Here is a 63,218-nt window from a genome sequence, read left to right as displayed (position 1 = left end):
TTTCTATGAAAAGTACAGAGATAACAACAACAAAAGAAGTATTAGATGTATTATAATTTTAGTTGTATTTTCAAACTTTTATTTCTGTGGTTGTATTCATTTTGCCCATGATCTCGAGTTTATATCTTGTATGGGCAAAATGTGGTTTGGCATAGAGGTCCAAGTGATCTGCAGACCTCCAATACGGTTGCTGCCAGAGGGTGTGTGGTAGAAGAAAGAGAAAAGCTGTCTCTTTGAAGCCGCTCATTGCTCCAGGGTTCTGCTAACACAGGATATTTTCTCTCATGCGCGGCTAGCAGTACCTGATTGCTTGAGTCAGGTGACTGGTACACTGCCACATGTAAACACAAACATGCCGGCAACAGTCTTCTGAAGAAAAAAGAAAAGAAAAAAAAAAGTGGCCTCGCTTGTCTCATTGCGCAACACAGAATATCCCAAACATACTCAGCATAACCTGAGCGCCGCACGTTAGACCATTTGGAGCCCATGTGAAAAACATCCTGTCCAATTGGTTATCCTCACATGATGCCTGTTAGGGGACTAACCGCTTAGCTTTCCGTAATGAGTTACGTGGGGATTTTTAATTTCCTAAGTTAGGAAAATGTTTGCTTGGTAAACAGTGACTAGTGCATATTAGTGGTCTTTCATTTCAACATATTTGATATAAAAGTCACAATTTTTGATAAAGTACTTTAAGTACTTTATAAGCATGGTACATGTTTCTCTGCACTTTTAAACCATTTTTAAACCACCTCCAAAAAAATGCTCTTTTTGTGCAACATTATAAATGCATGATACATAAGACACACCCACACACACTAAACAAGGAACCACACAAGAAGTATTTGGCATCAAGGAATGCACTGGAACAAACGTGACACAGTCTCAAGGATGCCACTATAAACCTGGTCGCCTGGCCGGTGAGGAGCTTGGGGGGTGGGCCTCTTGGCTGGCTATATTTGGAGTACAACCAGGGTTCAGGTGAAATACCAGAAACAGAATGACATGCTAGAGACTGAAACTGGAGACAGGGTCAAAGCCAACTCACCCCCACCCTGCAAACACAAGACCTGTGGTGCTGTGTAAATCAGCTGATAAGTGAATTTGAGTTCCTTATGAGCCTCCTCTATAAGAGAGAACACGTTGTGCAATAAGGCTGCTACCTTAAACGGCTCCACCACATTCCACAAGTCACAAGGGTATACGTAGCTCTGCATCATATGCAAAAACCACGCACACGAAAAAAAAATATAGCCGTCTGGTCCGCCTCATTTCTTGTTTTAACACACTCTGGTTTCTCTAATCTTTCATTTACAAGACACAGAGTTTGGTTTGCGGCGGATCAAAGCAACGCTAGTTCAACTCTATGATTTGCTGCCAATTCTGGTTGTGTCTTTGTTTGTATTATGAGTTTTATGGAGTGTAGTTGTATCATTTCTAAACATTTCCTTTCTTCAAAAATATGGGTCTATAACGGTCAAATCCGGCAGTTGTGGTTGTACCTGTTTGCATTATGTGTAAAAGTCAATGGCCTAATGTGTGGGGAGCGCCTACCATGTTGAATACACTTCTGTCAATATGGCCACTGAATGAGTCACTGAGTGAACTTGTGGTAACCTTTTGTTTTGAACATACAATACTTTTGTGGTGAATATCAACAGAGCAGCCCAGAACAGATAAATCCATGTTTTGCTTTCACTTCTGACAACAATGGGATTAATATACTCACATGACTTTGACCAATGGAGGCTTCAGGTTTTATTGTAAAAAGAGGCTTGACACGGGTGAATTGCATGGAATTCTTTTCCATTTATTAATTCCCAGTGGCAACTAGTGGCAGCCATTCTCTACAGAAAGAAGGAAAATAGTTGCCTTGAATACACTCCTCCTGCTCCAGGTGTTCAACAGGACTGGGATTATTTACAAGGGACACATCTAATAAACCATTTTACATCAATAACGCCGTAAAACAAAACTCCAACAATAATTATTTACATAAACTATACACCAACATATCAAAAGTATACCATCCAAACCGAATAATTAAACCAACACTAATCATGATTCACTTGTTCCCCGTTTTGTGAAAATGGTTTAACCCTCGAGTTTAAAGGCAGGTGATCAACCTAAACAAATGCGGAGACGATTAGAAATGGGTGAGTTCAGACATTAAGTGGAGATTTAAGTGTAAGACACAAAATGCATGTAATTTAACACAGAAGATATCAACGTTATACTAACAAAGTTTTCGTTTCTTACACAGATAGGATGCCCCCAATCTGCTTACTGCAAATATGTGAATCCGTATTAACCGAATAAAACAAATCGATCTAAATATTAATTTAACTACTGTATTGTGAACACATGAATGAATGGGACCAGTGGTCTCCATTACATGCCTCCTCCTCCTTAACACACACACAACCACACGCTCAGTGTTGTTGAAATGAGGCGGATGAGACGGGTGTTACATCGAGGACTCATCTTTAAAGCGATAGACGATCTTTGTAGCGGGCCACCGTCACCTAGCAACCGGCTACAACAAACTGCCAGCGTTGCAGCGACATTAATGCTAAAACCAAAAAGCTGGTCAGCTGTAAGGCAACGAAACGCTGAAATATTTTATTTTTCTACGAAAAATGGTAAAGCAGACGATACAGATATACGGCCGAATTAAACCAACGAATGAAACAATCGCGGTGAGTGCGTACAACTCGACGTTACTTGAACACAGCTCGGTCTAATTAACAAGGCGTCACAGCTTGACGGCCCCAGTTTCATTTGATTATTTTATCTAGAAGCTTCAGGTTTGCGCTGAAGCTCATTTGGGACTTAGCTTTTCTTTACTCTCCTGTCATAACTTTGTCACAATTTGTCCACATACTGATAATGTATGTCTTTTGGCCTGTCACAGCAGGCCAATATATAAAACGCCCCATAACTATGAATATAATTTAAACTTTATCTCTTCCATTCTGTCCGTATTTACCTTTTGTTTTGTCTATAGTTGCCGCTGGAAAAGCCAGCAGTTTGTACATTCAGTAAGCCAATATTTGTCAGTTGTGGTGGTGCTCAAATTACAAAACCATCGCAAGCTTTAATTTGTCCCTCTAATTGCATTTCTGCTGGAATGAAAGGGGCCGTTTCTGACCATCTGGGATGTTGAAGCTGTCATATTTCTCATCTAGTAAAAAAGTATTCTGCCAACAGCATTACACTCATCAAGGTGAAATTCAGGTTGATCAAACTGGCAAATTCATAAAAACAAACAACCATGTGCTAGGGGTTATTTTGCAATGTCAAATGGGAAAAACGTACTCTTCACACTCATGTTCACCTGCTGTCAGATGAAGGCCCTCTTATTGGACGCACATGGGGGGAAAAGTCCATTCCCATCAGAAACACCGCTGGCAAAGTATTTTCTTCTCCCAGTTAATTTTATGAGCACAGCAGCTGATGGAAAACATAACTGGATTACTCTAAGGGTTTCTGTGGCACTAAAGCTTTAGCTGTCAATGTCTTCCTGAAATGAAATGAGAATAGCTACCTCCTTGGGGCATTTCTGAGGTTCAGTGATGGTCAGGAGGCAACACTGCAGGCAGGGTGACAGTGAAAAACAATCCAATCACTTTGGTCTTATCTTTTATTCCTGAAACCCTGGGGACTTGTAATTGCATCAGTGTCCATTGGAAACATATGCCAGAGCATATGCTGAAGCTTAAAAACAGGGGGCGCGTGTGTTTAGACTGACCCAGACAACCTCGCTTTAAATGTGCTCCACTGCTACAGCTCAGTCTATATGGGTCTAATGTTCTACAGTTTTTTCTTGCCTCCCCCGAGGCATGGTTTTGGCTTTGGTTAGCAGTGGTAAACTCGCAGACCTTGCCTACGCTGTATACTGGTCATAATTGTGTGTGCATTTCTATTGCTTTCAATGGGAGATATGCTCCATAAAATCCATCTTTTCATTTTGGAACATGCAATACCCAAACCACAAGTGTCCAAATGTATATTTTAGACCTAACATGATATATTGTCTTTGTGTTCCAGTTGGGCCGTATGTACCATGCGGCATAAAAGCACGGAAACCTAGAAACTATAAAACATATAAACCCTGCTTTCAAAAAAGTAGATGGATGCTTTTGTAGTTACACTTACACGCACCTCAAGTGTTTTCTTGTTGGTAAATTAGCTACTTATACTAGCCATTTATCTTGCAGTAATAAATGGTAGACTATAGGCATGTCTCTGAAGGTTCTCAGTCATGTTGTCTCTGGCTCCCTCAGGTGTACTCTGTGGACAATGAAGAGCAGACAGGTGCATCTCTAGAGTTTATTGTGCCCAAGGACTTGGCTGATGGCTTTGTTAACAACAAGAGAGAATTCTATAAATTCAGGTAGAGTAACCAAGACCTGTATTTTTCATTTGCATTCAACTGGTAGGTTGATAATACTCCACTTCTGTGTACAAATGAATACATTATTTCTCCATATTACCATATTACCTTAGAAAGAAGCCCTCTTTCCTGAAACTAATCACTGAATAGCAAGTAGTAACAATTTGTAAACAATCGAGAGACTGTAATAGACCATCACACATAACTTTTCCAGTGAGTCATGGATGTTGCTTTTTGTGGTGACCCCATAAGCCTCCCACAGCCACTGAAGTTTAAGAATTCTCTTTCAATACTTTTGTAGAAGAATAATGGTGATGTCTTTGCAAAAAGATACATGGCAATTTACTGTATTTACAATACACTGCAGCTTTCCTAACTTGCACAATTATATTTCAATTTGACAAATGTCATAGGTGTAATTCATGGTGCAATTCAAATTCAAAAAAGAGTCTGCCTTTCCCCATTGACACAAATCTATCTAAATGATAGATGATTTTCTTCAGCTCTTGATATTAATTACACCTAAGCTAAAATTTGCAACACTGGTATAACTGTTGAAAAGATGGAATGAATAAACACAACATTGGGTGCTCAGGTTGCACAATAACTTTCCCATGAATAATCCAACCACCAGTTCTGTCAGTCAAAAGCCAGAACATCTGTTTAATGCTGGTAGTGAAAGCTGCAGCCTGATATACCCTCTGGGCAGGGCCCATGCCATGCTTCCAAGCTCTAAATTCACAGTTAGAGAGTCAGACAGCAGTGGACACTGAAAACCCTTGTAAACCACACAGTCTTATAATAGCCTGTGGAGGTTCCCTTGTGCCCTTATAGAAATAAAATTTCCACATTTAACAGTCTTTCCTGGGCGGATTCCTCTCACATCTGTCTCATCTTTCTGTGGGATGAAACATGATGGGTTGAGACAGCTTTAGAAAACAGAATGACTAAACTCCACCTTGTCCACTTAAGAAATTAAATACATGCTGCATTTTGTGCTTATTCAGTTCTGCTGTGGGTAACTGCTGAGACTTAGATGTTTGAGATACGCCAACCACATATATTTCTTTAGCGTATGTTATTGTAGGGAATTAAATAACAGAATGATGTTCTGGCCTTTTCTGTTTTGCCACATGTATCTTTATCCTTCTCATTTCTCTCCAGGTTCAAAAAAGTGTTCGATCAAGCAGCCAAACAAGAACAGATATTTGAAAACATTGCCAAACCAGTTGCAGACAGGTAATATATTGCTGACATTGTACTTTCTAAAAATGACGAATGGAAAGAGTTCAGATTAATTTGGTGTAATTTCTATAGTTTATTTAAAACTGTTCAAATCTACTACAATCAAAGTTTCCTTCTTACAAGTTTCAAAATTCACTATTTATCACCTGTGCTCAGCAATGTTCATCTCTCCACACTGAAATCAGACCACACAGGCTTCAGCAAGCCTCGTTGACAGGAAGTCACTAAAGCTGAGCTTTCTTTAAGATGGAAATGGTGGGTGTCTGTGATTTTTGGCTTGCTTTACATACTTAAACCACTAAGTGGACAGAGCTGGCAGGCAAGATGGCACACTGTGCCATGGTGAGTGTGAGAGCAATTTCAAGCCACAACACAGAGCTGTACTATGTACCGTAGCTCAATTGGAGCGACAACATTTGTCCTGTACAAGGACTGTATTTATTATACTAACCTGCTGAAATTTCTGGTCCCTAACAGGGAAAATAATTTCACAATTAATTTGAATTAAACTGAATAGCTGTTCTCTTGGGTCTTCTTTAGTTTCAGACTTGATTAGGGTTTGATTAGTCTTAATGTTCTACTAACGGTTTTGATGATCAGAAATGGACTATGATAGTTTGTAAGTATTTAATCACTTGTTTTTGGTCGCTTAGAATGACCCCTCTTTATCTACATGGATCCTCTTCCACCTGCGTCTGCTATGTTGTGCTCAGGCGGCAATCTCTGTCTGGTCGATGTGGAAGTGCAAAAAACTGCAGTTCATCAAGTGGCCGCTTGAGGCTGGCTCCAAAAGGGAGCAAATCCCCATAGACACCATGTTAAAAAGCCCAACTTTACAGCAATATTAAACATGTTTACAGCCTGGTACAAAAAACGATTTTGGTCTCAATATTTTATTTTACTATTCATAACAACTGGATGACATTGGATGATTTTTTTCTATAACTCAACGTGTTTATTTTTTTTAAGGTCTAAAATTTGTTTTTATTCATTATCTGCATAATAAAGAAGACAACATCTTTTCTGTTTTTAAGTTTAAAACCAGAAGGATGGAAAATAAAATAACACAAAAGAAAAGCCGTATAATCATCTAACTAGTACTATGTACTTTAAGTGTACATGTACACACATCTGTGTACATTTTACCTTTCGTTTGAGAAGAAACAACAAAGAAGGAAACGTATATAAATGCGGTTTGTAAACTTACATACACTTACTTCACAGACTTAATGGGGTTCTAAATTTAGTTATATTTTAATAAAAAAAAAGTCATTGGTCATAAGCACTTGAAACACCAGTTCTTCTAAATACTATTTTCACCCCATCACAACAAGGGGAAACTAGACTGACTTCCAAAAGAGAAAACGGCCAACATCAGAGGGAGGAAATTTACTTGGAATTTCCTGTGATCAATTATTGGTTGTTTTCTTTTTATGTGAACAGGGTTCTTCGTTTCTCCTCACCAAACTCCTGGCTCAGTTTAGTACCACCACAACATCGACAATATCCACAACATCCACAACATTCCGCCCAGACGTCTGAGTCACAATAGGGGCTATTTGTGGAGTCCCACAAGTGCTTTGCATTATCTCTGTTATTAGGAGACATATAAACAACAGTGATATGTCTGGATTGGTTGACTGACTACTTGAACATATTTGACCCGACTGACATGGGTTCACTGACTTAGGTATTAGGTTGCGTCCCTAGCCAACCTCTTAACAGTTTCCCCCTTGTTGTGGCAGATGGTAAACGTCAGGTTAAAAAGTTGTAGTCAGAACCTGGCTAAGCCTTGCTATATCAATTTGAGCTTGGCGTCTTTCAGTCTTTGATACGTGTATAGTGTCTGCAGTCTATAGGACACTAGTCATCCTGTCTAGCCAAGACTAATCTGTCTTCTCAATCAGGCATTTCTGAGTACACTGTCACCCCCCTCCCCTCCCCTTTTTGCAAGATGCTTACTCACACAAAGAATGTTCAGAATTCCTCCAAGTTTAAACCTTTTAAATTGAGTGTTACCTCTGTGGAAAAACAGAAGAGGGTGCTAATATTGCCTATTCAAACCCATTTCTAATTTCAATTCAATTCACTTTTTTTTATTTAGAAATTTTATTTATGTAGTGTCAATAACAATACAAATTGTCTCAAGACGCTTTACAAAAATGGCCTGAAAACTCCAGAGCAGAGATGGTGGCAAGAAAAACTCCCTTTAACAGGAAGAAACCTTCAGCAGAACCCAGCTCATATGGAGGGATCCATCTGTCTAAGGCCAGCCGGGTAGAAACAGAGAAGACTGGAGAATTGTTCATCCAGGTACTAGTGGATAACTGCGGGAGGCCATGAAGACTGGGCAGGTGGATGAGACCACGACAGCAGATGTAGTTTGGAGCTCCACAGGTCAGATACACAGCATTCCGGGCCATTTGAATATGTTGCCTTCACAGACAATCACAGGGATAGTCCAAGACTTTGGCGTCATATTCCTACAAAGAGCATTAACAGATATCATAAAAACAACTTTCTGTAGCTAAAATTGACAAAGACTACGCTATCTGGGCAGAAAACTATGGGGCTTATGCTGAAATTGATTTACGTTACAGTTGGAGAAGCACTACTGGTCACAGTAATCAAGACAATCATATTTGGACTGACACAATCCCAAACCCCCTGTACTTAGGAAAGATTTATCCAGGTTTAGTCAAAAGTCACTTTGAATTGCAGCAGTGTCACCGCACTGAAACTCATGCTCACAGACGCATACCCTCTCTGCAGTAACTGTCAGGTGGTTGTTTCAGTTGGTACTCTGTCATACTTGGCACATTTCGAGTTTAGCCAAAAGCTCTAACTCGTTTACTTGCACACGAGTCTCTGTCTCTGCTGTGGTGTAACCGAAACCCTTCATTTCAACTCCAGCACAGTAGTTTAAAAACAAACCAGCATTAATAGCTTCAGGAGAGGAAGAGCCAGTGGAATGATGTTGGCCTGGCAAAGCAACTGCACTATCTGCGTTGTAATCCCATTTCACAAGATTGTAAAACCTGCAGCCGAAGTTCAGGGAAAAAAGAGGCTCTGTTCAGTTTTATCCATAACCAAAGTACCTCCAAAGATTGAACACAACTTCTAATAAAAACAACAGGAAGAACAAGGATCTTTTACACGATGTGGAGCCAATCTCTAGGAAAGCTGAGGTGTAAACAGGAACAAGCATTGGGAAACGCCCAAGCCTCAGTGGCAGGGCCCAGGCCACATCATTAGTACTGACATTAAGCAAAACACTGAGCCTGTGTCTTTTCTGCCCGCTGCCAATCACTGCTATGACTCACACTAGATTAAATGGACGCCCAATGGCTGTCCAAATCAGACTAACCCACTACCATTCTCAAGAGTGGACGTTGTGTTTTATATAAACTGACATGCTGTTTTTTCCTTTACCCTTCTTATGCAGGGTGTGGAACTGTACAGCGCACAGGAAAAAAACCCACACACTGCTCAAATACTGGGTTGGCAATTCCATTAGAATAAGTGAGAAGATTAAGGTAGTTTATAATTCATCTTGAAAAATACAGTGTAAAGATATCCGCCTTTGGCAAGTTGGGGAGCACGTAGAGAACACAGAGTTTATCCACATCTTTGATCCATACTCATGTGTCAGAGAACCCACTGCACTTTTACTGTTCCTAGTTGGTTTATTTCTCTTTTTTTCTCATAAATCATGCCACATATAAGTTCCATAATTTTGGAATATGTTTCATTCTAACAGAACTATTTCATTTCATTGCGCTGTACACGTGCAGCAGGACATTTCTATGCCGAACCCAAATTTACCAGACCCTTAGTCAAGTGGGTTTGGGCCCTTTTTGTCATTCATGCCCTGAGACATTGCTCTCTTACCGGCAGATGTCTGCCGCCCCAGCAGCACTCCACTCACTGCCATCCATTCCTGTGGATTTCAAGCGTGCGATTGAATTTACTTAGACTGTCTGTGTCTGCTTAGGAATGTACTTGAAGATCTGTTGTTTTACAAATTATATTATATATTAGGCAAATGAGCACGAGCGGGTTACATTTACAGACACACAGATGCTTTTTGCATATTGCATGAAGCATATCATGTTCAAGTCACTGAGGCTTTCTTAAAGGTAAGATAGTTTAATTAGTTATCTTTCTGCTCAGTTTGTTGTTGTCGGTTCAGATTTATGAATGCAGACCTAATTAGGAAAGATGTTCTATATTCTTCCTTGGAAAGGACAGGAGGAAGAGCTGGAGGTTGGAGAGTTGAAGATGGTGAGGTTTTCTCTGAGCGTGACCAGGATATATAAGATCAGGAATCAGTACATTAGAGGGACAGCTCATGTGAGACGTTTTGGAGATAAAGTGAGAGAGTCCAGGTTGAGATGGTTGGGACATGTTCAGAGGAAGGATGGTGAATATATTGGTCAAAGAATGCTGAGGTTCAGAGAATGACCAAAGAGGAGGTTTATAGATGGAGGAGGAGGAGGACATGAAGGCAGTTGGTGTGAGAGAAGAGGACACAGAGGATAGGCCGAGATGGAAGAAAATAACTCACAGTTTTGACCCCTGAAGGGAACAGACGAAAAAAGTTGTGGTGTCATTCTTTGTTTGTTCCTGTTGTTACATAGCCACCTGATCTTCTCTTTAGTGATGATCATGCATGCTGTGATAATAACATACATCTTACTGGGTCTCTGTTTAAAGGGTTACCACAATAAGTATGCCTGCTACCACCATAACCAGGGATGAACATTTACCGTATTCTTAGTTTTGGCAAGTATACTTACTTTTGAAAAACAGGCATACAATAGGAAAACTACAAGTTATCTTAATCCATTCATGGAATAAGATTAATACCATAAATATGTATTCAGCAGCATACAGCTCTTTTACAGTCGAGTACTTGCACTTGGAAAGTTTTGTATATGGATATATTTTTTGTCACTGTTAAATATGTTTGCCTCATATAAGCCCACATTAATTAGATTGGATCATTTGCCTAAACTGCCTTTTAAAGATCAAGTGCTGATGATTTTTTCCGTGTCTTTGTGTCCGTGTTTGCAGTGTATTAGCAGGATATAATGGCACCATATTTGCATATGGCCAGACGGGCAGTGGGAAGACCTTTACCATCACAGGAGGGGCAGAGCGTTACAGCGACCGTGGGATTATTCCTCGCACCCTTTCCTACCTTTACGAATGCTTCAGTCAGGTCAGTGCATTGCCCTTTCGCTGCTCAGTTACAAATTTAGCTGATATACACACCAACACCAACTCTCACTGCAAAATGGAAACTTTAAGTCTTCCAAATGTCTCTACTGTTATTTGTTATCCTACATTGCAAAGCTTCTAACTGTATTGTTAATTTAGATTTATTTGTTTGACATTCCCTAGGATTTCTATCTTCTGTCTGCATTCTGTCCATTTTTTTATTATATATTTTTGCTCAACAGGACAACAGCATGGTTTATACCACACACATCTCCTACCTGGAGATATACAATGAGATGGGATATGATCTTCTGGATTCCCGACATGAAGCATCTCGACTGGAGGACCTACCGTTAGTGAGCCATTTGCTGTACTTTAGCTATACTTAAATGCCTTTGGAGATTGGGGTCATTTATTGTACTGTATATTTCACCTTGACAACCTGGGCTCATGAATCATACTTATTTTAAAGTTGTTAAGACCAATAACCACTGGGTTCATTACTCTCTCCAACACTTGTGGTTTTAGCCGAGCCTTATTCCAGAGCAGCCATTTCTCAGCCTGGCTCAGAGTTGTTGTGTGGTAAAATATGGAGACTCCAGTATATAATACCACACCACTAGGAACTGCCAAACTGACATAATGAGACTGTGGGACAGCAATGGATGTGGTCAACCTGGTGGCATACTCCACCACTGGAGTGGAGAGCAAGAGGGTCATGTGGAGAAACAGTTTTTCATAGGCGGTGTTGCAGTTGGTTTGAGGGAAATTTGTTTTGTGTGCATCTGCACCTTGTTCTCACTGGTTCATAGCCGGTTGCATCTTCTCTTTTTATCATCCTACTTTTTATTAATTTTTGTTCATATTTGTTTGTCTATTTGCTTAGAGGTTACTTTAATTTTCTTCTCGTTTTTTTGTATGACATCGCCTTGGTACATCACTTTGTTGTTTGTCCTGAATTTTCATGTACCAGTTCCATTTAAGTTTCTTCATTTCTTTTGCAGTGCATCCAACTCAAGGTTTAGATTCCCACAAATCACAGTCTTCTGGAAATAGACAGTGCATGTTGTTAACCATGCTTTGGCCACACTTGCTGATTCAAGGAGAAGCTGTGGCCCTGACAAATTTCTCCCCTTCTCTTCTTTCTAACAATCTTATACTTTTTGTTATATGGTGTTATCCATCTGTGCATCATTTACATCATGTGTTCAGCTTTCCACAAAATCTTAATACAGTTTTATCACACTTCCTCAATTACCACCACATGTTGACATATAATTGTCTATGTTACCATGTGTTCTCCAGTCCTTCTATGTCAGTCCATTAGCTATACTGTCATAACCTGCGGAGCTGGTTCAACACTGTTTCTTACAGCGTACTTTCAGAGAGCCAGATGTTAGCCTGATGATTGATGCGGAAGAATCAATCACCTGTTCATATGCAAATAAAAGACACGTGTCAAACTGGATAACAGCCCACCCTTACATGCAGATGTGGTTTGTTCAGATTTAGAGCTGAGTAACAAGGAAATGGGAGAGAAACAGATGACGTAACTCTCATTTAGGTTTTTTAATAATTGCTTCAGTGTTGGATAATTTGGGGTTTTGTCATTTGTAGCCATCATTCAGTTTTGTCAATTATTCTGTGGTTCTTTCCTCCAATCAATTGTTCCTCTTTTTCAGAAAAGTAATGATCATGGAGGATTCAGACCAGAACGTCCATCTCAGAAACCTTTCTCTGCAACAATCAGCAAATGAGGAAGAGGCTCTAAATCTCCTCTTCCTGGGTGACACAAATCGTATGATTGCAGAAGTAAGATATTTAGAATCCACATGAGTTGTAAATTACAGAAATGTATGAAATGGATTCCACTCTTTAATTCTCACACCACGCATTCTTTGTAAAACACCACAGACCACTCCCAGGGTAAGTGGCATAAAGGGTATTTTTTTATCCCAAAACGCAATACGCATTCTAAAAACTACCTTAAGACCCTTCTAAAATATTATTTTGGTTCCCTGTGGTCCCTTTTACCATGTTTCCCCCAGTAAAACCAAGAATTCTCTCTGTAATTTCTGTTTATTTTGTGGTGTTTTTTCTACCCTCAGACACCCAGACTCCCCACTCGGATGAGACGTGTGGTGTGTTAGCTATTGCTTTTTAACTTGTGGTTTGGAGCTGAATGCTGATCTCACCTTATTTACTCGTGCTGATAGTTTGTAAATAAATAACAGTAAAAGTGAGCTTGACAATCATATTTCAGTCAAAGAGTTGCTTGATGTGGCTGGGATTCTTATATGAAACAAAACCAGTGCAAAAATGTGGTAGTTGCGGGATCCAAGATGTAATATCTCTGGAGCTTAGTAGCCAGTATTTTTCACATATTGTATTGTTTGGACAATTTGTACAAAGTACTAGCCCATTAGCAAAACAGTATTGCATTTGTTTTCATCTGGAAACACATCTTTGAATGTTACATTATGAAGCATGCAGGGAGATCCCAACACAGTCCACCCACACAGAAACTTTTGTTGATTCGTTCTCTCTGGGACTTCATCTTAAGAAGTTTTCTCTTGAGTCTGAGGCAAACAAAAAGCCATCAGGACTGTCAATTTATCACTGCCAGAATGATCCCAGTCGTTCTTGCTCCACATAGGACAGAGCAATGCTTTCTTTCTTCTCTTGCTCCATCCATGTGGATAAAGGATGACACATCTATTCACGCCGCACTCATCAGGCCATGAGCTCACTTGCTTTGAGACTTGGCAATCCCCTCCACGGTCCTATTGGACAGGAAATAAAATACACATTCTCAACTCCTCACCGGCTCTTCTATTTCATCGTTAAACATTTCCTCTCATGCGATTTCTTCTTTGTGTCTCTGTTTACTCCTCTTCCCCTGGATGCAGGGCTTTGACTTCTTCTTTTTTTTTTACATTCTGACTGCCTCCCTCACATGGGGGTGAGTGGGGTGCATAGCAGGCAGTCTAAACTCAAACTTCGCTCTCATGTTTTGAATCAGCAATCTCTATCGGTTCTATCGTCCGTTGCCCCAGATGGCCCCTTTCTGCTGATCTACTGCAGCACTGTGTGTGGTGCATGTTAGGTCAACATGTGGTCCATTTAGAACACAGGAGAGCAAAGGAAGTGACTCCAATGAGGCTGAATTGTCCAAATGTTTTTTTAACTGCTACAGCATATTTTGATGCCCCACTGTGACTATTTCCTCTGTAAAAGTAGTTCATGAACAGTTTCATGTACTGTACTCAATATACTTTTGCCTGTACTGTATGAGTTACTGTAGCATTCCTAAAAAGACAGTGATATCATCTCCGGTGATTACGTTATTATGGTGCACATTAAACACTCAGCATTAGATTTACCCAAACTGTCTTTCTGCTAGTGTTCAGTCTTGATAAATGTCATGGTTAAAAGGACACAGTCAGACTCTGAGATAAGAGCCAACAGTCACATCCTATCTATGAGCAGCTGGCCGTGTATATGAGGACATTTAACTGTCATCTAAGAGTGCTGGTATAGATTTCCACTGTAGTACTTTCACTGAGAGTCAGTTATAAAGTTTGCCTATTTTATGCATGTATGAAACAAGCAGCTCTCAGCTATATTATCTCTTTAATATTTGACTGCCACCACACTGGCAACTTAACCGCCACTTACCCTGCATCTGCGACCCCCTACCTTCTTCTTTTGTGTCCACTGGCGATTGGCAAGCCAGCTTCAAGGAACATCATTAATGCCACACTATTTACATGCAGAAAAATGTTTTGTTGCCTTGGGTGCTATCTGATGTGGTAATATCTGAGCTGTTTTACGAGAATGAATAAGTACATGAGCACAGCGTTGAACAATGTGGGAATTTTGTATTGTGAAATTGGGAAAACAGAACATGTTTATGTGTTTAGACATTTCTGTTTGTTGATTACAAAAGTATCAAGACTTAACTCAGGACTTTATCCAATCTTGTTTGACTGTAGTTACAGCTTTGGTTCTATTGGGTCAAGCAGCTCTGCATGTCCGGATTTGGGCGTCATATTTTATTATTGCTGGACTATTTTACCAAATTAAATCATACTGCTTTGTCAAATTTCTTCCCTTTCCATGGTGCTTAAGTCACAGCCAGACAGCCAGAGCCATGTCCAGAAGCCACTTCAGCATGTAGTTGACTGTATCCCTTGAACCATTGTTGTTGTTGTTGTTGTTTTGTCTCATCTGACAAGAGTAGAGTCGCTCATTTGTTCTTGAATCTATGAAATGACATTTGAAAAGTCAAAGCAGGTTGTCTTGCTTTTTCCTGAAATGTTTGCTCCAATAGCCTTCCCTCCCCTGCCTCTTGTTAACTACCGTGTCTGGCCAGCAACTGGACCACAAGATCTTAGTTCAGTTCTTTGAAAGACCAATGAATGTGGTCACGAACAATAGAGCTAAGCCAGGTGCTAAGTTCTTAATCTTGTGCTATCATGATCACAACCTTTGTGCTGTCCTTCAGGCTATCCAATTCTAGACACTGGTAGCAGATCTCATGAAGGGTCTTAGTATTCCATGACATTTCTTTTTCCTCCTCACTGCACTTTGTCTCATGCCATTTGCTGTCAATGCTCAAGCACACTTAAAGCACCAAAAGAAGCTTGTTGTTAGGTTATTAATAATAAGACCATTATTTATAGTTAAAGAACACAATAGCATTGTGCAAATGGAGTGCTGCATTGCATTTGTGCCATGTTTATTGTTGTGAAAGCAAATAAAACACATTCTGTAATGAAGTCTGGACATCCCATCTCTAACCTTGGCCCATTTAAAATGAGCCTATTCGTTATGTGATCATTTGTCAACATCTAAGGACTGCCTCATATCAGGGAATTCAGACTGAGGAAAGAGATGACAGCAGCGGGTTCAGATGGTGACAGATCTGTCGTGAGCTGTCATGACCCTAACTAGCAGGCGTTGGCATATTTATGCCAACAACAAGTCAGGGTCAGAGCAACTTTTTTAAAACAAATGACCTGGAATGTCTATCATAATATTTTCAGTCAAGGAGAAAAAAATGTCCCATGCCCATATATAGATCACTTAAAATTCCCATAAGGAAAATAACCTCATCCACAATACTAAGTTAATCCAGATCATAGTGTAATACATATCATCAGGATAACCTCTCCATTTTGACTAAAAGCTCCTTTTTACAACCACACTCATGTCTTAAATCTCCTGAAAGCGCAAGCAAAATAAAAGTCCATGATCAGCGGAACTTGAATGACTGGCCATTTCCTCTGTTTACTCTCTGAGTGTGGACCACTTGAGTAACGGACAGTCTTTAGTTAATAAATCACGTGCGTGCAAAATGACTCATACTCTATTTCTGTCTCCTCCTGGTCTCAACCTGACTTCTGCCATTCCAGTGACCATCTTAAAATCAACCTCAGCTTTTGTAAAGCCACCACCATGTGTTCACTGCTCATTGGTTTCACATGGCGTCACTTTGATCTTCAAACCAGACAGAAAAATAAGAATCAAAGCAAGCATGTTTTTGTTTTTTGAGCATGGAAAGTACCAAAATGATGATTTTTTATTTTTTTATGTTTTCACCGTGTGTACCAGTGCTCTTAACATTCATAATAACAGCAACGATCTCCTTTTTGTCATCTTCAGACTCCAATGAACCAGGCATCCACTCGTTCCCACTGTGTTTTCACTGTTCACCTGTGCAGGCGTGAGCCTGGCTCAGCTACGGTGCGGCGATCCAAGCTCCACCTGGTGGACCTAGCCGGATCAGACAGAGTTAGCAAGACTGGTCTAAATGGACAGCTGCTCACTGAAGCCAAGTATATTAATCTTTCCCTCCACTACTTGGAGCAGGTAGACTCTTTTTTATTATTTATTACTTCTTATAATTCATATTTAGTGCATGAACATTTTTACCTGAAAAATAAAATATGCATTTTGTCAAATATAAGAAGGGAAATGTATTGCCTTGTGTTTGACACCATCAGTTGTGTTGTGCAGTTGTAGCGTTGGCTGCTGTTCTAACAGATTTTATGGCAAGAGGCGCTCAGCAGGGTAAAGAGAAACAACAGCATGTAAATGAGTCATCAACATCAACTGTTCAAAAGACCCTGCATGAATCAGGACATCATGTCTAACCTAGTATAATGAAATCACTACTGAGGGAGACCAGTAACACAATGAGACAAGAAGAAATCGGGACTCGGTTTCATGAGCCCATATTTATCAATTTTGGCTTATTGGAAAGACGTTTCTGGTGACAGCATGGTGTTGCTGGCTAAGATAATGCCAGGAGTGTTCAAAGTTGTTATCAAAGGTGACAGATACTCTGTATTGCTTCACATTTCAGCCATTGAAAAGCTATTGTTGTCTTCCTTAGGTAATCATTGCACTGTCGGAGAGGAATCGCTCCCATATTCCCTACAGAAACTCCATGTTAACGTCTGTGCTGAGGGACAGCCTCGGGGGCAACTGCATGACCACCATGATTGCAACTATGGCAGTGGACAAAAGGAACCTTGATGTAAGGATGGGCACCCGAAGGCCAAGTTCAGACACAGTATTCTGTTTGTGAAGATGAACAAGGTTTTGAGTGAAATAATGTGAAATAACATAATTATATACATTATATTATGCCTGAAATGAAAATTTAAGGTTATGGACATGTAATTCTATTCATCTTGCCTTTATCTATATCCTTGTCTGGATTAACTGGAGAAAATATGTCAGATTATTACTTAATAATGTGTTAATTAGGAATAAAAGTTATCTCTCCCTCTCTTTCTCTGTCAGCAGAGAAATATTAAAAGTTTTATTTAAACTCTTCTCTACAGGAATCCATCTCTACGTGCCGCTTCTCTCAACGTGTGGCTCTCATCAAGAATGAGGCAATACTGAATGAAGAACTGGATCCTGCCCTGGTGAGACAGTCCAGCACCATCATGCTTCACCAGTCACTACAAATATCATAGCTTAGCCGCACAATCGCACCACAGAAGCATGTGGTGGTAATGTGGTGTTTAATTGTAGCCAGACCCTCCTCAAAGCTTCCAAACCTTAAATTGATCACCACTGCTGCACTGAGAATCCAGCCTCTAAATTTGAGTGCAACCCACCATGTGCTTAAATATCCTCTTTAGGTTTCCAATAAGAAATTACTTTTTCCAGTCTGATACATTCATTCTAACATAAGCAGTATTCAATCTTCAACACATGGATACTTGGCTATCTTGTGATATTTAGACTAGTCGCAGGTCCTGTTTGCATTCTCTCTCTCTTGTTTACTCGCTTCCAATTCTGTTATGGCATATTTCATCCCAATACCTTTTATGCCTGCGTCAGCTGGAGGGTTGTTTCTGTATTTATCTTTACACACATTCAGACAGGGAAGCACAAATTGCTACATGTAGCCACATAGAGCAGTTCCTGCCCAGATATAGACCTAAAGATAGAGGGTGACACTTTAAAACTAGAGGGCAGTCTGTTTGCCTTCAGTAATGTCAGTAATGTTATTTGGTATCTTTATGCTATGGTTACATTTTTGCCTTAATGAGTCTGAGTGGAGGCCAGAGTAAAGTTACCCCAGTCTTTGGGGTTACGGAAGCCTTGCTTGAAGTTAGAAGGCCATACACATACAAATGTCTTTTATTGCATATTGTGAAATAAATCCTATCAGTTATTGCCGGAGCAGTTTATCCAGGTGGATATTCTTCTTTGTCGTTCTTTCTAATACGTCACACCTTCCCCTGTCGTGGTGTGCCAGGAAGCAGACCTAATAATTGTTGAAGAGGCCCGACGGTTTAGATATTGTAGTAAGCCATCACAGCTATATTCACTTCCTCTGCTCCCACCCTGATCTGCCTCGGGATAAGCTGCTACTGTATTACGGCTACTTAGACTTGGCTGGCCATTTGCAAACCCTACAGAGGTATTTTTAAGAGAGTCTGCGGCCGGCCCAGTAATTGTGACAGTGTCTGGCTGCTTCTAACTGAGTCCAGCACAGTTTCAGCTCGAGGCAAACCCAAACTCCATGGGTAAACTTTTTGTCTCTGTTTATGGATTTTAGTATGTTTCTCATTTTGTCCGTTACTCCTGTCTCTGTTTCTCCTTCTGTCCATGGTTTACTGAAGAAAGCAAAGCCATCAGCATGGTTTGAAAATGAATGATGTCATTTGACTTGTCCTCTCTATCTATTCAACTTGCTTACTGTAGTAATGAACTGAAATCTGGAGTTTAAACCATATTTGGATACTAGGTTATGCCTCACACTGCCTCGCCGGTCTCATACTGTAGCCTACAGGTTAATAAATACACTTCTTCAAAGCCTAAACAGCAGGAAACGAGCCAGACCAGACAAAACATTTAACAAGTCGCTCGTGGACAGGGAAAGAATGAGGTGTTGAAAGTGACCTGTGATCACAATGAAGTCAGCCACAGTGGCCACACCATATAAGGTTGGATCTGTTAGTTTCACTAAGAACATTCTTAGAGGAACTTTAGGAGCGTTAAGGTCACTCTTCATTTATGCTGAGCCCGCCTGCATTCACCATTGGAGATTCAACAGTTGTGGATTTTGTGTTATTGAGTTGTTTTTGCTTTGAGTTGCCATACATTTTCTCTCTGTGATTTAAATAAAAAACAAACAAAAAACAGATGATTTTGAAGTTATGTAGTTAAGCATATGTTTACTGCGTGAAATAGTGACCCTTCCACACATAAAGCCTCCATTCAAGGAGATACAAAAGACGTGTGGCTTGAATTGGAGGCTCTGATTAGCACATACCTGTAAATCAAACAGAAGTCTACTTCGCACCAACCAGAGAGACACGTTTGGGAAGCTACTGTGAAAATTCCTACAGGTAGTTGCTCTTCTGGGTGCCTCATCTGTCTCATCATAGTGATTTGTTTGGGCAGAGCTGTGTTTCTAATGCGATGCAGTGCATTGCTCCTTGCCTGCAATGTACTATAATAATAATGTGATGCCATTTATGGAACGCAGCCCATATGTTATCATTTTATTGTGGAGGATAAAAGCCTAGCCCATGTTTAGGTGTAATGGGAAACTATGCCTCCTTTTCCTTCATAAAAAGAGGCCCCATAATAGCAGCACATCTGTGAGTGGCACACAACATAATGCTGTACATGTGCATTTAAAATGTAACCTGTGGTTATACTGCTGTGCTTTTTTTTGTCTTTCTCACACACATAGGAATATGCAAATTAAGAATCTAAATTAACAAAATGCAAAGAAAATAAACAAGATAAAAACAGATACAAAATAGACATTCTGAGAAAAATGTATTGAATAAACAAAATCAACCTATATACAACAGTGCAATGTGTGGTTGCAGCTTGAGTTTTATAACTGAAAGGTGCAGATAACTTTTAGACTAGAGTCCTTGCGTCTTGTGTCCCACCCCATAGCAATGACACTCCTTGATTTCAGCAGTCATCCTCAGCAGGATGCAGCCTGACACAGGTACACACGCTTTAGGAACAACTAAAAAACCACACACAGCACAAGCTCAAGTTCTGTGCGATGATCCACTGAGCCGCCTCCCCGCAACCCGTATGACCCAAACGCCCCCACTAACAACATCCTGTTGTAACACCAGACACCACAGGACACACTCAGAAGGTCCATGTCCATTCTCTGATGAGTCATAACTGATTTAGAGGAACAAGGGAGACCGACACAATATTAGTTGTGCTATGTTATGCCTGACTGGTGTACACTGTATTAACAAAGAATGAGGGGATTTTTAGATCTCAGAATTATATTATTAGCATAACCAAATGCATACAATGGTTTACATAGGATGTGCTGACATCATCAGTCACATGGTCTTTATTCAGATTGTATGAAAGCCTTCTGTGGTACTGTGGTGCCAGTCTGGGCTTGGCGATCTGAAATAGACTGTATGATTCTGCTGACCAACAACTGGTGGTCAGCTTTTGAGGATGCAGCTGGGAGAATTACTTTGGGTCATGACTTCCAAAAAAGAGATACAGGGAGCGGCTCTGGTGAGGAGTGGTCAGCTATGATATTTAATGTAAAAACATATGATATGGGGTGGATTAGGGGTGACATTTTCATTTTGTTAAATGGTATACTCCCCAAACCACACAATAAGTCTGTTTCTCCTCAGGAACATCTTGAGTTGACGGTGTCTGACAGTATGACTGGTTTTGGCTTTCCAAATAGAAGATGTTTTGCGAGTACTGGCAGTTCTTTGCTACAGTTAGATCACCCAGTCTGGCCTTTGAACTTCACAAGTTCCTACTGACTTTTGTCTCCCTGGCAGCTTTGTGACAAGAGTGTTGATGTGATCATGGTGTCTTTTTTCCGTTGCTCCTCTCTGAAAGACATTTCCCATCTTTGTCCGTTTTTTTTTCTTTCTTTTTTCACTGAGTCAAATCTAGTGCTGATATTTAAATGGAGTTTATACTGAAGAAATGAGACGGACATTCTCTATGGGACTCTATGGGAAAAAGAACAAGTGCAATTTGTCTTTTTTAGGTAATTTGGAATTCTTTCAGTAACCAGCCATCCACTGGTTTTGATGTTGGGCAGTTATATATGCCATTAACATGAAATTACACTTCCTGTTTAGTTGGAATATACATAATAATGGGGTATTGTTATTATTATATTATATTATTGGACTGGTTCTTCTTTTCTCAAGGTATTTGGAAAATGATTAAACTTGCTTTTTGCCACTGAACAACTTTAATGATGTGAAATGTGATGAGTCCTTTCAGAGGTATTAAACAAATATTACCAACAACAGGTGATACAGTGAGACAGCGAGTGATTAATCGGTTAATCAATGATTTCAAACAAGTAACATATCACTTCATAGCCTGGCAGCTCATATAGAGAGTTGTTTAATCAGACAATTTAAAATGTACACGTCCCATTTATTAAAATACCCAGGGCAGCCAGCACCATCAGAGGAGCTGTTGGTGTCAAAATAAATTCTAATGGGTACACCTACACACATATAATGCTAATGTATATGCTCACACTTATGCGTTAGGTTACAGTATATGGCTAGATGGCAACTAATTCCTTCCAAGACCGACTTGAGACTACTTGCATTGACCACCTTCACCAAGGAAAAAGAGATATATTTATCTCCAAAGAGTAAAAGTTTGTTTTTCTCCCTCTCAGATCGTCTTTGTCATTGATTCCATTTATTTAGAAAAAGCCCCCTAGAACACGAGGGATACACAGATTAACAACCATATTGATAATGGTATTAACCAGTGGCTCTATAACATTCATTTCATCAAAACAATTTTGTTGTTCCATTGTCTCAGTTTCAATTATTATTTCTGGCATTAATAAAAGCATACTGCTGTGTCCTTTTATTTTTACGCTTTATAGAGAGAGTAACCAGACCCGGATAGTGGTTACTAACAGCTACCAGTCTGTTGGCTCAGTGTGCAAGGCCTTTATCTTTATGTGCAGACAGACAGCAGCAGAAGTTTTTATGTGTTTTGAGTTTTATTTTATGTTATTTTATGTTTCGCTGGCTGGTTAGATTTTGATTCTATCCAATTCTCTGGAATCATTTAAGTTTGTCCCCAAAAAGCATCAACACAGTAAGGCATTTTACATTACATTTTCAGCAGGATTGTCTCATCAATTGGCAGCAGCGAAATAGCCTATTTCAATGTGTACTTGTGTCGGTGTCTGTCTTTTTTTTTCTTTTTTAGTAGTGTGCTTTTACATGGGTTTATAGTTTTACATTGTTTGTGTGTATGTGCACACGCAGCAGACATCTGACCTTGTTTTTGTTTGCATTCCAGCTGATAGCACGTTTGAAAAGGGAGGTTCTGTCACTAAAGGAAGAGCTGGCCATGGTGACAGGACAGCTCAGAGATGACCAGCTAACTGTGGAGGAGAGCCAGAAGTACGTCACCTCTGTTTCCTTAGTTATTTGTCCTTTCAGTCCAGTCAGTCTTTAAACGTGACTAAGGTATTGTGTCCTGTGATGCTATGTCCACGTGCTCAATTAAATAAGAGTGTTGTGGAGGAAATCTCAGCTGACCCTTTGACTCAGAATCACAGTGTGTGTGTGTGTGTGTGTGTGTGTGTGTGTGTGTGTGTGTGTGTGTGTGTCACCAGTTCTACTCATCTTCAGTTTTCAGCTACTTATAGTGCACCTTAGACCAAAAGAACTTTTTTGGACTCCCGTTTGTATTTGCATGACTTAAACCCACAGATTTTTGTGAAAATCTCTCATGATTCATAAATAATTGTGGTTTGCCAGCCTATGTAACTGTCTTTTCCTGGATGCTGAGTTGAAACCTCATTCAGTGGGGCTCAAACAGATCCAATGAAGTTTCCCAGGACTGCTTTATTTCTGCTATTATTCTCGAGTGGCAGAGGGACCCAGTCAGTCGTGGCCAGAGTTCAGGCCATAGGTTTCATGGAGGACTTGGCAGGCCGCCTCTCCAGGGCTGATGTATTTCCCGTGCCTTGGCCCCCTCAGTTTGCCTTTTTATTATTTCCTCTCTACCCGGGTGATTATCCTCGATTTCCCCCTGTTTGTGGTCAAACTCACACTGGGAACCTTTAATGATGTCTGTTGTGACCACATTCATTGGATATGCTGACTTTTTTGTTGCTGTTTCTCCTCCAGTCTGCCTTGACTCATCCTCTGCGCTGATTGATTGCACATATCGTGGTTTATTTGTTTACCACAATTCCATATGCTCATACATCCTCAAGCGTGCTGTTTTTATTCATTCAGAAGACTATCCTGCTGTCTTCAGTATCAGTCTACTTCCATACCGTCAAATATAGCACACAAGCCAACTACATTTTTCTCTAAATGTAATGCTACATTTGCTACATTTATGCAATAACAGATCACCTAACAGCTTTGAAAAGTTTTTGATTTCATATTTTGCTGTTTGAAAGATCACGTTTTTTTTCTCTCTTAATCAGACTTTATATCACAAAACCACTGTCTCACAGGTCCCTGAAACGAGACCACTAAGTTTGTTTTAAGTCCTTGTAAACTTAGCGTGTGTCTATGTTGAACACGTAACAGAAAATGAAAACCGCACATTGTCGTGCCTACACTGGATCTGTCTGGACGGCTGCCTCCTGGTCTTTTCCAGCGGCCGCTTCCAGATCTCGAAGAACGGCTGTTTGGACTATCCTTTAGTGATATTTATCAACAGGTTGGCCCAGTGGAGCTGGAACACATGTTTAAATAAATAGTTTTCTTAGATCGGAATCACATTTTAAACTGCTCCAATATTGATCTTAACTGTTTTAGTGCCTGTTGAGCAAGTTTAACGGAGACAGATTATAATATGGGGCATGACACAGGTCTGAGATTAAATCGGTTATTAGAAGTCTCTGTGTGTGTTTACGTCTGTTTTTTAGGTTGGAAGAGCTACTCAGGGCTTTTCTAGATGACCCAGATCCAGATGTCACTCTGTCATTGGGACCAGACATGAGAAAAATCCAGCATTGCTTCTCCTTGTTGAAGGTACTCACAGAACCCCCTATGCACAGACACTCATGTTTTTCTGTGTAACAAACTGTTTGAGTCTATTGTTTCTATCATCCATCATTTCCTGCTGCTTGTTTTTCTTTCCCTCACATAATAAGATTCAAGTGCCACGCCATGCTAGTGTGCGTTTGAATTCTTTTAGTACCTAGGATTCAGAAACTATCGCAGTTCAATTGCCAGAACGGATCTCATTAACCTTTGTTCATCTGCTCGGCAGTGACCAGCTGACCAATTATTTCATCTAAATAGCTCCCCCTACTGTCTTCTCCGATGATGTGTTTTTCCCCTATTCATATGTGATAAATATTTTCTACGGAAGGTTACTGTCTTCACAGAAATAACATTATAATGATTAATATGATCTTATCCTCAGACTAACTATTAACTAGATTAACTGGAATTTTATTGTGTGGTACTGTTCATTGAAAATCAATGAAAACTTGACTTACTTTTGGTTTTACAATACTTTTTGTTTTTACAGTGCAATCAGAATACGAATTACTTTACTGATCCCCAAGGGGAAATTACTTTTTCGTTACAGCAGCTCCTACTCAAAGGGAACCAGTATTTAGAAAAAGGTGCAATGTAGGCATTAAGAATATGTAGAATAAGTAGCCAATTAGTATAAGAATACCTGCATCAATGCAAAAATATAAGAAATATATATATAGTATATTAGTGTCTGACACTAATCACTAATCAGTGCGGAGCTATACAGATTGATGGTCGCATACCTCAAAGTTATTGCAATGTATGTGTAGAAACTGAAGCTGTTTTAAGAACCAACAATGGATGGTCTCACTTAGAGTTGCTGATTTTCCCACAGCCTGACTGAAGTCAAGACTGTTTTTGCAGTTATGTGCCATCTAATTAGATGCAAGGCGTAATGTTGACAGGATGTAAGGTGTATTTGAACCAGATCCTCTGAAGAATTTGCATCATGGGTAAAAACTCTCTTTCTTAGCATAGAATCCAAGCTGAGATGTGTATTTTTATTTCACTGACAGTTATAAACTAAATGACAGATGAATGGATATTTAAAATAATAATGTTAGTAATATTCTGTTCAAACATTTTCATGCACTCTTCTTGACTAAACACAAAGTGTTGAGACAAAATATTGAACACTGTGTGTTATGGCTATTTCTTAAAGTCAGCAAAGAATTTCTTTATATGGAATAATTGACAATTCCTGCTCAGCCTGAAGTGAGGAGAGTTGGTACAATTAAGGTCACGTTTCTGTTTCCAGTTTATCTTATAGTAGTGGGGCCTGGACATCATTTTGGTTTGGCACTTTACCCAATTTGTCATGGAGAATGCCATGCAAAAAGGTTGCACTTGCATTTTGTGTGTAGAATGTTGGTAGAAAACATAAATACTTAAACATTTTTTGTTTGAAGAAAGTCAGATTAATTATAGATTTAATTCATCATGCTCAAACATCAGGCGATGGCTTGCAGCCGCTAATAAGCAGAAGGAAAAACACTGCAGTACACATACTGTTCCTGGGCTCGGGTTTGGTTCGAGTTGGACCCGCTACCAGAAGCAGTTCCAGATCCCACTTGAATGTCTGTTTATCTCTCCTTCAGTTTGTTATGATCCACAAACTCTATCTCCTGTTCAGTTTACATTCCTTTGAGCATCACCCCAGTCACACTCCAATTATCCTGTAGGAATTTGTCTGCTTTCAATTTGATTTACATCTTCTTCCTTCTCAACACTGGCTATTTTTTTCCATGCTCAACTCTCTGCTTGTCCTTGTTTCAGGGTGAGCTCAATGATGTCATATTAAGCTGTGGTAATTACATAAAATTGCTCCAGTGTCTTCTTAAGTGTGCTTCCAAACAGTATGTCCTAAAAAAAATCAGGGAAAGCCTCTACTATTTTCTGTACCCTACTCATTCCTACTAACGTACTACACCCAAACCTTTATTAGTATTGCAGACAGGGGAAAGAGTGGACTGTAATTTATGTTCAGGGACTGTCATTTGCCGTAGAAGAGCATTACTTTCCATGCCACACATGATGTATTTTCCGTTTTGTTTGTGATCATGCCATTAGATTGCCATTTAGTTTGTTTATACTGGCATGGTTTTCTTTAAAGCACACCCCAAGATATTAAGTGGGCTGCTTCTACCTGTAATCATGGAAAGTCATGAAGATGTCACTGCGTCTGTGTACAGTACTGTATATATTTTGGATGAACAAAAAGGTTTGGTTCATACAAACCATTAACAAAGAAGTGAGAAACCATTCTCAGTCGTCTTCTTTTTAAATTGTTCTTCAGATACTGATTCTGGACAGCCAAGGGGGAAAAAATGGGTGCAGTGATGGGCAAGAGTCAACAGCGAGGAAAGAAGAAATTCACGAGAGCCACCACAGTGCAGTAGAAGTGACCAAATTAAAGGAAATGCTTAGGCAACGTGACAATGAGATCAGTATCCTTTGACATGGTGCACCGGGCTTAGTTTGGCTCTAATTAACTGAAAATACTACACAAAGATAGGCAGTTTGTGTGATTGTATTTTTTATGCATTAGACTGTGTAGGTAACTGTAGAAGTCAAAATACCAGTACTTTGTTTAAGGTGCATGTGAGTTATAGACTTGCCCTGGGGTTTTTGTCAAAACGGGATTGCTCAAAACTCCTCCTCCCAACACTTATGTCCACTTAAGTTTGAAGCATTTATTTTGTGTACATGTTCTGGGCTCAGACCTTTCATATTATCTAATGTATCATGCACATTACAGGTTAATTTACAGATACTTGTGATACAGCTGTGAAGTTCCTCTCGACCACAATGGTGACGTCGCTCTTGACAACAGTAATCTATACTGTACCTGCACAGCATTGGGTGGAACAGACATTTCACTATAGCATGAACATTATAGGGGTAGTATGACCCATCCATAAATTAAAAACTGGTAAATGGCTAATACTAAAATAATGTTGGAAAATGTTGCCATCCAAACTGAATAGGTAGGTTTAAATTCAAAGTTAGTATCCCACTTCATAATTTCATAGGATGGTAGCAGGAAGCAGGAAGGTCTTTCAAAGAAACGTGCGTGTTATTCATGGCTGGAATCACAGCACTTCCATATATACATAAATAACGAAATATAAGGAGTCTTACATTCATCACCAGCACCGCAAAAACACATGGAATCTTGTTTTATTGTGTATGTGCAGATATATCTTCAACTGATGACTGCAGTTAATCATAATTATTATTAATCATAATTATAGTATTTGTGTTTGAATATGATATTTCTAATGGGCTTTATGGGATTACTCTTCCCTCAGCCCCGTTTACTGTGGCTTGTCATTAGATCACTGCACATTAGTTGGAAAATTGAGATTTCTGCTTGATTATTTAACCAGAAAAACCTGAGCTCTCCAAAATAAATAGAATATTATCTTGGAGATATTTCACCATAGTATTTCTTGGACCAAGGATGTGTAATGTGAATTCCTCTCTTTTTAGATATTCCCTTTCAAAATGTCATACACTGGTTTTCATGTGATGCAAATATAATTGGTAAAATTGCTATTGTGCGTGTTTAAAAGCATTTATTTCATCGAGTCCTGCACACGCTCTACTGACCATGTTGCCTTTATATTCTTTCACTGTGACATTTGTATATGAAGTAGCCTAATCTGCCAGTCCTTCAGCCAGGGTGGTCTGTCTGCTGTATGACTATAGTCTGGGCTGATCAAGCCTGTAGGGGTGACATCATTTCCAGACAGATCCCTAATACCTACCGAGATTCAAACTTGTATGCGCTAGTTAATCACCAAGCTGTGTACGGAAGAGCCCCACCCCCTTCAACTTAACTACACTTAAGATGTACAGTATCTGGGACCTAATGGTTCTTGTGAGCCTACTGTTCCCACACAGAGTTCTCACTGGGTTAATTGTGGTAGAGTTCCCTGTAAAACAAAGGGTGTACCTCTACCCACTACCCCTGTTTGTTTCTATGTATGCTTGACTGTATATGGGAGTTAGGGCACCTGGTAATACTTAGCTGACTCTGTGAGAATGATACATCCACTGCTGCCATGATGAAAGAGCAACAAAGAGAACCAACAAACATTGCAAACTTAAACACAACAAACACATTTTAATACTATGTAAAAATGTCAGGTAGCATTTAGACTTGCCCAGATTTCATCTCCGTTGTAAAAATGTGTCTATGACATCAGTCAGTAGTAAGTTACAAACTGGAGAAATTCATCTTATACCTCAGCCCCAGACATTTAACTATATTTGCTCCAATAACATGTTTTGTGGACAATTCTTCACCCATGAATTACTGAAACTACTGCACAATCATGGCAGTATCAAGGTTACACTAAATTGGACATTACCGGAATGAGCATTGAACAAAACTAACTGAAACAAAAATGTGTAATGCAATCAACCCTAAATTAAATCAGTTTCAGCTCAATTAAAATAAACTGAAATCAGCCAACCTACTCTGGAAAATAACTATACTGAAAACTAAATGGGAAAAAAAAAAAAAAAAAAGTATTAAATACCTATGGCTATATGTATATCCCAGACCATGACTCTTCAGGTAGTTCTCTTTCAGTAAGTGTCTTACTATGTCACCAACAAAACTAAGCCATTCATAAGATGTTGCAATGTCTCAGGGTTCTTAAGTGGATAAACTTAATTTCCAGGTAGAAAAAAATCCATAGTATTGTCAACTAGCATGTTTTCCAATTTTGATTTCTGTTGGTCCACATTGTGATTGTATCCAAGATGGTTTTGACTAATGAAAGATGAGAATGTATTACACAGCGTGCTTACTCCATTTGAGAATGGGTTTTCAGGCTTTTCTTAACTGCTTGCGCCAATGTTCAAGATACATTTGCTTAAAACTACACTTAATCAAAAAAATTAAAATAACAAAAAATGCCATAACATGTACCACTCAAGAATATCTCCCCCCTTGAAAAACATCTCTGAATTTCATAATTGTTATTTCAGAGATGCCAATTTTGGTTAGATAATGAAATGTGTGGACATCTAGCAGGACGACAGTCTTTATCTTTCAGTTGTGGTTTAGTGAAAAAGCATGAAGTGTATTTAATAACACCGGCAAAGGGACTTGAGTCCTGACTTTTTGTATGATAGCTGTGACTGTTTAACTATTGGTCTGATGCAAGAAGAAATCACCGAGCTTTAAATGTGGCTATGATTACAGGGCCTATTATAGTGTTCTTGAATATGGAAATATGTAAGGCAGTGTGACACTCAAATCAGAACTGGAAGGGTGTCATTGTGTGCTGATTTGGAACATTTGATTAATGCTAAGTGAGCTGTGCCGCTCATCCACTGGATATTCTGTGACCCAGTAAAGCAATGCACAGAATTTCACATATGCAACCATAGCTTCAGAGAAGGGTTTATGTTTACCGCCAGCTGCAAATGGCTTTTTGCATAGATACAAATGAGCACTGATTGGATGAAATTGCTTAAATTGGTCCTTTTACAGATTGGAAATGTTGGATTATACTTATTATACTGATCTATGAAAACAGTTTCAGTGCTTTATTTATCACGTGTCCCCTCACTTTACATGTCTTAATTCATTTTTTCATCTATTTTGGTAATAATTCAGAGATGTTAATCAGTGTAAGTGTAAATGAGTTGGTACTTTTTAGAGTGTTGCCTCCAGACTCATAGTATTTTCTGCCTAGTGGTGGTGCTGCTTCTCCTGATATTCTTTTATCCATCAAGCCCAACAATGTTTATTTTAGCCTTAGAGTGGTAAAGCTGTTTCCGAATTTGAGTCTATTTATTCAGGTGAAAATTGACAAGAGTTTAGTTTAGTGTAGAGGGTCAGCAAGGTTCCTCTCTAAAGCCAGTGTGTCCAGGGTTATTGTAGATAGTGCACATGGTGGTGCAGGCTTGTTTGACGGTAATAAAAACAGTTGTGATTTCAAGTGATTACACATTATTAAAAACATAATTATGGATTCTGCATTATGTCTGCCACTGAAGCCCCCTAAATGCTAGGCGGTCGAGAGTCACAACAGTTCAGCAACTGAAAGGAATGATAATGACCGATGCTGCTTCTTGTTGGATACACAAATTGGTCAATCAAGACTTGGGGGCAAATCAGAGCTAAAGGTGTGGGTCTGATTATTTTTACCCAACCCTTGTCTAATCCTGTAATTATAATCTGGCATCTCAAGAACAAAGTTTTTCCTAATTTTTTCACTACTTATCTTATATGTTACAAGTTTAGAGAAGTGTGCGACACCGAGATTGTCAATGCCAGCTTTGATCATTTTAAAAACATTTTCTGTATTCACTGGGATGTACACTTAAAAAAGAAAGACAAGAAGGAGAGCACATCATGAGCTGAGTTTCACCTCAACATTCTGAGTGCATGGCATATGAAGCAGCGTAAAAGCCCCTATAGAAATTTTTGTCATAACCTTGAGGTCTGTGGTATTGTTCAGCATTAATGAAGATATTACATGCCAGAGATTGCAATGATGGAAAAACCTGGTGAACAGTAGAAACAATATAACATAGAAGCCGCAGAAAGCCATTTTTTTGTAAGACTTGGCTCTAATACGTCATTTGGAATTGTGTTGGGTTTAGATTTTGGCAGTTTGAGAAGACTGCATGGTTGGTTTCACTCGAGACTGTAATTGGAGACTTGGTTCCTTCATATTATTGTTCCCACTGACATCCCCTTTGTATTGGCTGACAGGAATAAAAATTAATGTCTCCAGCCCCTTCAGAAATATGTCCATTCATCATCCAAACTAACTTTTTTTGCCCTCTGAATATCCCAAATTATCTGTTGACCGCCACAGATACAGTCTGGCTACAACCAGATGTCTGCTAATCTCATATTATGAAAGGTCTTGAAGGGCCAACTAATGTGTTGCTTGACTCTAAATTATGGGTTGTGATTAGGCCATCAAACACACTTCCATTGACAGTGTAGTGGAAACACAGGCATATATGGCAGGACCTAAATGAGACTGTAATATGTGATTTATATGCAGGTGACACATGCATAGTTTAAAAGTAGGCTGGAAACAGATTATTACCAGCATTGCTTATTATTGGAATACTTAACTTAAACTGTGCTTTCCCCCTATTTCCTGCTGGACCATAACAAGCTTTGTTTGCTTACTTTAACAACTCATAAGCAATCTTGGTACCTTTCTTTAAAATATCTAATTTATGAGACTTTTTAAACAGTCTTTTTACACTACTGTTCAGAACAGTGTAGTTTTTGCATGCAATTCTAGTGAATACAGATGCCAAACATTTTGATTGCCTCTGCTGGCACCATAGTTTCCTCTATGTGCAATAGTGGAAATGATATTGTGTTCCTGTTGTAGTGAAGAAAAAGCACTCTGCAGCTTTGGAAGTAGTGTACAGAAGCTTAACAACCAGGTGTCTATTTGGCATGTTATATTTGTAGGAGCTCTGCTACAGCATCATTATTAAAAACACTACACAGCTATACAGAATAGTACTGAAGAGTTGGAAGCACACAGTCTATTGAGCAGAAATATAGGATATTGTTAAATTAAACTGTCACAGTGAATCGAGAATGAATGGAAAACTGAAATGTATCATGGAAATAAAAGCGTGAACAAGATCTATTCAGGCCATTTTCGCATTTCAGACTCCTCTTGTAGTCACTTAGTCACTCTCTGTCACACTTACTGACACATTTACGCTTGGGCTCAAGAAGACAAGCACATACGTACAGACTCTTCAGCGGGAGGAGAGTTTGTGAAATCTTGGCAGGGTCTGTGCATCCTCTCTGGCTCCCCTTCTCTACACTGATTCATCCCAGACCATGACACATTCCCAAGCCTCTAAGGTCAGATGCCGAAAATATATCATCATTTTTTAAGATAACCTTTACTTACTGACTGTTGTCTCTCCTGGCTTATTTTATTAACACTTGTGTATGTGAGTATTATGTGAACATTGTGTTTCCCATCCAGTGTTTTGTCTAAAGGAGAGTCTAGTCTTTAACTCAGTCCTACAGGCATCCTAGTTAAAATGTTAAAGAAGGAGAAAAAAAGGGCCCAAGATGTTGCTGCTCAGCTTGCCACCATCACCAGCCATCAGAGCCTGTCCTCCCAGAGTGCCTCCAGTTTGTCCACAGTGCCACCCTTGAGACAAGGAAGCATGGATGACATCTCAGCAGACCATGGAGGACGAGCTATACAATTCATGAAAAGAGGTACCTCAGCATTTTTTTTTAATAGTGGTTGTTTGCCGATTAAACATTTAAAATAACGTACTGTAAGATACCTGACCTGTACTGCATCTTAAATGTGGTCCAGCTTGAACTGTTCTGAAATAATTTCTGCATCTATTCCATATCCACATAACATTTTTAGGTTAAACTAGCAAATTATGGTCACATAATTGGAATATGGTGTCCAATTAAAGACACATTTTCTTAAATTTCCCAATTCCCTGAAACTCACAACTACGTTTTATGTCCTTGGGTTGTGATATCTCCAAACCAAAAAAAAACAAAACCTGGTTTTATAATATCAGACATTGCCCCCAATCCAAAACAATCAGGACAATTGTTTTAGTTGCTGTCCTGTTGCAAGCTCCACTGACACTAGTGGAACCACTGGTATTTCATCAGGACAGAGGCAGAATTCTTGAAAACCAATATTTCAGGAGCATGACAAATAAAACCAAACCTGTCTGCATGGCTAGATACTGTTTTATTTAATGTAGTAATTTGGGTTAACCACTCATAATGGCTCATTGGTTTCCATTGTCATTTCACAACATGAAGTGGTTTGAACCCTTTCAGAGCCAGCTCTGGCTTTTCTGTGTACAGTTAGCACATGTTTCTTCTCACCCCAAAATGCTTTTAAAAAAGCACATTTTAGTTAAAACTCCTCATGAAAGGTGTTGCACAATGGCTGTCGATTGCTAGTAAATAGAAAAAAATGAGTCTATTCCAGTGAGCCTAATAAAGTACTGTATAAATAAAATAAAATTTAACAGATGTTGACTCCATTGGCTTTCTGAGCAATGATTTTGTTATAAATTAGGTGCTAAGCCTACAGACAGGTGATCTCTCTCAACTGGAATGTGGGCAATTTTTTTGTGGTCGTGCAGATTTTCAGTGTGCCTGTTTTGGGTGCTTGTGGGCCATATCAAATTCTTCATTTCAGGATTTTAGTGCATGGTGAAGAGTCTGCCATCCCAGAACTACTTACATTGCGTTATTTCTACATCAGTGGGATTACATGTATTTAAGGGTTTCCTTTTGGAGGTCACTCAAGTGACCGAATCTAGTCATGTCAGCAAAGCAAAATTAGACAGTACATTAAACCTGTAATTTGTTGCTGATGAAAAACGGATGAGTTTAAAACCTGGAACATGAGGCATAAACCGGGAATGTTGTAATGTAACACTATTCACACATGACTGGGACTTACAACATTTGGGAAAACATCATTTTCATTTATCATCTCACAAAAAATACAGTAAACTGCTGAATACCAAATTTGTTTATATTCTTTCAACACATAATATGTGTTGTCCATCATGTGATTAAATATGCAGAAGGGTAATTACTATGTTTCTTTGTTGCAACTATGTACAGAGACTCTTACATGTGGTACCATTTTTACATATAATATGTATATAATATGCAATATACATATATATGCAAATAATAACAACAACAACAACAACAATAATAATAATAATAATAAAAATGCATTGATGCATGGTTAACACAACGATGCAGAGTGTGTTGCATAGACTTCTTGATTCCCTTTTTTCAATAGCCAATTTTTCTAGTACTTTTTTTTTTTTTTAACTTAAATGTAACAGGAATGTCTGTCAGCCAGTCTAGCTCTTAGCTTTGCTCTTTGCCAGAGGCAGCATATATTTGACTTTTCCTGTCTTAAGTATGATGATAAACCTGAGCCCTCTTAGTCATAGCCACCAAGCACAGGGTCATGAGCCACAAACTCATCAAACTGCACTCCTGCTTATCCTGACCAGGGTCCCTGAAAAAACAAACACACACACACACAAAAAAACAAACAAACACATGTTTGAACTCTACCCAGTCTGGATTAGTAGCCAAATCACTCGTCTATGGACGAAGAGCAGCGTTGTGAGGGATGGTTATAAAATAGTGGTTAAAGAATCACAATTAAATGATGTGATCTGATATGGAGCTAACATGATCATCTGGAGTGTCCCATTACAAGGTTTGTTTTCATCTAGTCCTCCTTTTCTGTGTCTGATTTTATGGGATGTCCATTCAGCTTCCACTTGGTTGACCCATGTGGCATCTGTTTTTATAACATCACACAGTTATGTAGCCTCCTGTGTTTTAGTTGGCCTGCCCTTAACATATTACATATAAACGCACTAAGGCACAACACTGACATGTTGAATGTAAATTATCCTGCTGTTTTAGTATAGAATGAGAGGACACGGGTCATTTCCCCTAGACTCACAAGCAGAGGTGACTGTGAACCTCTGGCTACCACCATGATGCTGAATAGATGTTGCTTAAATTTACTTTTGGCAAGAATCCCCAAAAAGTCACCAATACTGCTTTCAAGTGACATTTTCATTGCTGCTCCCCCAAATACTGAAACAGATAAACTATGGTGGAAAATAGAAACAAGGACAATAACCGCTCCAGTTCTCTTCATGTATAGATTAATCCAGAGATTTATGATTATCCATTTAGTTTCATTCTTTTTTACATCATATTCATTATCACAGTTTCACAGATGAACAGCTATTATGGTGAAGACCTAAATGATTCTATATGTGACTGTAATACGTGTCTTGTGGTTGTCATGTCAGTGTCTTAACTTCAGGGAATTGTCACTTAGTTGTTTAAGTTTTACTGGAAGTGGAAGTCGTTAAAACCGAGATGTAACTATTGTCTAAGCACTATTCTTCTTTTATATCCAGGGACAGATAAATTTAAGGGGTTGTGAGATGATTAATAGGGGAGAAAAGAAGAAAAGAACAAAGTCCTGAAATACAAATGTTTTTAATATTTTCACATTTTTCTTCTTTGATTTTTGGTGAGATTCTGAATTATTGGAATAAAATGATGAATACAATGTGTCCCTTTCAAATGTATTGTGTAAAGTAGCATACAATGGAAATCCTCAAGGAAAATACATGCACCTCAAAATAATGCTTAAGTCGTTAACTACGTGAGTAAATGTACTTTCCACCACTGCTAGTGACTAACCATCCATGTCATCCCTCTGACTGTGTTCTGGTCAGTCTTCTTTGTTCTGGGAACCAGCTGTTAGCAACACTAAATGAGAGGAGCTTTATTCAGAAGGTTGACTCAAACCAGACATTTGCCATAAAAGTAACTAAATGGGATTTAGTGATTACATTCTTTAAAAAAGAAAGAAAGAAAGAATCAGAAAAGGACATTACACATATTAATTAAACTAGTTCAATACATAAAAACGAATTATCTGTATTGACAAAGTGTCATTCTCAAAGGCATCAGTATCAGTTTAAAATTGAACTCCATATCCTGAGGTTCAACCAAATCTTTACTATTGTTTCCACTGAAGTGGGCTGGTGCTATAAGATGGGTCCATGCTTGACCACTATTGCACACCCTGACCCATTGACCCACATAGTGAATGAGTTATTTTGTTTGTACTGGGGAATTTCGACAAAGCCTAATTAATTACGACTGCACTGGGTTTTGTTGTCAGGTCATACTGTAGGTCCTTGAGAAAAATGTAAGACCAATTTCAGCATCGCATTGGAGTCATGAACTGAGATGGTGTTGACAGACGACTTCACTGTGAAACCAGACTATACAATGACTCTATTAGGTCATTTTTTGCCAGCAGTATTGCTACTGTCCACTCTGTTGTGAAAAAGTTGCTAACCCCTCAAAAATTCCCAGGTTCCTGTAAGTCCCTTGCTAGCAGTTACATGTAAACTCTGGAATGTTCAACCGCTTTTCTCACACTTCATGAGAAAACTCTGTCTCTTTCTGCTCTGTTTGCAACCAACATTGTGAGCAGAGCACACTTCCAACTCCATCAGCTGTTAACCAGCAGGGAAAACTTGATGTTGTCCAGAGAGACAACACTTGGCACTTTGGGGAGCACAAGCTTTTAAGAGCACACTGAGCAGTTCCAGGAGCATCAGAAAAGGCACTTCTTCTGCTTATAGTGTTTCTGACTTCTCGGGGCACACCTGGTTCCAATAATATTTTCAAAACGTGCAACATACTGGGGTGTCAAAAATGGTTGACTGTTGCATATTGCATTTCTCTTAAAAAGCCAGAATGTGAAAATTATTAGAGGTGCACTCCATTGACACACTTCTTCTAGCAATACAGTGCAGCATGTGGAGTATCGTATGTTTCACATCTGAAGCTCCTATTTTCCATGACCCACTTGGAGATTCGTAGCTAAACTGTATGTACATTAGATCATTGTTCTTTATGCTGCCCTAATTCAAAACAAATGCACTATGCTCCCCTTCCTCCTGCTCAGTGGGTCACTGAGTGTTTATGGATGTTTTAATTTTCGTTTAATCTGAGGGTTCTGGTGCTTTAGCCACAGCCTCTATGGTTACACTGAAGGTAATTGCTGTCCCCCGAAGATTAACTGTAAATATAATGATGGTGTACTTTCCATGGAAACCATTTGTGCTGATTGAATGCTGTATAATTGATTCTACTCTTTCCATAATACCTACTTCTGTACTGGGTCAGCACAGAATAAATGGACAGTAGGGAGTTTTTTTAGATGATCACGGCCTCAGCAGTAGCATTCTTTACACATTTTCCTTGTAGGACTGGATTTGTGCTGTGTGCGCTGTAGGTGCAAATGCTCAGTGTATTCTTTCTGTGCTTACTATAGTGCAAAAAGATGTTACTAATGTATGTACAAGGTGTTCGTGTTTTGATTCAATCTGCTGATGTCTTGTATTAAGAGGACCAGCTGAAAGGAGACTTGAGACATACAGGGAGATTGAGATCTTAGCGTAAATCCTGCTAGCATGTAATGAGACGCTGATGATCCTAGCAGGCCTTCCACACGTTTCTGTGAGCTCAACAGAAGCCTAAACCAAGTAGAGACACTTCAGTAAATAGGATATTATTTCCTCCTTCAAGAGCTCACTGTAGGATATGTCATCCTCCAACATCCACACAACAGTCATTCTTTTCTTTTGCTGGTGTTTAATTTCTAAAAATTTGTTGAAACAGCAACAATAGTCACGACACATTCCTTCCTGGTAAAATCTCTGTGGTTTGTCAGCACTTTAAGCACGGAAAAGAAAAATTAGGAAACTTGGCCTAACGTCCATGTGATCTCATTGTCCCACAAATTATGTTAGTACAGCATAATATGATGTCATATCATTCTTAGATATTCCTGGAATGTTGCTCTTTAGGAGAGTCGAAAGGAGTGCATTTCCCTTAAGAAACTCTAACACTGATTTGTTGAGGTTGGCTCTTGCAAAATATGTCTGTGAGGTGGCTGCTGGTTTCAATCAGGGCTTTCCAAAAATAAAGAGCTGAAATTCCTAACTGCCCTGTAATTAATCTCACATGGGTTACTGTCCTATGTATATCTTTAGTTAGAATCGATTCGTCACTAATGTCCACACATTTTAGCAAGGGTGGAATTTATCAGAACTGATTGTGAAGTTTTGGATTTGTCAAGGACCAGAAGAATCTTGCAAAATAGTGCTGGTTTGTATGATTAGATTTTGTAACAGCCACGCAAGTACAGTGTTATATACAAAAACCCACAAACATCTCTTATTTCTTAACAGCATAATAACACAAACTGATTATGCCATATGTTGCACAATGTAAAGTTTATGCAAACATATTATTTTACTTTTTTTTGGTAATTGACCTATTTTTACTTGTAATAGCATGAAAAGCACATGTGTCATTAATAATGCTCAACAACATTAATCACAGTTACATTTCATAGGCAGGTCTCCACTAAGGCCCTGGTGTTGTGCAAGCTAGTAGGCCATCATTTTAACTTGAGCAGAGTTTTGACGTGACATGTCAATTTAAAAATCTATAACCGTGTTTGTATTTGAAGCAGATGTATGGAGCTATAGTCAGAACAATGGCATGTCCCAAATCATGTAGGTCCTCATATGTTGGAAGGTGCCAAAGATAAGTGGCGGGAGCACGCTGACATGACCAGAACTGCTGTTTATGTTTGTGTTTATGTTCTCTGTAATCACTGAATGGCAGCCTAATAGTTCTTCAGTTCTGTACGTGGGTGTAGGTGGGAGGTCAGCAACATCAGTGGGGCTCCAGCTCACATCTGGCTGCCAGATTGGATTTGAGTACCTGAGGATGTGGGAACATGTACAGCTCAAGACTGACTGTTCAGATTTGCGCAGCAGGACCTGACACAATTTCCCATAGTTAGTAATAAAAAAAGCAATGTGACAAGCATGCAACCTTGTAAAGAGGGTGGATTTGATTTAGCAAATGCGTTTTAGCACGGACCTGGTGACATTAGCGGTGCACGACAGAATAAGTTTCAATGATGGATTGTATCTCCTCAGCTCCAAGGCTGTCAATGGGAAAACAAGAGGCCTTTGAGACCTTTGTAAGGGACCATGAGGACCACCTGACCATCGAAGACAACAAGAGCATACTCAAACAGAGGTTGGTGACTAGTTCCATCTCTATTTCTTGTAATGTCCATATGCTAATTTTGTACATTTTTTGCTTATATAATTTTATATTATATTATGCATATATTATTTTTTTTTTAAACTTTTTATTAATCTTATTTTATGTTTTACTTGTGGTTCTCAAGACTCATTTTATGTGCAGCTAAGCTACTATGAATTTCTCAAGTTAACAACTTGTTACATTTTATACATTTACAACCTGATTGTTTAATTTCACGCAGGCTATTTCAATATGATCAGTTTTTACAGTGCTGCTTGGTGTTTAGCACTCACTCAGTGGTGATAAATTACAGAGGGAACAGTTTTGTTTTGAAACCCCTCTTATAACTCACACCCAAAAGTGCTCTACTCATGCATATACATTGCATCCTTTTGTCCGTCACAATCATGCCCATGTGTCTATTTGTGTCTAAGAAACAATGCCATTCAAAATGTTTGCATTATTTGTCAAACGACAACTGAAAATAGAAGTGGGAGTTAAAGCATAATGGCTACATAAATGGTCAATTTAAGGTGTTCCATTATTGTTAGGGTTATCAGCACATGCTAAAAATAAAATATCTAACCCGTTGTATACTTGTATACAACATTTTATTTAAAATTCTCTATTAGCAGCGTACATAAAAAGAAAACAGTCTCAATTTGCCATGCTTTTGGACGTTTTTCCATACACTATTTATTGAAACATCATGGTCCTTTAACACCTGGATTCTTTTGAACAGATCAGCAGAAGCCAGGAGACTTGGAGAGCAACTGAATGAAGCCAGAAACAGAATCAGTAAGTTGTCTGAACAGATGGAAGCTGACTTCCAGAGATCGCTTCACACTTGGAAACACCTCAGTTCTATAGTTTGCTGTCATGTTTCACTCTTGTTTGCTATTGTCCTAACGTCAGCCTCCCTATAAAATGTTAATGAATAGTTGTTGTGAGGGTTTTGTGTAAATATCTCAGCACATTCCTGAATGGTTCCAAGAGGCGTTCTGATTTCCATCTACCTAGTTTTCCAACATGTACTTTTTACAGGTCTGTCTCAAGCTGTTTTATGACAACTCAGTAAGCACATCCCCGTGTTCTCCTGGATAATCCCTGACAGGTAGCCTTGCTGCACCAAAATGAGTCCTGGCCTTAACTTGGGACAATACTGAGAGATTCTAGCCTGGAAACCTGGTCTGGGGTTGCTCTGTCAAAGATCAGCCGGACCAGTCAAATCACTTGGGCTTTAAGCAGTGATGGACTTAACAATAACGTACTCATACACGTCATCTAAGTGCAGTGGAGTTGTATTTGTTTACAACAAAATGGGCCTGATTGGTTTTATGGCTATCCAATAGCATTTATAGGCTTGTTTTTTTTTTGTTGCTTTATTAGTTAAAACATCCCATAATGAAATCCAAATCATGTATTCCCAGACTCATATTCTGACAAGGACTGAGTTTTGCTATGATACCAAATGGAGAAACTGTGGTTGGAGCATAGATTCCTGGATGTGCTATGATGTGTATGACGCAATTGATAGTTCATTAATCTATTTAGTTTTATATTTTGTAAGATGCAAAAGATCCTTCAAATTGCCTTGTTAGCAAGGAGTTCATATTGCTTTGAAGTTCAGTAACATGTCATAATCCATTGCTTTTCACAGAAACATCAGTGTCACCAGTGGCAATAAGTTTAAATGATTATGTCTTGTTGCTAGAATTTTCCAGTAAACTCAGAGCAGTTAAAGATGTGTTATAAGGGCTGTATCTGGTTTGCATTTACTATCACAAGCTACATTTATGAATTTCCCTGGCCCGCGTGTGTCTGTGGCTCATTTCACATGCCACTGAAATGGATAGGCTTCCACCAGTGCCAGGCATCTCTGCTGCCTCAGATCACGCTTGGTGGTTTGGTAGCATTCGCCTGTTAGCCTAATACATGCCAGCATACACTTATCACCGTTGGAATTTAATTTTTTTATTTTTTCGGCATTTACTCCACAAGGTGCTGACGCCGCTGTGTATGTCATATATCACATCAGAAATCAGCAAAGACAGCATGTAGAATATTAAATCTTCAAATGTGTTCTGCAGACATCAGCACTGTGTGGCCCACACCACGTGCATAAAATGAAAAAGAACTGGATTTTGACAATTTTAACATTTTTTTATTTGAGGTTTAGCAACTAAATTCCTCGTCGTATTCAAATTTGGAAGCATTCCCCAAAAACATCTTGACGCTGTCAAATGTTATTACACTGTTAGGTAGCTGCATTCTTCAAGGATGAGAGAGTGTTTTTAGTGGAAGGTGCTTGCCTTTTCTGGCTGGAAAGTAGTACTATAATGTTTAGTTCAGTGTGTTTCCTTGCCATCTTGGAAGTCCTGCTTGGAAATTTTACACCACCTGTGTCTCATGGTAAATGTAGAACATGGAAACAGTCAGCATGCCTCGCTTTTTCTGATGGATGTACCCAGCATGAGGGTCAGTAGCAGGGGAGAGGTGGTAGTTCAAGGAACCTTCAGTGTCAAAACATTTGCCCGGTTTACACTATTGTTCTTGGCCACTGCATATGGCTTTGGAATCCAGTCCCACAAGAGAAGTATACGTTCTGAGATCTTTGGTCCAAGAAGTGCAAGGATATATATTTATTCAGAGGGATCAGTGATGCACATCTTCTGTAGTATGAAAGGTGTAGGGCAGCTTGAAATAAGCACTATCTCATTGCTCTGCCAGATCTTGGGGGGATTTATGAAGCACAGTCTTAGGTGGAGCATCTGGTATCTGCTTTGGTATCCCAGTTTCATCCCCCACTAACCTTTGCTGAATTGACCCAAAGATTTTGAGACGGATTGCAATAGAAAGTTTCAATTGTATGTCATCACCAAGAAGATTGTTCCAAAGCCTTGAGAAAGAACACTGCAGGATGAATCTTCATGCGTTTCTTTGAAACCCTGAGCTAGATTTTACATGGCTGTTGCTATGATTTATTTGTGGTGCTATCAGCTGCTCATTAAAATGGTTTATGTAATGTCCTTGCTTAGCTTATGGCCTCAGTCAACACTGTCATGAACGCAGTCATCCAATAAAAACAGAGAATGTTTAGTAAAGCTTTCTGTTCAGTGTTAACAACCTCTGTATCCTTTATTTTTATATGCAGCACTTGTAGTGGTTTTTTATTAGTCTCAGTATTTATTATGAACCTGGAACCTTTTATGTTTTTGATGATGTACAGTATTAATTCTTCTTATGCACATATTGACACCCGCTCAGATGATGAGAGGCTGGATTGCATGTGTGATGCTTGAACTTTGAGCTCACTCTGGTATTTATGCGGCGTATCACATTTAATCTCCCGGCCACAAAAATGACCAGATATTTATTGAGGTTTGTAGCTTGAAACTGGTCCTTAAAGTCGACGGCACGTCTCCTGATGGTGTGGGGGGGAACCCTGTGTGGTTTGGAAGAGGTTGTGTTGTCAAGCCAGTCTCGCCCTGAAAGAAGGATAGGAGCACTGAAGTGATATTAAGTATAGTGGTAAGCACACCGCCCGCTACTATTACTCGACACGTATGCAAATTATTTCTTGTCTGTTTCAGTTTGATGCATTGCTAAATGTGTAGCTGTTTTTGGAGCTTCAACAGTTTGTCCTGACCTAAAGTGTTTGACTCTTCAAACATACATTATAGTTTAGTTGTAATCACTTCAGCTGTGGCTCAGTATGTAGAGCGGGTATGTGCTACATGCTGAAGTTTCCTTGAGCAAGACACTGAACTTGCTCCCAGTGCATGGCACTGGTATGTGCTTGTGTGAGCAAATGGGTAGATGTTTACCAGTAGGTAGAAAATGTTATATAAAAGGAAGACCATTTACCATTCGGGGGATAAAATCAATCACCTAGACATGCAGACTGCTGCTACAAACATTTGTGAGAGAACGGGTCGCTCTCAGGAGCTCAGTGAATTCCAGCGTGGTACTGTGATAGGAGTACAACTGCACGGCGAGTCCAGTCCTCGCTACTAAATATTCCACAGTCAAACCCAACACCTTTGGGAGGAATTAGACGAAATAGAAGACACAACAGAGCGGGTTCAGTGGATGCTGAGGCACATAGTGCACAGAGGTCACCAACTTTCTGCAGAGTCAGTGGCTACAGACCTCCAAACTTTATGTGGTCTTCAGATTAGCTATTAGAGAACCTTCACATTATTATTAGAGAGCTTCATGGAATGGGCTTCCATGGCCGAGATGCTGCATCCAAGCTAAACATCACCAAGTTACAATACAAAGCATCAGATGCAGTGGTGTAAAGCACGCCACCACTGGACTCTAGAACAGAGACGGTCTCTGGAGCGACGGATAAAGCTTCTCCATCTGGCAATCTGATGGACCAATCTGGGTTTGGTGGTTGTCAGGAGAACGATACTTGTCTGACTACATTGTGCCAAGTGTGAAATTGGAGGGGGGATTATGGTGCAGGGTTATTTTTCAGGAGCTGCAAATGGTGGGCTGATCATTGTAATAGGACGTATGTATTTAATCAGGTGCAGTTCAGTCTCTCAGGTATGCAGGTATTTATCACAATCTGGTCTTCACAACACATGTTTGTGAAATTGTATGATGGCACAAAGGAGCTTCCTGAGGGCATCATAAAAGAAAAGTTGTTGTTGCTCAACAGTGCAGAAAAGGATACAAAACCATCTCTAAAGAGTTTGGAATCAACAAATCCACAGTCAAGTTTAAATGCAAAAAATTTAGAAACAAAAGTGGCGCTGTACATACAGTATCTCTCTGAGATAGATATGGTTTTAGTATTCTGTAGTTTAGTTTCCATCAGCAGCAGCAATATTTTTGAACCATGTTTAAGATTGCTTGGGCAGAATATTCCCTAAAAGGTAAGTCTGCTTCGTGCAGCAGGGCCCTGACAAATTAGATAGTCATCATGTGTAAATGATTGGTATGGAACCTCTAGCGAGTGAAGATGATTGTTATTTGTTTCTTAAAGCATTTACTAAGCATCACTAATGTCTGTGATCACAGCTGCAGCTATGAAGCTGTGATTGTGGATCTGGATAATGACAGTGTATTTATCATTGAATCTGTGATGCTATGCATATGTCTGTCTTATAACTACATTTCACTGCCCGACAATGTAAATTCAAGCATTTGAATCCACAGAGATTTTATTACATGCAACAGATCAGTTCAAGAGAACTGGTACTCCAATACAACACTCTGTACGACTACAATGAAAGGTCAGATATGACTACTGTCAAAGTCACTGGTGCAGTGTGGGTCAGTCAGGCTTGTGGTGGTCTGTGAGAGAGCTAGGTGAACTTGCTCCTCTAGCTTTTTGTCTAACTGCTCAGTAGCTGTTACAGACTTGTGTTCTGGGCAGCCATAGCTGAGGATGTGCTACATCATGCTTTTGCTACAACCGGTGGTGGTCTTCAATATAAGACAAAAGATTTACACGGAGGTAGTGCAGAAAACTACCGCCCTATATCCCACATTTCGGCACAATTGCTTGGTCTTAGATTTATGAAGAAGCTTCACTACATGCAAGACAGCATGTAGATGGTGTTTGCTCCATTGCTCTCCATGTTGGCTTCCAGGGCTCCTTACACTTTGTCATCCTGTCATCATGGCATCCTCATAGCATAAATATTTTTTAATCCCCTCATGTTATTATGAAAGAAGACTCTACATCAATTAGTTGTGGGTCATGTTTGAGAGAGTTGTGTCAGTTACAGAAGACTCATGCTGTCTACCTGACCACAATGTGAAGCCACAGGGTGTCTCAGTTCATTTACATTCTCAGCTACCCAAACACATGCTATGTGAGAAGTCCACAAACCCTACTTCATACTCCAGAGGCATTTGGAAAAACACTGTCATCATGGGCACAATATGTCCATGTGTGTCATTTATACCGTTTCACATCATCCATTCACGTCTCCACCGTCTACCCAAACCCCAAAAAGTGGTCCACATTGAAAAGTGTTTTAAAGAGATGAGCCGGTTGCATGGACACTTTGCAAAAAAGTAAAATAACATTAAGCATTTTGTTGGCCTAATAGCATGATTCCCTAAATCATTTTTGACTAACTGTTAGAATGTCAATACAAATACCAATGTGCTCTTTTTGCTGCTGTACAAAACACCCGTTTTTGGTGCAATCTAATACTTTATCTGGATTTGTCATCTTGGAAGCAGCGACCTCAGCTTTTAAGTTGGTGATAGGATCATATTACTGAAAGAACAGCCACACAGCCCACCTGTATGAGACCCAGGGGATTGTAATGGAAACTCACCACAAAACATACCGACATTCAGTGTCCATTTCATCCTTCTTTTCTGGCACATAATTACACTGGTCATTTATTGCATTCATCTTTGAGCTCAGTGTAAAATGATCTGCTTTTGACACCTATTGATGCCTTGGGCATTCCAACACAATCTTGTGTGAGTTAGAAATGGCCTGAAAAATAACCCACATGATATATTTTAGTCCATTTACTTTACAAGTGGCCTTTGCCCACTACTCAAGCATTTCATTGCCAATTCCATGGGTTCTGTAGTAATTAACTACTTCAATTAATGAACACTGAGTAAACAGAAGAGCAGACCTAAATTGCTTACCCATATGCTAACCCAGTATTAGTGCCACAGGAGGGCCAGTGACCCAAACGATCCTGGGTTCATAAGAGTTCATTCAGAGGGCTGTGAAAGCATAAAACTCAGCAGTATGTCCTGACTTAATACAATGTTCTGAAAAATAAACTAGTATGACCTTTATTCTGCATCTTAGAAATGTTTAATGTGAATGTGTGATCACACTGAAAGGCTGTTGAGTGGTTTGAATCTTGACCTGTGGTTATTTTAATGTGGCACACCCTCGAGGATAGTTTCTTGTTGCTCTAGGGTCTAGATATCTCCTTTCATTGTGTATTTTGTATATAGCTCCAGCTTTGGATATTTTGTCTATAGATCGACGTGTGTTAGAAGTCTGTTAAGCTTTTTGACCAAACCGAGTACAGGTAGCATGTGTGACTTGTTTGAAAATATGAACTACAAATGTCACCACACAAAGACAGAGGGCTGAAGGAGTTAGATTGTTTCCAGATTTTTCTGGAGCAGTGTGTCATAAGTACAGTATAACAGGATGGACTTATATGTATTTCTTTTGAGGTTTTAAGGTTTGTTTCTTTCTCTTTCAGCTGAGTTGAAGAAGCAGTTAGAGATGCGGAGGAGACAGAGAGCTGCTCATGGTAAGATCAAGCTGACGAAGGATATTCTCACAATAAAACTTTCAGCATGTGTTTGTGGAAGAACAGCATCATTTCCCTCTGCCCACATGCATCACTTATATCTCCACATGTTGCCTGTTTGTTGAACTGAAAATTCAAATTCAGGCAGCTGACTCCTCAAGTGTCTTTTTGATTCTGAACTCCTCTCAGAATGAGGTGGTAAACACTGAACACATGGTGGGAGTTCTTGTACTGTACTGTATGTGCATCAGTGGCCACTTCAAAGCTTTTTCAGTCGGCCTCAGTGACTGAAAGCTCAGTGACCATAGACTGGGCGGCACAACCCTTAGACCCCTTAATTTACTCTTTTCTGACTGTTTTGATCAGTGCCATAAATCCTTTGATGAGGAAATCTGGTTGTAAAGCACACAAACATCTCCCTCCAATCAGGCGCCAAAGGCTTTTGTTGTTATTTTGAGTCCCGCATCAGAGAGCCCTTCCCACAGCCTGGCTTCTATTATCCACTTCCAAAAGTTTAAACTCTTCTTTGAAGGAAATATACTGACATGTACAGGCACTTACTAGTTTCTGAGCATACAACAACAGATATACAACTTAATTTCTGACTGTGAATTTGCAAGCTATGTCCGTGTTGCTATCTTTAAACGACCTTTCCTCTTGCCTGTCCAATTGTACTGTAGGTGTCATGGGGAATGACACAGATGTTGAAGAAGAGTTTGACCCAGTGGAAGAAAACTTGCTCAAAAACATTGAGCAGGAAAAAATGTTGTAAGTTACAGTGCACTTTTATGAATTACCATACCAAATGTTTTCATAGTTTTTTTCCAAGCTCCTGCTTGGATTGATTGGACACAGCAGATGCTGTCTAACACGGACCAAAGATGAATTTGGTGCTGCTAATATCTCCTGTCAGTTACAAGAGCACCATTGGCCGACTAAAAGCACTGAGGACAGAGATTGAACATCTGCAGCTGTTGTTGGAAAAAGCAAAGGTCAAGCTCCAGAAGGACTTCCTTAAGTGGTGGAGCCAAGAGGCCTCCAGTTTGCAGGTGACTGACTTTACCTTTCTCTCTCTGTGTGACTAGACCACAGGAAGCTTCTATAAACAAGATGGAATGGGTAGTATACGTTTCTGACATTAGTCTTGCCTCATTATTATTGTCTCTATATTTATGGATGTTGTCTTTTGAGTAGTACTGGCCTCTACGGACTTGGTGTGCGTGTGTGCGTGAGTGCATGTGTTGTAAGTTGAAATGCATGTGTCTTTGACTTTGGATTCTTTGGTGGCACCAGCGGGACCCTGGCAGCCTCTGTTCAGCATCATGCTGAATGGGCCCTGGTGAGAAGACACATATGAGGCAAACACACAGAAACATATTTTTCCATGTGGGTCACAGTAGAGCCTGGAGAGCAGCTTAAAGACAACATGGCAACAGCATTGATACATCTCAGCAGTTAGTCTTAGCAAGGACTAAATGTCCAGGAGCTTTCACAGAAACACAGTGGGAGATAAAAACTTAGAATTAATATTTTTATGTTGGTGCTTAAATACTTTGCTCATGCTGTAAAAAAGAACATTTGACAGTGTGATGAAATAAAATGTTGCAAAAGCTTAAAATAGTCCCAGTTCACGTATAACACTCACTTACAGAGAAGTCTTACACACAATCCAAATGACTTGATGGCTGTTGTGCACATTTCGGAAACCAAAAGAATATGTTAAGCAGCAACATCTGAGGAGCAGACACTGCTGGTTTCTGCTCTCGGTTTTGATCTTATGAGGCTAATATCTCACATCCGAGCAAGGTTTTGGGAATGTGTCATTCAGTGTCAAATGTTCAGAGGAGGAAGTCTAACAGACTGCCTTACATCTGCAGTTTTGGTCCTTAAAGCAGGAAGCAGATTGTTTTCCTCGCCAGTATGTAACCAATGCTTTGTTCATCCATTTATTGTTCTGTTGTTGTACAGCACACATGCAATCACTTACAGTTTGACTAAGACATGATGCTGATAGAGGACCCAGAAAGCCTGGGTTCCTCAGTTGCTCCTACATATAAGATAAATATGGCCACGTTGTGTTTAAATGTCAACAGCACCGAATGCTGTTTCTGTTGAGCAGCGTGGAATCATTTCTCAATAAATGTTACTAGGAGCCTGAGTCAGCGGCCACAGCCAGACATCACACAGGGTCACCAAACGGAACCTTGAAGCCATCTTCACCTGGCACTCCAGGATATCGGTGAGACATTTTCTTGGAGTGATGTAAAGACAGCCTGACTGCTTTTTGTCTTGCCTCCCAACCCTGCAGCAGATTTAGAGGTACACCAACTAAAAGTGTGGCTGATTACTTTTACATGTAGTGGCCATGTCATTAGACATACATCGTGAGCCTTTACGGCCTCGTTGATTTCATACAGAAGCTAGACAAGTAACAGGGAGAACACAGTCCTCTCACAGACTCATTGCTGCTCAATTCATTAATGTTATTTTTACCCTTTCACCATCTGTGCTTGAGTAGTTCTTGGTTACAGGCCCACCACCTGTAGCTCCTTGCTACTTGTTTCCATGGAACAAATATCAGTGTATGTTGAAATTTAATGTCGTCGTGTTTGTTTGTTTGAACTGTGGTGATGTTATTGAAGGCAGTGGCTCACTCTGTAACACTTAGCAATTGTAGAAGTGGTAGCTGACAACCCGTATCTGTCAAGAAAAAAGTGATGACGTTGTACCACATCCTCAGAAATAATCAGTTCAGTGTTTGTACAGATTATGTGTAGATCTTGGCCACATACTGTGTACTACTCAGACTCATTCATATTATTTTTTGTTAATGCCGGGACCAGTAGATCATGTTAAACTGCGGTTTTGTATCAAACTGAATTCTGTGTTGAATTAAAACATTCAAAATATTAAGTTCAACTCTATGACCCCTCAGAAATCTTGTGCATAAAATGATGAACATTGTATCATAGCTCCCTCTTGTGGTTCAGATTTGGACATGCATGTGATGATATGAATAAATACTGCATTTTCTCAGGACCTCATGCAGTAATCCACCTACATGCAATGAAACAGATCTGCCATGATGCAGTCAGAGTAATCATAAAAAGTCTCTTCACTCATATAGTGCTCCAGATCTGAGCAGTACAGTGAGAGACTCTCCATCAGGCCCTCTCCCAAATCCAGAGCCTCCCATCTCTCCTGTTCAGGATCTCAGGTCAGCCCAGCTTCAATTCATCTCTTATATGTTTCCTGTTAGGTGCTTATATTACATGCCACCATATGTCCTTGTCACCATTAAATGGTAATCAGTACGTGTGTGCATTTTAGAAGCACCGGCCACAAAAGCATACCTCCATTTCCAGCTGTGCCAGCCTGGTATGACACGTCCCTGGATGAGAAGGTGACTGGCTCCACTCCATCCTCTGAGTGGAGGTACGTGACACATCTGGAAACTCTCAGAGTTCCAACAAGCATCCAGACACTTTGTTCAGTGAGATTTGTATGCAAATACATTTCAGCTATCAGTGGTGACCTTGAAGGAACAAGATTGTGAAAACCTCCTCATCCTAAATCCAACATTTAAAACCCTGCGATTGACAGAGCTGTTGAGAAGTTCGTCATTTCTCTCACACGCTGAGTTCAGGCCCCGGTGATGTTTGATTATTTACCTCAGCACATGGCACCAAGAACTTCAAACAGAAGTTCTTTGAATTTAGGAACCATGTGTGTTTCCATATATTTCCACAGAACAGTGGCATACTGTAACCCATAGCTTGGCAGAAGCTATTAAATCTATACACACAGTCTGGATGTGTAGATTTTATAGCTGCGCTGTGTTTTCTCTACACTTATGAATGTGCCCATAAATCTTTATGTTTTTGTGAAGTAATGTCTACAAACTCTGTTCACAAATCAAACACTCTGGGTCTCACTTGGATTTACCTTTTTACAACCACAGTAAAACACTCAGCGTGCTCCATATAGGCCTTTGTTCACCTTTAATTCACTTGCAGTACAGAGACACTGTTGTTTAAGACAGACTCTATAATATGAGGAGCTGTTACGTGGTTAAAGTCATGAACAGTAGAAACATTTCAACAAACAAAAACAATCTTTTCATCTTCTTTACAGTATGTTTTAGCAATACAAAGTTATCATCTGTGTCTCTGTGTGTATAGCTGATGCTAAGATCATGTGACAGTTACTGTGTGTACATTTCAGGGCCCTGGCCCCCACCACAGTCTCCTCCTCGTCTATTCCGCTGACTGGAGATCAGCAGGCTGACGCTGACATCCTGGCTTTTATCAGGGCTAGGCAGAATCTCCTCAGCCGGACAGGTAACATTGCCACCTGGTGGTAGGACGCTTTAGACACTACAAAGGTGTCTAGCAACTCTATTTTGACAGGAAAGCCCCCATCCTTGGTTGTTTGGTAACCCCAGTATGGTGCGATCCTTCCCACCATCCCTTACCAGTGCATGCTGGGAAGTGTAGGAAACTGCATAAATGATGGATAACAGTCAATAGGGCTGTTCCAGAAAGTAAAGTGTTTTAGTTCCTGATATCCTGATATGATAAGTGCTTTCTCTTGTTACATCATTAATTAACATTAAACATTTCTTCAATTTTCAGGCCCACCTTAGCAGTGATATGAAGTTTGCTGTCATTTGGCCACTTATCAGACTCCACATGTGCCAGGTGAAAGAATGATCCAGTACATGTGCAATAGATGAGTTATATCGTTCTGTCCAAAGCACTCCACACATCCTGTGTCATTCTCTCATGCATACACACACTTAGTGACCTCCTGGAGATGGGGCCTGTGATATAAACAGCATCAGTGTAAATCGCAGCAGTTCCCCCGGCCATTTGATCTGAACAAATGTTGTCTCAAGATATCAGAGGAAGGAGTCGGAAAGCTGTCGGTTCCAGCACGTGGTTGAATGTAATGAATTTGCACATGAAGAGAAAATGTTTTTTTATATTACTCTCTGTAATATAGCTTTTAATACTCCCTTGTGTTGCTCTAAAATGTATATAATACTGTCTGTAAAGCTTATTTTTTTTATTTAAGTTGCATATACTATTAAATCAAGAGGAAAGAAGTTGTGAGATGTTATTATACAGATTACTGTTGTGTAGTTATTGAAGAAATTACAGACTGGTCTGCACATTCTCTATGCTGCAGTCAGCTGTTACAATGTGACTTAAACTCTTTTTAAGTAATGCAATGTTATTTACATTTTTGTACATAGTCACATTTGGTTTGGTTACAATAATAAATGTTAAATCCTTTTTGTAGAGCTTTCACTTTACATTTCCTCTCTTGAAAATGCTTCTTTTCTAGAGGTATTCACCTGGAAAATTACCCAGAGAAACTGACTTCCTTTGCAGTTCACAATTGTCAGTCATTATGATGTCAGTATGGAAAATACTGTCCATTATTAGTCAAATATGTTCCACTCTTAAATACATTCTAAAAGCTGTACTCGAGCAATGATTTTAAGTTCTCCCTCAGCTGCCTTTGCACGTATTGTATGTAAGATTATGTGAGCAAAATCACTCATTGTGTTTTACTGATGGATCATCAGGTTGTTGATGTGTTGGTCTGAGCACACTGCCTTTAGGAACACAAAGAGGTGGGGCCTGTCCCAGTGTTCTTAGTCAAAGGCACGGAAACACCCTAGAGAGGATTTTGGTTACATTTTCTTAAACTAAGTTACTGTCACATACATGTCTTTGCACTAAGTAATGCCTTGTTTTTGGCAACATGTTATTGCATTGTTCATTGTAGGCAGTATCAGTGACACTAAGGTACATAAAGTAGACTGGTCAGTGCAGTACTTTGAGTGGCCTATGACATGCCTGAAATGTGCCTGTTCATTTTTACATCCTTGCTTATGCTCGGCCACTGCATCCATCAATACCAGTCTACCTGTCCATTCACCATCATTGTGTATGTACCAGGCAGAGACAACCTGTCAATGTGTTTGCATGGCTTTGCATTGATTTGTTTGACAGATGACAAGCAGCTGCACACTTTGCATCCAGGCTGAGTTGCCTTGGAGAAGGATCTTTCTTTGACCAAATACTGATATCTGTTATTTCATTCAGTCACTTCTTATGAGCCTAATCAAGAGTACATGGCCATGTGTGTTCCCAACAAGTCAGTATTTTATTTTTCATTCCACATATGTTTCGAATTGACTTCTGTGATAAAAACTATAGCCCTTTTATTAAATAGCTATAAATCTCTAAATTGTTTTCTTAAAATATCCATGTGAAAATGATATAACTGTAAGAAAGGCTTGTAGTAACTGATTCTCGTAGCACATTAGAAAACTATTTCATTTTTAAAACTGGTTGACAGCTTTACTGTCCATTATTTATCCCACCATAGATACGGCTCCTAGGAGTTCATATAGAAAACAGAGCAATAATAGACCTGGATTTATTCATGTGATTCAAAATAAATGATAATGTTACTCCTGAACTGGTAGATAAGTAAATAAGAGATAGTGCAACCTTGACCTTCTCCTGATCTGTGTTCTCTTCACAATCTGATTTTGCTGCCCCCCAGTGGTGAAATATTTTTTGTTATTGCTCAATGTACTGTATGAATATCAGCTTTTTATTCAAAAATTTTTGCAATACTATAATATGTGGTGTGGTGTTTTACCTACGGTGCTCTTGCTGTTTACAGACTACACTGGTAACACAAACAGAATAACTTCATTCAGAGAGAAGGGGGAAGTTGTCCTGCACGGACTACTGCTGTAGTTGTTGGCATCTGCTCCTTTGTCAGTGTTTTCCCTACATCCTGCCAGACAGTTTCACCTTCTAGCTTTATGGACAGCAAAGTAATTGAACTCCAGTAGAGGCTCTTTGGTTTATGGCTCACAACCAAGCAGTGCTCTCCACACCTCTCCAAACTGCTATCTCCTTCTCCTTCTGACCATTAACAGACCTGGCTAATGAATGAGGTGGAAATTTGAAATTTGATAACTGCTCTAGCAGACATCTATGGGTTAGAAAATCAAGGATTAATAGTGATGAGACTTAAAGTGTCCATACTTCTTTAAATAAAATGCATCATTTTGTGCAGTTATTATCTTCTACCAATTTAAGGATCCACTCAATTGTTGTGTCGCCTAAATTACATTTTAAACATGTTTCTAATTAGAAGAATAAAAGTATCTGTGGGATGCAGGCCCACTCTGGCATCAGCACGCCACGACTGTGAGTGCACGAACAACCAACTGCCGTCAGGTAAAACATTAACGTTTGTTCTGCTGACAAGATGCTGGTGCTGCTTCCTTATTAGTGGAAACAGCTGAAAGAGTGTGTGCGACCAGATGCCACGCTAATGGAGGTGAGGAGTTTGATCGTTACCCAAGTAACCCATAAATCAACACTGATGGTGCTCTGACCAATCAGAGTGATACCGTCACCTATCAGGTCAGAGTGACGTAGACCTTTACCAAACCTCAGCCTTGCTTCATGTTGCCTTCATTTAAAGTTGTCTGTTTCTACTCGAAACACTTTTTTCTCAATTTCCTCGTCTATTTTTTTGGAAAAGAATGCCAAAGTCTACAGTAACGGATATTTTCTTTAGAGAACTACACATGACATCTTTGCATTTGACTTGTGAATAAGTGATTTTCTGATTTTGAGCGCCAGTGTCCTCTCTGGAGTTGGGGGAGGTTGATGGCTACGATTCAGTTGGTCCCGGTGAAAGTGAACTGGACAGCATTTTTGGCTCTGGCCTATTTCACATACCTGCTGGTGGGAGCCATCGTCTTCCAGATACTGGAGCGAGATGCTGAGAGCAACAGCAGAAACCACTTTCAACTGGAGAAGTTGCATTTCTTGTCTAATTATACATGTCTGGATGGACCAGCACTGGAGAAGTTTGTTCAGGTTTTACAACTATTTATTTTTTACTTGTCCGTTTTTAAAGAAATTCATGTTTAAGATATATCTTCAATCTGTCAAACTGAACTTAATTCATACATTATAGAGATATACGCAGCGTATTTTATTATCAGAGCAGTCTTTATCAATGTAGCAGATTTCTATTAATGTCTATGAATATAAATATGGTCATTGTGTAAATATGTTGATAACTAGGGCTGATCAAACAGAGAAACCAAAAAAAGAAAAAAAAAATCAATTTTATGAGAATGATCCTTTAGTAAGCTGACCTTAGAAATCAATGATCCAAAATATTTACCAAACTAATTACTGGGTGCCTTTAGTGACAGGATGTGTTCACTTCCTCTTTTAAATGTTAACTGCAAAGTTGATGTCATTTCAGTATCTGACTGTGTGTCTGCAGGTTATTTTAGATGCCTGGGAAAAAGGAGTAAATCCCTCAGGCAACTCAACAAACCCGAGTAACTGGGATTTTAGCAGCTCCTTCTTCTTTGCAGGCACAGTAGTCACAACTATAGGTGAGAATTTCTAAAAAAAAAAAAAAAAAACATTTCACTGTCCCAGTTTGGAATGTCCTGTGCTGTTAATAACTACTCCTCACTGGTTCACAGGCTATGGAAACCTCTCCCCAAGCACTGTGTCTGGCCAAGTGTTTTGTGTGTTTTACGCACTGTGTGGGATTCCACTGAATGTGGCTTTCCTCAAACAGCTGGGGAAGTGTCTCAGCATACACGTGGGTCGACTAGAGAGGGGGATAATGTCAGTCGTTTCGCACAAGGTAACCACTTATGTCCACTGTTCACAGGATGGAAACATCCCTCATGTTTCCTCATATAAGACAGAGGAAGACAATCTTTCTATAACGTAGTGATCACGTTTGTAGGCCATGCTAACAGAAACACTGCACTGCCTTCCCATGTGATACATAACCTAAATGTAGTCTGCTGTTCTTTCCTAGCAAGCAGTTGAGGCTTTGGCTGTGAGTTTATTCTTCATCATTGGCAGCCTTCTGTTTCTGGTTGTCCCTCCTCTGCTGTTCAGTTACGTGGAAGACTGGACATTTGGAGAGGGCTTCTATTTCGCCTTCATCACTCTCAGCACCATCGGTTTTGGGGATTATGTGGTGGGTGAGTAGAGAGTGCAAGCAGCCACTTATGTGTTAAAAAGACCACAGTGCTAGCCTCCACCCAACGAAAATATGTTCTTTCACATATCCAGTAAAGTGTATGAGGACTAACTCAACTAGATATATACTAACAAGGTAGTGTTGATCCCTGTAGGGACTGACCCAGGGAAGGAGTACATCTCTCTGTACCGCTGCCTTGCAGGCATTTGGATCATCTTTGCCCTTGCCTGGCTTGCTCTTATCCTCAACGTGGGAGCCAGAATAATGGAGAAAGTGGTTTTACTGACTCATTCAAGCTTTAAGAAACAAGAGGATGAAGAGGACGTGACATCCACTAAACTAGAAGACGCGTCAAAGGTCTGACAGTGGACTGTAGATATGACCATCACCATTATTGACTTGCTGCCATATGTGTAGAGCGTTTGTTTTCTGTACAGGCTGTATTACCAGGTAGCAGCTATTTGACTATTAGCAAAACTATTTTTGTATGATGTGTGTTCATGTACTCACTGTGTGATGATTTGACTGGAAACATTACAGCTGTTGTTTAGCATTTCTACCTCAATTAAGCCAAAGAGTACAGTCTGAATCAGAAGATATGTTTAATCAGCTAGGAGTCACGCAGTTACAAAAAAAAGATTAACTGATTTACGATTAGTACTTGTATCTACCTTTAATTCCCACATTTCTAATTAGATGTTAAGCAGAGGTGTCACTTCTAAGTTTTCATTTCATTTGCATAATGTCACACTGTATATTTTATGAGTGTGTTTGTTTGCGTGTCTGTAATTTGCTCATGCACTGACGGTAAACCTCAGTGAATTGAGCACAGAGGGCTATCTTAAACAAACACATTAATCAAGTCAATGATGTGAACTGGAAAAAAGGGAGGACAGCTATCATCTGTCACCTTTTTTTTTTAGTTTGCTCAAAAACTGTCCAAACCTGGAATGGAACTACGTAGACTATGTCTTTCATACATCAGCTACAGAAAGTCTTTAAACCATCAGGTTTTCATGATGTAAGAAAACAAAGGTGAGTCATATCAGGATGATTCATTTAGAAATTTACAACCTACGCAATTGCACAATATGACACAATTCCGAGGAAAAAATACTCTGTCAGACTGTGCGGGCATCTTCTGTGTCGGGCACTCTTCAGGTCCCCCACAGATTTTCTAAATTCAGGTCTCTTGTGAAGCATTTTCTAATGTTTTTCTTTTGATCTGATCTTTTGTCTCATCTGTTTTGGAGGGACATCTTATGTTTTGATGAACACAGGTGTGGACTCTTTCAAATGAATTTCCTGAGATGTGATTCTCAATGCACATAGTCATAAGTTTTTTCTCTGATATGCATCACATTGGTTTCCAGTGTTCAAGTGACATTTTTAGAATAAATGTACAAACGTTTGGAAATGATTTACTATTGTTTGATTGTATTTTATTTTTACATAACAAAACCTGCTTTACCTGTTTTAAAAGTATTTTTTTTCTTTCTTGTTTTCTTTGTCATTATCTGTATCTTGAACTAATAAGATGAATCTCTTGGTAAACACCAACACAATGTTGGTCATCATCTGCAGCCCAAGCTGTGCTGCTGTTTCTCCCTTGTTTGATTTTGCTCCTTTAGATTTGCATGACAATAATGGAGTGATTGAAACAGTAGTGCAGGAGGAGGTTAATTTGCCTGTGATGCTAGGATAAGAAGCCAAGCAGGCAAACCTTCACTTTTCCAATTTCCTGGCTGCAGAGGTAGAGACATTGGGCTTGTCTGGGTCACAGAACAGAAAATCAAGATGGGAATAAAAGAAATATTAAACCTGGCACGGGTGCCCTCCATCCTAATGCTTGGTGTTTTGTACGTGGCATATGTGCTGATTGGTGGCGTGATTTTTTGGGAGTTGGAAGGAGATCTCGGAAAGAAGGACATCAGTTTGTTACTGATGAACAAAAAAAAACTGCTTACAACGTACACCTGTCTGAACCAAGAAGACCTGGAGGTTGTGGCTCAGGTGAGGCCGACAAACACAGGACATCAAAAGCATTTAACACACTTATTACAGGTGTCAGCCTTTTATGATTACTATTTACATTGTGAGGCGAGATGTATAGTTGTGTTTATATCTAACTACCACTGCACTTTTATATAGTGGAATATTTCAAGCATAGATGGACTAATTAGTGCTTCTGTTTTTTCACGCACACTTTTCTGCACCTTTAAACAACGGTAACACAATCACTCTATAGTAACGATATTAGGACCTGGGACAATAATTGATGACGCCAAAATGAAAGAAAGTTTAAATAACTCTGATCACTACCTGAAATCTTGTTTACTTGTCAAGAGCTTTCATGCAAATATCATCTCATCCATTCTTTTCAGCTCTGCATGTTCTACTTTGCCTATGTGTCAGGGCCTGACTTGACTCATATGGAAACAAAGTTGTGCAATGTTCTTCACGGAAACTACTAAACTTTATTTAAACCTTGAAATTAATTCTAGAATGGTTCACATTATCTTGCACTTTGTTTATATGGTTAAAATAATAATCAACCCATAAATAGCTCAATGTTCTGGACGGTAAATTTGAGAGAAACTGCTTTGATTTGCATTGTGGTAAAACAAATGCTTTGCACGCAGCAGTAGACATACTGAGGTTGTCTCCTGAGTACACATTAAAGGCAGGGTATGTCATTTTTTTTTGTGTCATTTTGCCCAAGTTCTTAATTAGCCTGTCTGCTTGTTGTAATTCAAGTATTATGAGAGAACACTTGACTTCCGTGCCTCCTCCTGGCTGTGTTTAAAGGCTTTATAGAAATCATCCTGTGATGGAGGTTTTCCACCAATCACAGAGTACGGAGTGTTGCTGTTTTGGGTGTTCCTATTGGTTACTCTGCATAAGATGTTTATGTTCACATCCAGACAACTCTGTTGTCTTAAAGAACGCTACAGGAAATCTTTTCTGCCTCAAGCCATACGCCTGTTCAACTCCTCATCTGCATGTGACAGATAACACTCCTAGTCAATAAGTATACTGAAATAACGCTTGTTCATAAATTAAACTTCTTCACAATAGAAAGGTGAAGTACTTTACCTGTGGCTCAGCCATGGTGTATAACTTAATAATTGCTCAACAACATGCGTGTTCACGGGGACGAGGGAGTGGAAGTGTGGCATATAAACAAGAAGGGAGGGGGCAGCGCAGATTTTACATAACCTGCCTTCATTAACACTTAAATTCCCATTTCAATTTTTTAACTCAATTAAGTGGGGTCACTGGTGCTGAACTCTGAACGCAGTGCTGAGAAGCATTTGTCTGCGTCACAACAACTGTCATTTATTTACCCGACTAGCCTGAAGGTGTGGAAACAACTCTAAAAATGTCAATCAATACACACAGGAGTTGCATCACTGAGTCATATTGTCTAATTCAAGTCCATTGAAGCTAATCTCTTATTTCAAAAATGTGTGGAAATTTACAGAAAAAGTTGATTTTCAAAATAATGATTTTTTTTTTATTTTTTATTTTTTCTAGGTAGTTCAAGATGCATCAAAGGTGGGCCTAAGTTTGAAAAGCAACTACACCACAGACGGCTTCTGGAAATTCACCAGCTCTGCTGTGTTTGCAGCAACTGTTGTCACAACTATAGGTTAGGAACCAGAGAGAAAACGCAAGAGATGTTAAATCGTTTCCCATGATCACTCTAGCCAGTAAGATCAATATGTTGTAGCATTGATAGCAAGCTCCGTGTACACGTTGTCCCTGATTAGAAATTACTACTGTAATATCCCAGTAGTAATACAGAAATAAGACTGCTGCTTGGTCAAATCAGCAACCGGATTTCATTTTCAGTGAAATGCTTTGTTTTGTAAATTATCTCAAAAGTGATACTACAAAATTGTATTTCCATGAGAGTAAAGGATCCCTTGGTTCACCTGTTAAATGAGATTATACTGCATTTTTTAAAATAATGATCAATTGATAAAATAAAACCAAAGTTCAACTACTGTTACTGATCATATACACTGATCAGACATTGCATTAAAACCACTGACAGGAGAAGGAAATAACATTGACCACCTTCTGCTAGGAAACTTTTGGACCTGGCATTCATGTAGATGTTATTTGGACATGTAGCACACACCTAGACCAGATTACCTGAATATCTGTAAGACAAAAACTTTTCAGGAGTAAAACGAGGCACAAAACTACAAAAGGAACTGATTGCTGAGGATTTTCGATTTCCATGTTAAGGCCTGCTGCTGCTTTTTGTGACTTTGCGTGACATCATTAATCTCATTTATTCTTCAACAGAACTCCAGAGTGTAAGGTAACTCAATTCCGGTTGTAGGTGAATAAATACTGTGTTTGGTAGAATTTGAGGGTTGAACACTTTAAGTGATAACGTTGTTTTCCAGAGTGCAGTTCTTCTTCTACCACACATATTAACAGTTTACTGTTTTGCAGGTTATGGAAACATGAGTCCCCGTAGTACAGGAGGACAGATCTTCTGTGTGTTCTTCGCATTATTTGGTATACCACTCAACTTGGTGGTCCTCAATAGAGTGGGAAAGTACATGCTGGTGATAGAGAGGAACATCTCTGACTTCCTTGAGGGGAAGACTGGTCGAAGGGTGAGAAAATCCCTAAGCACAGAAGTATATTTAGAATCAATTTTCCTAACAATTGGGAATGCCATTCTTCGCAACCTGACAAACACTGCTTTTCCCTCTTTTCTATCTCACTGCAGAAGTGTACACGTTTTTTTGTCCATCTGGTGTCTTACCTCTGTGGAGCAATTCTCTTCTTTGTGGTGCCCATGATTGTATTCCAACAACATGAGGGCTGGACCTACTCCCAGGCCATCTACTACTGCTTCATCACCCTCAGCACCATTGGCTTTGGAGATTTTGTTGCAGGTAAAGCTCCACTCATTGTAATCTTTGCTAGGACAGTATTTTCTTGTTTGCATCATGACTATAATTTGAGTTTTATGTTGTAGAACAGGTGACGTACAGGTCCCTTCCTCCGGGGTTCCCTTTCTAAATTGACCCTTGTGCGAATGGTTGTTTGTGTCTGTATTAGCCTGTGATAGACTGGCGACCTGTCCAGGCTGTACCCCGCCTCTCACCACTTATCCTCACAGCGACCCTAGTGAGTAGGAGATGATATGTTGTAAAGCCAACAGTAATATTCTTTTGTGCTTTTCAGACAACAATCCAGACAGGGCATACCCAGACTGGTACAGCGTCCTTATGGCTTCATGGATCTTCTTTGGCCTGGCCTGGCTGGCCCTGCTCATCAACCACACTATCGACATCCTGGAGCGACTCAACAACTACTTCAAACAGAAGTGGTGTGGGGAGAAGCAGGAAGAGGAGACAGGCAGTGCAGAGGGAAACAACCCTGACACACAGGTGGAGGAGGAAGAGGAGACCAAAAAAACTCCAGTAACTCAGTAATCTACAAAACAAGGTGAATATTATAGTGGACACAGTTATAGAATTATCTATCTCTAGATCAGGATCGGAATTTTGATATGATGATTTATTTAGTAATGGTTTGTCCTCTTTGCTACGCTTTCTTTTTAACTAGCACTAAAATATCGACTCATTTCTGTTGAGTCAGGTTTGTTTGTTTAACAGCATGCAACATCCACATGCTGTTAGTCCATTCCCCAAACTGTAAACAAGGGACTCTTGTCAATCTACCTGCTTGAAAAAGCCCCTGAGATTAAAGTCTAGGGAAGGATATAGGCTCAGCACTTACTTGCTCAATTATGTGTCTGAAGGTTAATGGGCAGAGGAAAACTACAGCCTGCTGCTTGCTCTTTGACCTCTCAGCATGTTGCTTACCCTGTTAACCAACACATTTGCCAACGTATTTTGCAACTGATTATCCCAGACACACTGGGGGTTATTTACCAGGTAGACTTTTACATTTAAACTAGCTGAGTCAAAGCCCATCAATTAAAGGCTTATGATGTAATTTCCTTTGCATAATATATTTACTGAAAAGAACAACAGAAGTCTATAGTTTAACACAATCTTTTAAAAACCTTCATTCTAAGGCATTCAATCAGAGATATATATTATCCACATATTTGAAGGGCCAGTGATATCTCTAAATTTATATTCAAGTTGAAAGGAAAACATTTAATGACAGTAGAGGAATCAAGAGCCATGTGTTTATACTGAGCACAGTTTTTTTTTACTCAACATTCTACGATTGTCTGAAGTGTTGTTGAGACAATCATAACAATTGCAAAACATATAACAGCATGGTGAAATTATTACTGAAGGCTTCAAGTGAACTGAAACAAAGAAATAAGCAATTACTGTATATGATAAAAATTTAACTGACTGCTGTTCATTTTAAGTAACAGATGAATCTTGAATGTATCAAGTTGATATAAATTATGTGCATTTAGAATGTTTTTAAAACTTTTTATTTACAGTCTTTTTAGAGTTTTTAGTAAAGCCACCCGCCTGCATTGACATTATCAAAATATCCACTAGGGGTGGTATTGCACCATCAGTGAAGAAATCATTCAAACCAGAAGTAAAGCAGCAACTGCACACTGTATATTTTTGGTGTGATATTCACAAACTACCTGTACTGATGAGTACATTCACATCAATAAAAAAATAACTTAACACATCCAAACACATTACTGAGCAATAAAGCAAATTCTGTGATGCTGTTTCTTATATTTTACATCATTGATTAAATGTGTATAATTCTAATTTCATAATTTCATCACGTGTCTGTTGTTTTATTTCGTCACTATGGTCCACACTTAAATAGCACAATATATGAGGCAGTAGTAGTTAGAAGTACAAAAGTCTCTTAGGGCTCATATATCACAGAGCAAGTCAGGCAACGCTGAGATGGAGTGAATGACAAAGACAGATGGTAAGCAGCAGGCGCAAGACTGTGGAAAATGAGGAAATGCTGCATAGATAAAGAGCAAGACAGAAGAATGAAGGTGGTCAAAAAAAAGAGGAGAATATGTGCAAAATTCCAGACAGCAGAAGAAGGCAGTAAAGAAGTTGCTTTTTTCTATGAGACTAGTGGAAATAATGAAGAGGAAATAGAGTGAGAGTGACTGTGCTCTGACTTGGAGCAGCCAAACACCACATGCCTGTTTGGGCACGGTTCAATGAGGACTGAGTATGTGTGAGCACCGGTGCCTCTCACTTGCTCCTGTCTAATCAACTACTGGTTTAGCCCGCATGCTGTCCAGAAGGACAAACCCTCAAACGGAGATGCCAATTATGTGTGCTTTGGATTTTGCCCCCATCATCGTTACTGATCTCTATTTGTCCTGTTAGATTTACACAAGACATGTAGCTCAAAGGCGCATGTGGTCAAGAAGTTCCAATCGACCAACTGACCATTTACATAAGTATACTGGTTCACACTTTCGGATTTTTATTTTTTTATGCTAAACAAATTCCAACAATGAAAGGATTCTACCGTCTTCATCATTCAGCTAACTATTCATTATCATGAACCTGGGTGTCCCGTGCCACACTGAATGTGTATTAAATTAAAATCCTGATTTTAGTCCCCAGAAAGGATTTCTTCCATTTGAGTAATTATCTGAATGCGGCATTAAATTGAAACATTAAAAGGAATAACAAGTGAGGCTTCACTGAAAGAGAAATAACAAAGGTTGCGAGGAAAGTATTGCATCCCAGTGTGTCACAACAACTTCACTAGAATGTGAAAAGATTGCGTATCTTTACAGTATATGTTCTTCA

The 63,218-nt window shown here is 39.4% G+C and overlaps 3 protein-coding genes across 3 annotated transcripts; all 3 read left to right on the top strand.

Moving 5' to 3' along the window:
- Positions 1 to 2,525: 2,525 nt before the first annotated feature.
- kif6 (kinesin family member 6) lies at positions 2,526 to 51,683 on the top strand. The gene is made up of 23 exons (XM_047611349.1): positions 2,526 to 2,699; positions 4,287 to 4,396; positions 5,561 to 5,635; positions 10,718 to 10,865; positions 11,107 to 11,216; positions 12,547 to 12,676; positions 16,532 to 16,738; positions 17,265 to 17,408; positions 17,719 to 17,805; positions 22,700 to 22,803; positions 24,291 to 24,396; positions 26,708 to 26,858; positions 32,456 to 32,653; positions 39,010 to 39,112; positions 39,864 to 39,919; positions 46,336 to 46,386; positions 47,067 to 47,154; positions 47,300 to 47,435; positions 48,537 to 48,625; positions 49,514 to 49,603; positions 49,717 to 49,821; positions 50,611 to 50,726; positions 51,021 to 51,683. The coding sequence occupies exons 1-23, from the start codon at positions 2,640 to 2,642 to the stop codon at positions 51,029 to 51,031; spliced, it is 2,475 nt and encodes an 824-aa protein (XP_047467305.1). The 5' UTR covers positions 2,526 to 2,639; the 3' UTR covers positions 51,032 to 51,683.
- Positions 51,684 to 54,067: 2,384 nt separating this feature from the next.
- Positions 54,068 to 56,905, top strand: LOC125023908 (potassium channel subfamily K member 16-like). The gene is made up of 5 exons (XM_047611475.1): positions 54,068 to 54,308; positions 54,727 to 54,841; positions 54,935 to 55,101; positions 55,282 to 55,450; positions 55,604 to 56,905. Exons 1-5 carry the CDS (start codon positions 54,096 to 54,098, stop codon positions 55,810 to 55,812), a joined length of 873 nt encoding a protein of 290 aa, XP_047467431.1. The 5' UTR covers positions 54,068 to 54,095; the 3' UTR covers positions 55,813 to 56,905.
- A 311-nt stretch (positions 56,906 to 57,216) lies between these two features.
- kcnk17 (potassium channel, subfamily K, member 17) lies at positions 57,217 to 62,211 on the top strand. The gene is made up of 5 exons (XM_047611476.1): positions 57,217 to 57,462; positions 58,987 to 59,101; positions 59,920 to 60,086; positions 60,203 to 60,371; positions 60,664 to 62,211. Exons 1-5 carry the CDS (start codon positions 57,247 to 57,249, stop codon positions 60,912 to 60,914), a joined length of 918 nt encoding a protein of 305 aa, XP_047467432.1. The 5' UTR covers positions 57,217 to 57,246; the 3' UTR covers positions 60,915 to 62,211.
- The last annotated feature ends 1,007 nt before the right edge of the window (positions 62,212 to 63,218 follow it).

The sequence above is a fragment of the Mugil cephalus genome, chromosome 17 (assembly GCF_022458985.1).
Source record: "Mugil cephalus isolate CIBA_MC_2020 chromosome 17, CIBA_Mcephalus_1.1, whole genome shotgun sequence".
In the NCBI taxonomy this organism is placed as follows: Eukaryota; Metazoa; Chordata; class Actinopteri; order Mugiliformes; family Mugilidae; genus Mugil; species Mugil cephalus.
This window is presented reverse-complemented; position numbering and strand designations above follow the sequence as displayed.

Coding starts and splice junctions, on each gene's coding strand:
- LOC125023908 (XM_047611475.1), top strand. CDS start 54,096: ATGGCTACGATTCAGTTGGTCCCGGTGAAAGTGAACTGGACAGCATTT. Junction 54,842..54,934: donor CACAGTAGTCACAACTATAG/GTGAGAATTTCT, acceptor ACTGGTTCACAG/GCTATGGAAACCTCTCCCCA. Junction 55,451..55,603: donor TTTTGGGGATTATGTGGTGG/GTGAGTAGAGAG, acceptor TGATCCCTGTAG/GGACTGACCCAGGGAAGGAG.
- kcnk17 (XM_047611476.1), top strand. CDS start 57,247: ATGGGAATAAAAGAAATATTAAACCTGGCACGGGTGCCCTCCATCCTA. Junction 57,463..58,986: donor ACCTGGAGGTTGTGGCTCAG/GTGAGGCCGACA, acceptor TATTTTTTCTAG/GTAGTTCAAGATGCATCAAA. Junction 60,087..60,202: donor AGGGGAAGACTGGTCGAAGG/GTGAGAAAATCC, acceptor ATCTCACTGCAG/AAGTGTACACGTTTTTTTGT.
- kif6 (XM_047611349.1), top strand. CDS start 2,640: ATGGTAAAGCAGACGATACAGATATACGGCCGAATTAAACCAACGAAT. Junction 17,409..17,718: donor TGGACAAAAGGAACCTTGAT/GTAAGGATGGGC, acceptor TCTTCTCTACAG/GAATCCATCTCTACGTGCCG. Junction 32,654..39,009: donor TATACAATTCATGAAAAGAG/GTACCTCAGCAT, acceptor GTATCTCCTCAG/CTCCAAGGCTGTCAATGGGA.